The sequence below is a fragment of the Gossypium arboreum genome, chromosome 12, assembly GCF_025698485.1.
Source record: "Gossypium arboreum isolate Shixiya-1 chromosome 12, ASM2569848v2, whole genome shotgun sequence".
Taxonomy (NCBI): Eukaryota; Viridiplantae; Streptophyta; class Magnoliopsida; order Malvales; family Malvaceae; genus Gossypium; species Gossypium arboreum.
In genome coordinates this window covers 101,068,182-101,140,270 of record NC_069081.1, presented here as the reverse complement: position 1 = coordinate 101,140,270, position 72,089 = coordinate 101,068,182, and the positions used below count along the sequence as shown (strand labels likewise).

General features: G+C 37.5%; 2 long non-coding RNA genes and 4 other non-coding genes across 7 annotated transcripts in view; 3 read left to right on the top strand and 3 right to left on the bottom strand.

Annotated features, from left to right (window-relative positions):
* Positions 1-7, top strand: part of LOC128285659 (uncharacterized) — a 5,731-nt gene extending 5,724 nt beyond the window's left edge. Inside the window, exon 3 of the long non-coding RNA XR_008276178.1 lies at positions 1-7. This exon is cut by the window's left edge and continues 314 nt beyond it. This is a non-coding gene — a long non-coding RNA (uncharacterized LOC128285659).
* Positions 8-32,870: 32,863 nt separating this feature from the next.
* On the top strand, positions 32,871-35,408 carry LOC128285239 (uncharacterized). 2 transcript variants are annotated; one of them, XR_008275697.1, is made up of 3 exons: positions 32,872-32,973; positions 33,924-33,980; positions 35,195-35,408. It is a non-coding gene; the product is annotated as an uncharacterized LOC128285239 (long non-coding RNA). The 2 variants fall into 2 exon arrangements; XR_008275696.1 differs by lacking the exon at positions 33,924-33,980 and having other exon boundaries at positions 32,871-32,973.
* A 1,844-nt stretch (positions 35,409-37,252) lies between these two features.
* LOC128286117 (small nucleolar RNA R71) lies at positions 37,253-37,358 on the top strand. The gene has a single exon (XR_008276662.1). It is a non-coding gene; the product is annotated as a small nucleolar RNA R71 (small nucleolar RNA).
* Positions 37,359-42,081: 4,723 nt separating this feature from the next.
* LOC128286145 (small nucleolar RNA R71) lies at positions 42,082-42,188 on the bottom strand. The gene has a single exon (XR_008276690.1). It is a non-coding gene; the product is annotated as a small nucleolar RNA R71 (small nucleolar RNA).
* A 10,088-nt stretch (positions 42,189-52,276) lies between these two features.
* Positions 52,277-52,383, bottom strand: LOC128286211 (small nucleolar RNA R71). Its single transcript, XR_008276755.1, has one exon. It is a non-coding gene; the product is annotated as a small nucleolar RNA R71 (small nucleolar RNA).
* A 10,875-nt stretch (positions 52,384-63,258) lies between these two features.
* On the bottom strand, positions 63,259-63,364 carry LOC128286127 (small nucleolar RNA R71). The gene has a single exon (XR_008276672.1). It is a non-coding gene; the product is annotated as a small nucleolar RNA R71 (small nucleolar RNA).
* Positions 63,365-72,089: the final 8,725 nt, after the last annotated feature.

The following is a 72,089-nucleotide window of genomic DNA, read 5'->3' as shown; positions in this document are numbered from 1 at the left end:
TTATAAATGTTTGAGGAATGGTACATTATGGTATGGCTTATAGATGATGAATTGATATGTTTGAGAGGCATGATTTAGTTGATGGTAAGGTGATGAAAATACATTTAGAAGTTATGTGAATTTGGTGATTTTGGCATAATGTTTTGGTATGTTTTGAATATGGAATTGAGTAGTTGAAATGGTTGAGGTTAGATGGCATAATATGTGTATGAATTGGCATGTTTTGGCTGCCTATATATGCATTGAAATGGTATTATTTGGTTGTTTTATGTGCATGAGAAAAGGGTGGCAATTTGGCTTTACAAATAGCCTATTTTTGTCCACATGGGTAGAGACACGGGTGTGTGTCTCAGCTGTGTGTGACACATGGTCATGCTGTATGGCCGTGTGTCCCCTGGGGTACCCTTTCAAATTAAAGTCAGTATACCTTACAGGTTTGGCACGACTTAAATACACAGGCGTGTCTGCTGGTCATGTGTGACACACGGGCTGGCACATGGGCGTGTGGCCTACCGTGTGGCACAAGTCAGTAACCCCTCTAGTTTTCCCACGGTCATGGCACACGGGCGTGTCCTCGACCGTGTGGTACAAGTTAGTATGTATGCTTTGTTTTCACATGGCCTGTGACACGGGCGTGTCTAGTGACTGTGTGAGGCACACGGCCTGTTCACATGGGCGTGTGACCCTTATATGTTTGAAAATTTTCTAAGTTTACCAAAGTTTGTAAATGTTATCGGTTTAGTCCAGAACAACTTTTAAGCATGTTTTAAGGTCTCGTAGAGCCTTACAAGGGACATTGTGAATGCTTTGAATGGATTTTGAGTATGAATGTATGAATGTATGTGAATGAGGTGTGTTATCTGGTAATGCCTTGTAACCCTATTCTGGCGACGGATACGTGTTAGGGGTGTTGCAGTAACCTTCCCAACCCAGCCTAGACGGTAGGCCCAGATCCGAGAGATTACATTGGCCACCGAGATGACCTAGTGCGACCGAAGATTTTAAATAGTCAAATTAAAACATTTGTTTATATTTAGAAAGACTTAGTCTATTTTTAGAAAACGAATCATGGGTTGATAAAATACAATTAATTTAATGTTTTTCTTGTAAAAGGTGATTAGTAGTGAAAACTTAGTTAACTTCTAGTTTATTTATTAGATAGAATTTAATTATGACATTGCAGTGGAAAAGTGATTTTTTCTGAGTTTTACTAACATATATATTTCATGCATAATTAATTCAAATCCATATTTCATCATCTTAAAAAACAATTTAAATGTCATACATGTAATGTAAAACTAAAACCTAAATATCAATAAAATACCACAAAATAAAAAATATAATAGAGTTTCAAATAACAAAATTATAAAAAAAAGCCTAATAAAACTTTTATAACATTAAAGTTTCCGAGCCCTCCGTATGCCACATCGGCGTCCTAACCTGGTGCGTTATCTATAAGGATGGGAATTAAAGGGAAGTGAGCTATGAAGCTCAGTGTGAGTTTAGTCACTAGAAAACCAGAAAAAAAAAAACAAACCAACAAAGCACATGAATTAACAATCTTGAGATTAAACACAACCATAAAACACCTCATATTAACGGTTTTTTTTACATAAAACACTTCATTTCACTGTCTTGGTATTCATAGTTTTATATCCACATGCTTATTAATGCATTGAAGTTTCAAATTAACAGAAAAGTTCTACCCAACTCCGCTACACTCCTCACTTATGAATTCCCCATAACTCATTTACCATATCACTACGGATTATGGACGAGCCAGCTCTGGTTTGTAGATAAACTGCCACTTTGGAAAGAGACCACCTTCGGATGTACTAACAATCATAGTGTGAATACTACTACAAAATATATAGAATTGAGGCGGTGTTCTAAAGTATACGGGTCAGGTTATAATATAGTTTTACAATGAAGTAGGTGAGTACTTGAGCATCATACCTAAGGAAGGCGAATACTAAATTGATATTAACCTAAACGCAAATAGATCTAATTTGTAATTCAAATAAATTATAGTACGATGACCATAAACTGAAAAACAATTTTTTTATAAGAAAAAAAATAAACTTGCTTAAAATAATAAAATTGGAGAACTAATATGTGATTCAATCAAATCTAAGCATGAGTGATTAGCTCGCTTCAGTGGTTATAACTAATTCCTATTTCAGGTTCTACTCAATCAAGTAGTTGCTATCCTAGCAGGATCTCTTGATCTTCCACTAAACTAAATAGTTGGCAAAAACTACTTATCTCTCAACCTCATAGTCCAGACCGAATTGGGGTAAGAGGTTCATGGATAGGCAATACCAATTTTTGGTTAATTCCCACCTAGTTGACTTCCTAGGGTTGTCAGGCGTAGTCTTTAAGTTCTTCCTATCCCAAGTAACTGATCCGCTAAGAAATCCTACATAGAAATTAACTAATCACACATCCACTCGCTAATCCCCCATAAGAGGATTAGTTCTTCATGGATCCCATGAGCAATATAAACTTGATGAAGAAAATAAACATAAAAAAATCAGGAGTAAAATTTTAATAAGAATCCTAAATTGTATTTGAATGATGTGCAGAAATCCACAAAAAGTTTTCTTTGAATCCACAAGTTAGATTATCCGAAGAACGCTAATGAAAAATAAACTAAAAATAAATCCTAAGTACAAAAGAAACTTGAAAATGAAAATCTAAACTAAAATATGAGTCTAAAGATGCATAAAAGATATCTCTAAAGTGTTTAATGGGGCCTATATTGTAACAACCCAAACCCGGCCTGGACGCTATGGCAATATCGGGCGATGTCACATGGTAGTGTGTTAGAAAACCGTAACTTTTCTTAAAAACAATTTCCATTTAGAAACTTTTTATTAATACTAGTTAATTTTAAAATTGTGTTATTTAATAAGTCAAAAGTCTTTAAAACGTTTATTCAACGCAGAAGCTTTAAAAATGGTTTGCGTATTTGTGAGTATTTTGTTAAAATATTTGTTTCTTTTAAAAACCCTAGTTTTCCTAATACTAGCAGTTATTAACATAACCAATAAAAATCGAAAACTAAAATAAAAATCCATAGAGGCCATATTTACAATAAAATACCCAAATAAAAATTTAAAATCATGAATAAGTACGAAACAGTGTCAGAGGGGTTATGTGGCCACCACCGAGTCCTCTACTGCACCGATCCGTCAAGTATGGGGATACTTGTACAGATTATACCGAAGGGGTGAGTTTACATAAACTCAGTGTGTAATCCCCATATAAACAAATAGACAGTATGTACATGATCACAGTCTAGGCCTAAGCCCTTTTTCAGTAATAGTATCGGTTTCAGTTTGGCCTTAGCCCATCTTAGTACAGAATCAGTCATGCAGTTGGGCCTTAGCCCATCAGCGTATTAGTAGCAGTAATAGATATGCAGTCACAAAATCCTACCCAACTAGCCTCTACACACCATCTCCGTCCAACCCTACACTCTATGTGGGGATATAATCAACCCACTCATCCCTACACTTTAAGAAGTACCGAATGCGGCACTAGACAATAATTTGCAACTGAGCTACCAGTAAGTTAGGCTCAAGGCCTTTCAGTACACTTCCTACGAACAATATCAACCCCTAACCCAATGCAATGCAATATACAGTTATGGCATGCTATAACATGCTAACAGTATATACAATGTCAGTTCAGTGAAACATTATCATGCTCGATAACATGTATACATATAAATCAGTCATACAGTCATTTCATTTAATTAGGGATCTAGGTAAGCTTACCGACCCTACAGAAGGTTCACATTCGTCTTAGGCAACCCGTGCAACCTTGGCAACAAATCAGTGAAAATGGGCTCACATGCCCATGTTGTCTGCCCGTGTGGGCCCATACGGGCCTTGATCGTGTGGATCACACAGCTTGACCCAAAATCCCATACCCCCGTGTGGCCTACACGGCCCAAATCAGTTGAGCCCGTGTGTTGCACACGACCTATCTGGCCATCACACAGCCGTGTCTGGTGTGCACGGCCTGGCCTCATCGATCACACTATAATGATATGATTTTGGGCCCAATCGGAACAGTGGCTTTGGGACCACTAATCTGAGGATGGAGAAATTATTTTTAATATTATTTTATGTGTTGTGGCATGGTTATATGAGAGTATGAAAATTTTGGTGAATTAATTTTAGCGATTTCATGCTTAATTGTGAAGAAAGACCAAATCGCATAAAGTGCAAAAGTCCTATTTTGATAGTAAGGGTGTCCAATAGCTAGAGAACCTAAATTTGGGGTCTTTAAAGAGCAATTAGACCCTTTAAAGAGGCATGAACGTCTATAGGAAAGAGCAATTAGACCCTTTAAAGAGGCATGGCCGTCCATAGGAGACAAAGATGGTAAAAAAATGTCAAAATTTGGTGGGTTTGGTGACTAACTTGACTAAAATAAAAATAAAATAAAGAGAAAAGATATCATATTTTTTTTCCTATCTCATTCTCCACCGAAAATTTAGCCATTTTAGGGGTTTTTGAGCTTCAAAAATTTTAGCCACTCTCTACCCTTGCAAGTAAGTGACTTTAATGACTTTTCTTGAAAATTTTTACATTTTTAGAACCCTTGTAGCATGAGCTTTCTAACAAGGGGACTATTTTGTTAAATGGTTGAAAGTATAGGGTTTTGCCATGAGAGTGTTCATGTTTTTTTCTAAAATTTTATGGAAGAAAATGAATCATGGTTATGAAATAAACAACTTTTGTGAAGGAACTTCTCATGAAAACCCTAATAGGACCATTTTATAAAGTTTGTAAAATAGATAGTAATGTTGTGAAATATTGGAAATTTGGAGTTGTCATAATAGAGATAAATGGTCGGTTAGGCTTGACTAATAAGGAAACTCGATAAAAATCGATTTTCGGGCCTAGGGGTAAAATGGTCATTTTATGAAAATTTAGGGGCAAAATGGTCATTTTGCCCAAATCATAAATTATTAAGAGTTTTATTTTTAATTGATGATTAAATGACTAAATGTTGCCATTTTAGATCAAGAAATACAAAATCCGAACCTAGACCAAGGGAAGGCCAAGAAAGTGGATTAAATCAACTAGTTGCCACATTTTGAGTACCGAGGTAAGTTGTATGTAAATAATACAACTACATTATTCTTATATGTGTTTGAATGGATATAGCATAAATTGCTTATTTATGGAATTGATTATGTATGATGAATATTGAGATAGCAGAACTTCCGTTTGAACCTTAGGAAATAAATTAGATATGCATGCCATGACATTCGGGTTATTTGTGTGCTAGTGTAAGACATGTCTGGGACATGCATTGACCACATTATGAGAGCCAGTGTAAGACCATATCTGGGACATGACAGTGGCATTGAGATGAGAGCTAGTGTAGGACATGTCTGGGACATGCATCGGCCTCGAGATGTAAGCCAGTGTAAGACATGATGGGACATACATTGGCTACGAGTGAGACCATGTATGGGACATGGCATCGGTACATATAGAGGTGTCAGTGTAAGACCATATCTGGGACATGGCATCAATATGGATATGTGAGAGCTAGTGTAAGACTATGTCTGGGACATGGCATTGACTTGATGGATGAGCCAATGTAAGACCATGTCTGGGACATGGCATCGGCATTATACCCTATGTTTGAGACTTAGTGAATATCTGATAGCATTCCAAATAGTTCAACGGTGAGAGTTACAGTTTAAGTTAAACGAGAAAAGTATAACCATGTTGTGAGTGGTACAGGTACCTATTTGAAATGTATGAGATGTGAGCTCAACTTATGCTATGTGAATTGTATTGGATAGTGATGAGTAAGTTGTGCTTATGCCTACTTTTGTGCTATGAGCATGATGATGAATGGTAAAGTTGTTGTTATATTTATTTGTATGCAACTTACTAAGCTTTATGTTTACTCCCTCTCCTTTCCATTTTCTTATAGTGCCACCTAATTAGCTTGAGGATCATCGGACGTCGAAGGCATCGATCACACTATCAACCGAAGCACTTGGTGTAGTTCATTTTATTATTTTGAATATGGCATGTATAGGGCTTAGACTTTTTAGTTTTGTGTCAATGTTATTTTGGCCAAATGTGTTGGCTTGGGATGAATCCCTTCATTTTGTATAAAGCCTTGGATAATGGCTAATGTTCATTATTGATATAAGCAAATGATGATATTTTCATAGATGAGTAAATTGTATGAATGAGATAATGCCTTGTGTGGTTGATTAGACCTTGTATTGTTGTGTGGATTTGTCATGTTAGAGGTTATGTAGGTTAGTGCAAGTAAGGGTGGAAAAGAGGCTTGGTAAATAGCCTTATTTTGTCCACACGTGTAGACACACGAGCGTGTGTCTAGGCTGTGTGTGACACACGGTCAGCCCTATGGGTGTGTTATCTAGCCGTGTGTACCCTGTACATTAAATTGACAAGTCAGTATGCATGGTAGTAAACACACGAGCAGAGACACGACCGTGTGTCTCAGCCGTGTAGAGGACACGACCTCTGGCCACTGGCATGTGCCTTGGCCATGTGCCCTAAATTGGATGCTGACGTCAGAAATAGAATGTCAAGGTTTTTAGACACGGGCATGTGTCAGGCCGTGTGAAAACCTCTGTAGGTTCAAATTTAGAATTTAATTCGTACGGGCTCGGGGCACGAGCGTGTCCCCTTGTGTTTAGGTCGTGTGCACCACACGAGCCATCAGCACGGTCATGTCATAGTTGCCATACGGGCGTGTTGTCCTTCCACACGGGCGTGTGCCCTGTTTCAAGGGTCATTTTTATAAAGTCGGTTTAAGGACCCGAGTTGGTTCTGAATGGCTTCCAATGGATGTTTGAGGCCTCATAGGCCCATATTAAGGAGTTTAGAAAAAGTTCAAAAAAGTTTTAAATTTGACCAAGTCTTAATGACATCGCAATGTTTGTATGCATGTGATTAAGTGTGGTAACTCCTCGTATCCCGTCCCGGTGTAGGACTCGGGTGTGGGGTGTTACACACACGCCCGTGTTATGGCACACGGCCTACCACACGGCTGTGTAATGTCGACAGAATGGTTTTTGGCTTTTGTCGAAACCCTATTTTCTGCGTTTCTGGGTACGCACCTTGTTTCAATTGATGCTAAAATGATCCTCGAGCACTCCAGAACCTATAATTAACCAATTTCACTACATTAATCACTTAATCATTAAACTAAAACCGAGCCCGAATTAGGATACCCATCCTTAAAGCAACGAAACTTAACCCAACACCTCGAATCAGTCAATTATAAATCGGTATGGGAAAAACCTCGATCCTCGCAAAATGATGCTGTCAAAACGTCTATAATCCTCTAATCAATCTCTTAGTATTTACAATTTACAAAGCACAAAAATCACTTACCGAAATTGCTCAATAAAATGATAAAGATGGCTAAGGGAGTACAATTATCGTCCAAAAAAAATAGAAAAATTGAAGAATGAAGAAAAAGGGAAAAATGAAATTGAGAAAAAGGGAAGAAAAAATGAGGAACGTCAGAGTGGTCTGGAGAAGGAATTTTGGCAGAGAGAAAAAATAATATTTAGATAATTCCCCACTAATTCACATCTTAACCACCCACTCTCAATCTTTCAGTACAATTGAAACTCTTTCAATCAAACGAGCAAAATTATAACACCCCTTTGCTAACGTAGGGATTCGAACTTAGGACCACCTAGCATATAAACACTCCATTTAACCACCAGACCAGTAGGCCCATTTTGATGTATATCCACAACCAAGTAAATAAAAGCCTACTAAACAAAGTTAAGGCTTAATTCAGAAAAATTCCAAAATTTTCTCAATACAAGGCTTGAATTTGGGACTCATACACATACCCAGAATGCTTAACCACTGAAGCAGATAGATATTTATCTGTCAATTATTCACAACTGGATAAATATAATATTTGAGGCGTTACATATATATAACCTTAGGGTTAGTCGTCATCCTTAGCCCTAGTTCACCTTACATTTTTATGTTAAATTTAGTTGTGCAGACCAAAACTTCCTCAGCTTGGTAATGCTTCACGTATAGGGCTGATGTAGTGGCATCCTCTACTCTATGTTGTGAAACTGATGGCAGTCTGCTTAGCTCAGGCTTGGGCTCAAGGCTGTGTCGTGACACTTTCTTGCTATGTCGCAACACCAAAGGTAGTATTGACATTTTGGTGTCTTGCTCCCTATGTTGTGACTTAAAAACCTCCGAGTTGCAGCACGACGACCAGTATTGAGTTCTTTTTCCTTCAAGGCATGTCTTGCATACACACTAAGTACGTTTGTAACACCCCAAACCCGGCTTAGACGTTACGGTCGAATCAGGCGATGTCATATTGAAGTGTTTTTCGTAAAGCATGATATCGTTTGCAAAGCCCAATCTTTATTAAGCCTCTTTGTGTGATCTAAAAGATGATTTTAAAACTAGCGTCACTATCAAAAGTATTTACCTTAAAACGTTATTAATTTCAAAATCTTATTTGTAGCGGAAGCTTTTTAAAACCGCTGCGTGCTAGCATTTACTTGTAAAATGTTGTTTTCTTGCGGTAGCTCTTAAAATCGCTTACATATTCGAGGTATTTTTTTGAAAAACATTTATCTTTTTGAAAACCCGCGTGTTTTCCTACAGCTAGTAGTATTAAAGCAAAACAAAGCTAAATCCCCAAATTAAAAATAAAATCTAGAGAGGCCTTATTAAATAAAAATACCCAGATTAAACTACTGATAAATTAAAAGACAAATATGGGAGCGTAAGCTGTTGTATGGTCACTTTCAAGTCCCTCGCAGCACAGATCCGCCTAAGGATTTCCTACACGGATAAGCAGAAAGGTAAGTTTACGAAAACTCAGTGTGTAATCCCTTACTAACAGACAGTCAGACATACATTGTGCAAATACAGTCTGGGCCTAAGCCCTTTTTATTGATAGTGGCAATATCAATTTGGGCTTTAGCCCATCTCAATACAAAAGTAGTCATATATTCAGGTTTTGAACCATTACAGCAACAGTAAACAGTGAAGTATCAGTAAACAGTATGCAAGCCCTACCCATCCAGCCTCTACATACCATCTCCGTCCAACCCTACACTCCATGTGGGGATATAATCAACCCACCCATCCCTACACACTAGAATTAGAACCGGTTGCGGCACTAAATAGTATTTGCAGTAGAGTTGCCAGTATAATAGGCTTAGAGCCATCAGTGATTGGCAGCAGAGCTACCGGTACAGCAGAGCCATCATGTCACATGTCATGTCATAGCATAATATTAATCATGTACTTAATATAATTACAATAGCATGCTAAAATATAAACATATATCATATAGGGGCAAAGCAGTTATTTTGTCAGTTAGGGCCAAAAAAATCATTTTACCTTATAAGGGCGAAATAGTCATTTTACCTTATAAGGGTAAAACTGTCATTTTACCTCATAAAGGCAAAACTGTCATTTTACCTCATAAGGGCAAAATAGTCATTTCACCAATTTAGGGGTCTAGGTATACTTACCGACTCAACAATAGGTCCACAGTCGTCTCGGGCTAAAGAGCTCAACTCCATTAGACTGAAGTCGTTTTGACTGACCCTCAACCCCTAGATCCAGTATTGAAATAGCGCGTCATTCCCAACTGCACGATCATGAGACCGAGTCTCAGTCACAGGTGAATCCAGTACCTCCCTAGCTTCAATATTAAGCATGTGGCCAGATGACGAAGACCTAGCTCGAGAACCTCCACGGCCTCCGCTGCGGCTTTTTGTACCCCTTCTACGAGTACCACTGGTGCTCAATATCGAATTGCGTTTTATCTTTGTTAACAGTTTTATGCAAATCAGTTTACAGTTCCAGTGTTTATTAACAAATGTTTTATGGAGATAGTATCAGAAGTATAGAGTTTTATTTCTGCACAGCGCAGTGTCTATCGATGTCTACCAGTTTCACCATAGTTTCAGCATACACTACCTAAGAGTTTGCAGTACTACCTACAGTAGTCTCAGTAATCCTACCTATGGTAGTTTCAGTCAAAATCTAATAAAGTTTCAGAGAGAACTTATAGGATCGGCATGGAGACTCGGTGTGCCACACATTCAGTAAGACATTTCAAAATACTTCAAATCATTTGAAACAGTTCTTTTTTGAAAATTCCAAGTTTTTAGAAGAAACCCAAATCTACAGCAGAGTTTTGCAACCTGGCTCTGATACCACTAAATGTAACACCCCAAATCTGGCCTGGACGTTATGGCCGAATCTGGCGATGTCATATTGAAGTGTTTTTCGTAAAGCATGATATCGTTTGCAAAGCCCAATCTTTATTAAGCCTCTTTGTGTGATCTAAAAGATGATTTTAAAACTTGCGTCACTATCAAAAGTGTTTACCTTAAAACGTTATTAATTTCAAAATCTTATTTGTAGTGGAAGCTTTTTTAAAACAGTTGCGTACTAGCGTTTACTTGTAAAGCATTGTTTTTTTGCGATAGCTTTTAAAACCATTTATGTATTTGTGGTATTTTTTTGAAAAATAATTATCTTTTTGAAAACCCGCGTGTTTTCCTACTACTAGCAGTATGAAAGTAAAACAAATATAAATCCTCAAATTAAAAATAAAATCCAGAGAGGCCTTATTACATAAAAATACCCAAATTAAACTACTTATAAATTAAAAGACAAATATAGGAGCGTAAGCTGTTGTGTGGCCACCTTCGAGTCCCTCACAGCATTGATCTGCCTAAGAATTTACTACACAGATAAGCAAAAGGGTGAGTTTATGAAAACTCAGTGTGTAATCCCTTACTAAAAGATAGTCAGACATACATTGTGCAAATACAGTCTGGGCCTAAGCCCTTTTTATTGACAGTGGCAATATCAATTTGGGCTTTAGCCCATCTCAATACAGAAGCAATTATATATACAGGCCTTGGCCTATTACAGAAACAGTAAATAATGCAGTAACAATAAATAGTGCAGTATCAGTAAACAGTATGCAAGTCTTACCCATCCAGCCTCTACATACCATCTCCGTCCAACCCTACACTCTATGTGGGGATATAATCAACCCATCCATCCCTACACACCAGAATTAGCACCATTTGCAGCATTAAATAGTATTTGCAGCAGAGCTGCCAGTATAATAGGCTTAGAGCCATCAGTGATTTGCAGCAGAGCTGTCGGTATAGTACACTTCCTCCAATCATATAAAAACCCATTCCCATACAATGTATCATGCCCCATGTCATGTCATAGCATATTATTAATCGTGTACTCAACCCAGTTACAATAGCATGCTAAAATATAAACATATATCACATAAGTGCAAAACAGTCATTTTACCTCTTAAGGGCAAAACAGTCATTTTACCAATTTGGGGGTCTAGGTATACTTACCAATCCAACAGTAGGTCCACAATCATATCGGGCGACCCGTGCAACCTTAACAGTTAAATAGTATAAATGGGCCCACGGCCCATATTGTTGGCCCATGTGGGCCCACATGCCCGAGTGGCCCACATAGCCCAGAAATGGCCTTGTCCGTGTGGATACACAGCCTGGCCCAACGTTCTCTACACGTTCGTGTGGTTACCTGTGTGGGGTCTACACGACCCATTCTGGCCCAACATGGCCCAAAACGGCCCAAGCCCATGAAATCGCTCATGGTCAAACACCCGCATTTATGCGTTTGAATTACTACACGAGCGTGCGTACGACCGTGTAGTGTCAATAGTTACATTTTCTAGCTTTTACCGATTTACGATTTGGGCAATGTTTACACACACCTGATTATGAACCGCGTACTCAGTCCTCAAGCCCTTCAAATCTGAGTTCAATCATAACAAACGATTAACTATATGTCTAACGAATTTAAACCAACTCTACACGAAATACTTAATCACTTCACCGCATTCATGTACCATGTTTGAACAACCGAGACCCGCTCACTTAAATTGTTGAAACTGAATAACTTTCAATTTCTGCAATCAAATCGAAACACTCATTAACCAATATCACATGACTAAATTGAAACCAAAATGAAACACCACTTACCGAACGCAAGTCGCAGAATAAATTAGCACCCCAAAACGGTAGAGCAGTATAGAAATAGTTGACGCAGAGAGGGTGAAAGAAGAAGGAACAACCTAATAACAATGGAGGAGAAAGTTTGCATTAAGAAGGGTCAAAATCGAAATGGAAAAACAAAAGATGAAGGAATCAAAAATCAATACCAGAATCAATAGGCGCGAGATAATCAACTGAAGTTTGAGAAACCAATAGCTCAAAGCCGAAATTGATGAAAGATTCGGCTAGAGAACAAGAACACAACTAACACACACTCGGCATAGGAGAAGGGTTTGAGGAAGAAGAAAACAAATAGCAAAGTGTAGAGGGGAGAGTGAAATGCAGAACGATAGAGAAGAACACAGTTATCAAAAATTTCAGAGAGAAGAAGTGAAAAACAAGGAAAAATTGAATTGACAAAAGAATAGATTTCGACTAAGGGGAAAGGTTTTCTTTGCTGTCAGACCTTTGGGAATTTCGAAAGAGAGTCTGAAATTTTGAAAAAACAGAGTTCAATTTTAGTTCTATCTAATCCCGTTCCCTAATCCACTCCTCAAATCACTCCCTAAATCCCCCTAACAACCGAAATTCTCTTAACAATCTCCTAAAATTCGGCCACAACTCCCTACACTCATCAAACACACAATTTTCGGTTAAACTAGAACTCTCCCATAGCCAACAGCAAAATAAAACACCTTCATGCGCCTACCAGCCTTCGAACCTCAGACCTCAAGTAACTACCACACACCACCTATCCCCTAGATCAGCATGCCCTTTTCTATCATGTTTTACCCACATTTATTTATAAGCCTACAAACTAGGGATAGGGTTTAAACCATTTAAAAACAAAACTTTTGCACATGCCCAGGCTTGAACCCAAGACTTCTCAAACTCTTCCCAGGACACTTAACCACTGAAGCAAACATGTATTTGTGTTGCTTTCTTGTACAACTAAACATTTATGTGCCGCCTCCTAATTGTTCCCATGCTTAAGACCTAATACTTCTAGGCTCAAAATTTAGGGCGTTACAACGTTAACCTTCCTTTGGGCCTTCTTTTATGTCGTATAAGTAACTCAAATAACACTTTTTATTATTCGTAACTAAAATAGAAAAGCTAAATAAAAAAATAAAATTGTTTATATTCAAGCTTCTTAAGTATGAAAACTAGTTTAATCTGCTACAATAAATTGTGATATATCAGAAAGAAAAGCATGGGTAAACCACTAGTATTTTAGATGAAAAAATTATAGTTATTGCAACTTTTTGTGAGTGCATAACATGGGTACAGATTAAACAAACTGCCATTGGGTTCGTGGACTAGCCACATATTTATAGTTACTGCCACTTGTTGTGGGTAAGCCATAAAAGTAACATGTTTTTAATCCCATTCTTGATGTGTTTTTCGATGATTTATTATGTAAATTAGTGAATTTGATGGTCCTAATCCTTCAAATTCATGCTTCTATACTTAGGTGAGCATAGGGAAGTGAAATGAGTGAAAAACAAGCCAAAATCGAGCAAAAATAGTTTTTTTCAGCATTTACACGGCTTGAGAATTTTCACACGGGCTGGCTACATGCCTGTGTGAGCCACACGGGCTGGGCACACGCCCATGTGCTAGCCCTTGTTAATTTTTCACCTTGTTTCCCAAACACGCGAAAAAACTCAATTTTTAGGCTTTATGAGCATTCTAAAGTCTATAAATAATAATTAGAATAAGACTTAAGGGGGACACGTAGAGAAGATTAAAGAAATTACTTGAAGTACACCATCGGAGCCAACTTAGAAGCAGATCTCCTTCAAGGTTGAAGATTTCCTTTTAATTTCTTTTGAAGTTTATTTGAATTTATTTTTGTCTTATAGTTTTTCTGACTTCGAGATGTTTTCTTTTCAGATTATGAACTAAATTCCCTAGATACCTAGGGAAGATGAAACCTAAGATGAGTCTTATTATCTGATTTCTGAATTACATGATAACTACTTAATTCTTGTCTCAATTATGTATGCTTATTTCGTGTTTTAATATTTTCAGGATATTAACTCATGTTTAATATGCTTATTTTAGTGGAGCAAAAGTCCCTGCTTGAGAGTAGATCTAGCGTAATTGAGTGGAGTTGCATGCAATCCTAGAAATAAGACGACATAAATCTACCGGATTAGAGTCAAATCTAATAAGGGAATCCATAGATCGAATTAATGAAACAATAGGGGTTTTAATTAGAAAGAGATTTCAATTAATCAACCTAGGGCCAGTTGGTTTTACTCTCGAAAGATATATTAATATAATTTAGGGATTTCTATGAATCAAGACACAAGTGGATAAATCGTTTAATTCAGATTTGGAATAATAAGTGGAGTCTAGGTGGATTCTTTCCTGGGTATTGTCTATCTCATTGGTTATCTTTAAATATTTTCCTAATTCACTCTCTATTGCATTCATAGTTAAATTAGATTAGTAAATTTAGTTTTAAAACAATTCCTTCAATTTATTGGTTAAATAATAGAAAAACAATAATTACTAGTACTTTTAGTCTTCGTGGATACGATATTCCCTACTTACCATAGCTATACTATTGTTCGATAGGTGCGCTTACCTTTGTCGTAATTATAGTTAGTTTAGTGACCATCAAGTTTTTGGTGCAGTTGCCGGATACTAAAATATTAGGAACACTTAATTTTTATTAATTTAGCCAATTTTTTATTTTTCTTACATTTCATTTTTGTTTTTTTTTTTCTAATTTTTATTTTATTTGCTTATAGTAGGTTCCTTTAGTTTATGACTAGAAGAAACACATCGGGACCTTTAGTATTTGAAGGTGAAATTGAAAGTACAGCTCGCAGAAACCATAGAGAAGCAAGGCAGAGTCGATAGAATATAGTGGAAGAGTAAGAGGACGTTATTATTATTATTGAAGAGATGGTTGAAAATCATAATAATCAGTTACCTCCCGTGGTTGCTGCGAATCTTGCAAATTCAAATCCTGTTTCTTGTAAGATGTACAATTATGCCAAGCCCACTCTAACTGGGGCTGAATCGAGTATTGTGAGACCCACCGTTGCTGCGAACAATTTTGAACTAAAGCCAAACATTATTCAGATGATTCAACAATTTCTTCAGTTCGATAGTTTGCAAGATGAAGATCCAAATACTCATTTGGCTAATGTTTTAGAAGTCTGCGACACTTTCTAGATAAATGGCATTTCTGACAATGCCATTTGCCTACGGTTGTTTCCCTTTGTAATAGCCCGATTTAGACCCTAGTCCGAATAATGGTTTCAAGACCACAAACTCGAGTCAAAAAATATTTTAATATTATTTTCTGTGCTTATTATATGTGAATTGATATCTGTGAAAGTTATGTGTGAAAATTTGATCGTTTGTGTGTTTAATTTGCAAAAGGACCTAATCGTAGAAAATGTAAAAGTTTCATGCTATATGTTAAAAGCGCCTAATTTCTATGGCTTTTTAATTGTGAGGCCCTTACGTTGTAATTTGACCATGGTTAGTGGGATTGGTCATAAATGACCTTAAAATGGATGAATTATAATGTTTTAAACAAAAGGCAAAAATGGTATTTGATAATTAATATGTGTTAAAACTAAATAACATGAAAATAAGGCCATCATCATCTTGTTTGGCTGAATATATGAAAGAAAAAGAAAGAAAAATTCAAGCTAGGGTTTTGACACTTGCAAGCATAAAATAGGTATGTGGTTTTGATCGGTTTTTGATTATTTCTACGTTTTTGTGATTGTTGTTAAGTGTTCTAGCAAGCTCATGCCTAAATTCATGAAATTGTTGAAAATTTTATGAGATTCCATTGATGAATTCATGAGTTTTGTGATGTTAAATGATGAAATATGAAAGCTTGGTGATAGATAAACATGTTTTGTATTGTGATTTTGATGAATTTGCTTATTATGGACTAAATTGTGAAAATGGGAAATTGAGGGACTAAAATGTAGATTAAATGAAAGTTTTGGGCTACTAGGAGTCCCTAAGAAATTTTTCTAGGCTTGGGTGAAATTAAATTTTGTGTAAATTGTGTTTTCGTGAAATAGGGACTAAAGTGTTAAAATTTGAAAATGTAAGGGCTAATTTTTAAAATACCCTAAATATGTGTATATGGATTGAATTTAATGATTTTTTAAATAAAAGGGTTAATTTTGAATACTTATAGATCAAGAAAAGAGAAATTCAGATTTAGATCGAGGGAAATCGAAGGTTATCGAGTAAAGGATCCGAATTGTCAATTCTAAGCACAAGGTAAGTTCGTACATGATAAATGATGTTACAATTATGTTCCAATGCTTTGATAATGCATAAATAGTATATATTTGAATATGGTTTGAGTACAATGATAAATTGACTATGTTTGGCACTAAGTGTGCGTTTCAAAATAGCTTCGACTAAGTGTGAGAATTGGAATAGCTTCGGCTATATGAGACACTAAGTGTGCGATACAGAGATAGCCTCAGTTATTTGAGATGGCACTAAGTGTGCGGGATCGTTACAGCTTCCGTTAATCATTAAAGGACTAAGTGTGCCAATTCTTAAAGTGTGGAAAGACTTCCGAATGAATTAATGTATTTGAATGAGAGGTGAGAATGAAATGAATAAATACGGGAAAGTTCAAGTATGTACGATACCTATGTGGTAGATGATACTATGTGTATGAAGTTTGATGAAATTGTATGAACATATTAAATGTGATGGAATAGAATTGATGGATGATTTGTGAACTACTAAGTGTTTATTATTTGATGTTTCGTATTATATAAACTGTTGATTATATTCGGTGCGAACTTACTAAGTTTCAAAATTTACTGTGTGAAACATTCTCTGTTTTATAGTGTTATAAAGCTAGCTCTGATCTGGGGATCGTCAGCGACTCATTCACACTATCGGACATCTATTTTGGTACCATTTTGAGAGTTGTATATATGGTATATGGCATGTATAGGCTAGAGTTATTTTGGTAGGTTTTGTGATGTAAATATTTAGCCATGTGATATTGCTTGATTATGGTTGAACTTATGGTTTGATTTTGGTATATGATATGTAATGCAATATGGTCAATATGATATGATCATGAATGGCCAAGTTAATTGGACAATTTGGTAAGTTTTGTATTGCTTAATTGAGAAATTAGTAAGATTATGAATCATATGTTTTGGTATGATTTGGCCTTATGATTTGGTATGATTTGGCATGTATTACAAGCATGAAATTTGCTGATAATGATATGTCATGAATGGTGTATGTTTTGGTTGTGAATTGGTTGAAAATTTGGTTCAAAATATTTTGGTTTGATGCTTGTAGGGATGGTTTAAAATGGGTGGCAAATTTGGCTTTGCAAATAGCCTATTTTTGTCCACACGAGCAGAGACATGGGCGTGTGTCTCAGCCGTGTGCGACACATGGTTATGTTACACGGCCGTGTGTTCCCTGGGGTACCCAACGATTTAAAGCTAGTATACCCTATAGTTTTGACACGGCCTAGACACACGAACATGTCTATCAGTCGTGTGTAGCACACGGGCTGACAAATGGGCGTGTGGTCAGCCGTGTGACTCAAGTTAGTAACCTCCCTAATTTTCACATGGCCTGGAACACGGTCGTGTTTTGTGGCTTTGTGGACAAATCAGTATGTATGCCCTGTTTTGCCACGGCCTAGACACACCGTTGTGTATAATACCGTGTGAGGCACACGGCCTGCTCTCATGGTCGTGTGACCTTTATAACTTTGAAAAATGTTTAAGTTTTGAAAAATTTTGTATGAGCTTGGTTTAGTACTGACCAATTTCTAAAACATGTTTAAGGTTTCGTTGACCTACATAAGGGACTCTATATTGATGTGTGACTTTGATGCTTGGATGATTGTGAAATGAATGTGAATTGTTCCTACATGTCCGGTAATGCCTCTTAACCCTAGTCCGATGACGGATACAGGTTAGAGGTGTTACATTTGGTTGGTATTAGAGCTACAATTTAGTCAGTTCTAGGACTAATGTAGCGCATGAGAATCTAGCTATACATGCCATATATATGAATTGTGATAGTGTGATGATTCTTGGAAGTTAAAATGTGTTTTTCATATTGCAAATGGATCTTGGACGAGCGATAGCTGATGATGTTGAAAGCAATGCACCTACTCCCACTCAAAGTGCAATGGTGGTTGAATCTAGACTGATATCTAGTAGTCAGGGAGGAGAATCTAAGCAAGCCTTCTTCCAAATAATGAGTGAGTGGTTTACGGAATTCGTTTGAACGAATCTGGCTATTCAACAACCTCCACCCCCACTTGTTCCTCAACAAGTCCTGGTTATGCCACAAGTAATAGATCCAATTCGATTGAGTAAGCCACCTATTGATAAAATTCGTAAGCACAGAGCTGAAGAGTTTCAGGCTACGGTTGACGATGATGCCGAGAGAGCTGAGTTTTGGCTTGAAAACACTATCCGAGTATTTGATGAATTGTCCTATGCTCCAGAAGAATGTATTAAATGCGTAGAATCTTTGCTTAGAGATAATACATATCACTAGTGGAAAACATTTGCATCGGTGGTTCCTAGAGAATGGGTTACTTGTGAACTCTTTCAGACCAAGTTCTGAAAAAGCTACATAAGTCAGAGATTCCTCGATCAGAAAAATAAAGAGTTTCTGGAATTGAAACAAGGCCGGATGATCGTTACTGAGTATGAAAGAGAATTCGTACGTTAAGCAAATATGCCCGAGAATATGTGTCTACTGAAGAGATCATGTGTAAAAGATTTGTTGATGGATTGAACGAAGATATAAAACTGTTAGTCGGAATATTTGAATTGAAAGAATTTGTAGTATTGGTTGAGAGGGCTTGTAAAGCTGAGGATCTCAATAAAGAAAAGAGAAAAGCTGATTCAGAGGCAAGAGATTCAAGGAAGAGATCAATGAATAATTCTTATCATTCCTCATCAAAGTGATTTCAATGATGTTAGCTCAAAAATATGTGAGAAAAGGTTGTGAAGCTTATTTAACGTATGTACTTGACACGAAAGTGATTGAAAAGAAGATTGAATCAGTGCCAGTTGTTTGTGAATATCCAGATGTGTTTTTTGATGAGTTACCGGGTTTACCTCCGATCCGAGAGGTTGAGTTTGGTATTGAGTTAATGCTGGGACCTACACTGATATCGATAGCTTCATATAGAATGGCTCTGACCGAGTTAAAAGAATTAAAGTCTCAGTTGCAAGAGTTGACCGATAGAGGATTTGCACGGCCGAGTTTCTCACCTTGGGGTGCACCTATTCTATTTGTGAAAAAGAAAGATGGCACAATAAGAATGTGCATTGATTATCGTCAGTTGAACAAAGTGACTATCAAGAATAAATATCCTTTGCCCCGAATTGACGATTTGTTTGATGAGTTGAAAGGAGCTACTGTGTTTTCAAAGATAGATTTGAGATTGGGTTATTATCAGTTGAGGATGAAAGATTCAGAAATTCTGAAAACTACTTTCAGACGAGGTACGGACATTATGAGTTTTTGGTTATGCCATTCGGATTAACAAATGCACCTGCTTGTTTTATGGATTTGATGAAAAAAATTTTAGACTGTATTTAGATTAATTTGTTGTCGTATTCATTGATGATATTTTGATTTATTCATGTGATGAAACTGAGCATGCCGAACATTTGAGAATAGTGCTACAGACTTTGTGAGATAAGTAGTTATATGCAAAGTTTAGCAAATGTGAATTTTGTTACGAGAAGTCAGTTTTCTTGGACATGTTGTGTCGGCATCTGGCATTCGAGTTGATCTGAGTAAGATTTCGGTAGTATTAGATTGGAAACCTTCAAGAAATGTTTTTGAAGTTCGTAGTTTTCTGTGACTTGCTGATTATTATCAAAGGTTTGTAAAAGACTTTTCTATGATCGTGACTCCATTGACGAAACTGCTTCAGAAGGATGTGAAATTTGATTGGTCTGAAAAGTGTTAGAAAAGCTTTGATCAATTGAAAGCTTTATTAACTGAAGCTCCAGTGTTAGTTCAGCTAGAATTGGGTAAAGAGTTTGTGATCTATAGCGATGCATCTTTGAATGGTTTAGGCTGTGTTTTGATACAGGAAGGCAACGTCATAGCTTATGCCTTGAGACAGTTAAAGCCGCATGAAAAGAACTATCCAACACACGATTTGGAATTGGAAGCTATTGTGTTTGCATTGAAGATTTGGCGCCATTATCTGTTTGGTGAGAAATGTCACATTTATTCTGATAAAAAAAGCTTAAAATATTTGATGTCTTAAAAATATCTAAATCTGCGACAGCGAAGATGGTTAGAGTTGTTAAAAGATTACGAGCTTGTAATTAACTACCATCCGAGAAAGCCAATGTTGTTGCTGATGCTCTAAGTCAGAAATCATTGTATGCATTGCGCGCAATGAATACTCAGTTAACTTTATCTAATGATGGTTCGGCTTTAGCTGAATTGGAAGCGAAACCATTATTTATTCAGCAAATTTACGAAGCTCAGAAAGTTGATAATGAATTGTTAGCAAAACGGGCTCAATGTGATTTTAATACTGATTCAAAATTCCAAGTTGATGCTGAGGGTTGTTTGAGATTCAAAGGCCGAGTATGTGTTCCAATAAATCCAGATTTGATTCAGATGATTTTGAACGAATCTCATAACAATCAGTTATCTGTTCATCTGGTTAGTACTAAAATGTATAATGATCTGAAACAACTTTATTGGTGGCATGGTATGAAAGGAGATATCACGAAATTTGTTTCGAAATGTTTAATTTGTTAGCAAGTTAAAGCTGAGCATTAGGTTCCGTCTGGGTTACTTCAACCGATTATGATTCCCGAGTGGAAATTGGACAAAATCATGATGGATTTTGTATCGGGTTTACCTCAGCCACCGAGTAAGAAAGATGCAATCTGGGTTGTTGTTAATAGATTGACTAAATCGGCTCATTTCATTCTGGTTCACACAAATTATTTACTTGATAAGCTTGCTGAGTTGTATATTTCTTAAATTGTGAGATTGCACGGAGTTCCTATTTCTATTGTTTCGGATAGAGATCCGAGGTTCACATCGTGATTTTGGAAGAGACTGCAAGAGGCATTAGGTACAAAACTACACTTTAGCACTGCTTTTCACCCACAAACGAATGGTCAATCTAAACAGATTATTCAGATACTCGAGGATATGTTGAGATGTTGTATTATTGAGTTTGAAGGTACGTGAGAACGATACTTGCCATTGATTGAATTTACATATAATAATAGCTTTCAATCGAGTATCAAAATGGTTCTTTACGAGGCTTTATACAGTCGAAAATGTCGAACACTGTTGTACTGGACAGAGCTTAGTGAGAATAAGATTCACGAGGTTGATTTGATCAGAGAAACAGAAGAAAAAGGGAAAGTAGTACGTGATAGTCTGAAAGCAGCCACGGATCGTCAGAAATCGTATGCAAAAATGAAAAGAAAAGATATTGAATTTGAGATCGGCGACAAAGTGCCTTTGAAAGTATCCCCGTGGAAGAAAGTACTTCGATTCAGCAGAAAAGGCAAATTAAGTCCGATATTCATCGGGCCGTATGAGATTATCGAGCGAATTGGACCAGTAGCTTATCGGCTAGCATTGCTATCTAGGTTAGAAAAGATACATAATGTATTTCATGTATCGATGCTTCAAAGATACAGATCAGATCCTTCATATTTCAGTTCCTCGACTGAGGTTGAAATTCATTCTGATATGTCTTATGATGAAGAACCGATACATATTTTAGCTCATGAGATGAAAGAGTTGAGAAATAAGAAAATTTCATTAGTGAAAGTATTGTGGCATCGGCACGGGGTTGAAGAAGCCACGTGGGAACCCAAGGATGCTATGAGAAACCAATATCAAAACCTATTCACTGGTAAGATTTTCGGGGACGAAAATCCTTAAAGGGGAGAGTTGTAATAGCCCAGTCTAAACCCTAGTCAGAATAGTGGTTTCGAGACCACAAATCTGAGTAAAACATATTTTAATATTATTTTCCATGCTTATTATATATGAACTGATATCTGTGAAAGTTATGTGTGAAAATTTGATCGTTTGTGTGTTTAATTTGCAAAAAGGACCTAATCGCAAAAAATGTAAAAGTTGCATGCTATATGTTAAAAGTGCCTAATTGCAATGGCTTTTTAATTGTGAGGTCCTTATGTTGTAATTTGACCATGGTTAGTGGGATTGGTCATAAATGACTGTAAAATGGATGAATTATAATGTTTTTGTAACATCCTGATTTTCGGGTTTTTTGCGATTCTTGATATTTTAAGTAAATTTCTAAAATTTGGTATGTGATGATGGAATTCATAATTTGGGTATGTAAATGGGCTTATGGAAGGCCCATGAGTTGGCCAAAACCCGGTAGAATTTTTAAATTTTGGACTTAGAAGTTAGGGGTTCTGGCTAGGTGCCCTTATATTAAGTTGTGGGTAAAATGTATCACAAAAAGAGCTTTGGTAAAGTGGCAAGGGTGACGCCACTAAGCTCCTAAAAAGGTGGCGTGTGGAGCATAGAGGAAGACACAGGTTCGATTCCTGTGTTGGCAAATAAGAGTATTTATTTTATGTGCGGGAAGGGTAAGTGTTGGAACCTAAGTGGATTCTGTAAGAGGAGAGTTGGATCAAGTCAAATGCATAAATTAAGGAGGGATAAGGGGAGAGATTTTAGGGATTTGAGAGAAGGATAGAGCTTAGCCGTTTGGAAGGGGTTAGAGAGGGGAATTCGGCAGGAGGGTATTAGTTTAGTAATTTCGGCATTAGGGTCTTAGCTGTGCTGTTTTTTCTTCTGTATTAGTTTTCTCTTCTTATTTTCTTCCCTAGCCGAATCTACCATCTTCCCTCTCATCTTTTCTCCGTTCTTTTTCAAAAACAGCCCATTATTTTCCTCCACTCATTTATTATTTCCTTCCTTATCTCTATTTTCGCCAAGTCTCGCAAAAAGTCAAATCGGTGAAGATAGGGGTGCCGATTCTTTGTGACCAGCAACCTTTTCTTTCCTTTTCAATAGTTGGCGTTTGATTCCTTTACCTTTTAGGCATCCGGATTCAAGAGGAGAAAGGCGTGGTAAGTGTTCAAACTCTAAACAATTCCTAATGTAACTTTGGCCAAAAGTCAAACCCCAAATTTAGGAGATGGCGAATATGGGTATAGACTTATGGGGTCTTCTTTTAATATTTTGTGGTTTATTTAGTGGAGGAGCAGCAAGGTGTAGTGTTGACTTGGAGTAGCTTGGATCACCGGAGTGGCTAGACCTAGTCATCAATCGCGACAAAGGTAAGATTCCTAAGGCCATTATGGATGGTGGCCGAATGTGTAAGTGACGATAATAGGAAGTTTTCGATTTGGTTTAATATTAACATGGTCTAATATTTAAGTGGTTGATTATAGGAGAAATCGCATAGGAGATCTCGTCAAGGAATATCGCAAAACAGGTGTGTAACGAACCCTTTTTCATAGCTTAAAGCGATAAAATGCCGAAAAGCCGAAATGCCGAAATCCTGGCATTTTGAGGACTTGTGAGCAAGCGAACGCTCACTAGTTAGTTAGAATCGATGAGACAATGATCGAGAACGATAGAAACGGTAAGAATGTGATTTTTGGCGTTCTTGGTAAGTTGGGCCTCGAGGGGCCGAAGTGGGGCCCATTGGGCTTTCGGGCCCATTTGGGTAAAATTGGTAGAGAACGGAAATATGTTAAATTGGCCCATTAGGGGTTTTTGGCTCAATAACTCGTTTTCGCTAAAAATGGGCCAGAATCACTGTTTGCACCCATGAATTGTTTATAAATGTTAATGAACATGGAAACCCTAATTTTTGGTAAAATTACAAGATTACCCTTATAATATGAAAATGACCATTATACCCCTAGGGTTTATATATGAACTTAATGCATGGGATTTTGATAAACATGATATGTATGATATCACATGACATGTATGATATGCACATGATATGTATGATATGCACATGAGATGTTCATAAATGCACTGGGTTGGGAATTTATATGGATGGAGGAAGTGCAAAAGGGCTTATGCCCCAATTATTAAAGGGCTTATGCCCCAGTTATCAAAAGGGCTTATGCCCCAGTTATCAAAAGGGCTTATGCCCCAGTTATTAAAGGGCTTATGCCCCAGTTATTAAAAGGGCTTTTGCCCAGATTATTAAAAAGAGGCTAGGCCTCGGTTATATGATAAAGCAACTATCTTTGCCATGGAGAGTTATGGCGGGGTGGGTCGAGTTAATCCCACATGGTGTGTTGGTTGGTACGGGTGGAGAGTAGCGGATGGTGGGTTGAGTAGTCTCCCAAATGGGTTTCATTCTTTCATTTGACATTACATGTGATATAAAATGGGCCTATGGGCCATACCGATTTCTGATAAAGGCTTGCCCGATAATATGAAACTTGAAAAGGCTTGACCCGGTGTTATCAAATATGAAATATGAAAAGGGCTATGGCCCAAGATATGTTTGAGATTGGATTTGGGCTTAGACCCAACAGTGATTATTGTTTTGGGCTCGAAAGGGCTTGTTGCACACTAAGTTTCCAAACTCACCCCTTTCCTTAACCTTGCGGTGAGCCTTGATGTGGGGACTTGGTAGGAGGATTCAGAATGGCCACGGTGATTGTCTTTGGACTTTTAAATAAGCGTTGGTTTTCTTTAAATTTCCATTAAATATTATTTATTATTATAGTTTTTGGGGTTGTAATAAGGCCATTTTAACTTTTCTTTTATTTCTTTTGGGATTATTTTAACTTTAATAACTTTAAACCGGTTGATAATTATTCAAATGGGCTAGACTTAGGACGTGTTTTCAAAATGATACTTGTTTCCAAAAGAGTTCAACACCACGATTAATCGATTTATCAAAGTCGTTCACTTAAACAAATTTAAACTCGATATAACAAAGTGTGGCTATGGTTGTGGGCATGTCTAGGATTGGATCCAATCAAAGAGCTTGGTACTTAGCGACCTTCATGGCTCACCTCCTGCCTCGGATACCTACGGTGCCTAGCTTCCATACACTTTGTTAACTCAGCAAAATATATGGCTTTTAAAACACTAAAACGAAACACGGATTTTTAACTCCAATGTGGCACATCAGATTTGGCCATAACGTCTGGGTCGGGTTTGGGGTGTTACAGTTTTAAACAAAGGGCAAAATTGATATTTGATAATTGTAACAGTCCGGTTTAGACCCTAGTCGAAATAGTGTTTCGGGACCATAAATCCTAGTCAGAGAAATTTTTAAATATTATTTTATGTGTTTATGATGCGCGAATTAGCATGTGTGAAAGTCTCGTATGAAAATTTGATTGTTTGCATGCTTAATTTAATAAAAAAGACCTAATCGCGTAAAATGTAAAAGCTGTGTGCTAGATGTTAAAAGTGCCTATTTGATTTGGCTTTATAAATGAGGGGTCCTTATTAAAAGTGCCTATTTGATTTGGCTTTATAAATGAGGGGTCCTTATGATGCAAATGGACTATTGGTTTAATGAATGGACAAATATGGACAATAGTTAGTGGAATTTTAGTGAAATAGATAAGGTTAAAATTGGTATTTAGTAATTAAGTTATGTTAAATAAAACATATCATAAAATTATCCTTATTATCATCATTTTTGACCAAAAATTTGAAAACAAGAAAGCCAAAGGCTAGGTTTTCAGTCGGCTATGGTTGAAGCTTGATTAAGGTATGAGTTTTGTTCGATTTTTGATAATTTCTATGTTTTTGTGATCGTTGCTTAGTATACTATCAAGCCCATGTCTCAATTTCTAATTTTCTTGATGCTTTTGAGTTATGCCATTGATGAAACTATGAGCTTTGTGATGTTAGTTGATGAATTATGAAAGATACGTTTTGGGTTAACATATGTTGTCTTTGAATTTTTGATGAAATTGAGTAATTTGGGCTAAATTGTAAAAATGTCATTCTGAGGGACTAAAATGTGAAATAGATCGCGATTTTCGTGTGATAGGTTTTAAATATTTATAAAGAATCATTCTTGAAACTAACTATTATCAAGATGTAGGCAAGTGTACCTATCGAACAGTAGTATAATTTTAGCAAGACCGGATTGTCGAACCCAAAGGAATTAAAAGTACTAGTAATGACTGTCTTTTTATTATCTAGCCTATGAATAAAGGGGTTTTGTTTTAGCTAATTAATTATCTAAACTAAGAATTCACAAAAAATAGAATTAGGGGATTACTTTTGGAAAACGATTGAATTAAGACAATACCTAAGGAAGAATCCACCTAGACTTCATTTGTTATTCTGACTCCAAATTGTTTTAACTAACTAATTATCTAAACTAAGAATTCAAAAAACAATAGAATTGGGGAATTACTTTTGGAAAACGATTGAATTAAGACAATACATAAGGAAGAATCCACCTAGACTTCACTTGTTATTCTGACTTCGAATCGGACGATTTATTCATTTAACTTGTCCCGTAGAGATCCCTAAGTTATATTATTATCCCTATTCAGGGCTAATAACGTCTAATCCCTAGATTGAATAATTGAGACTTTTATCTAATTAACACCCTAGGGTTGCATTAACTCGATCTATGGATCCCCTTATTAGGTTTCACCCTAATCCGACAAAATCTTGTCACCCTATGTCTAGGCGCGCGATCAACTCCACTTAATTATGACAAATGTACTCTTAGATAGGGTCTATTCCTCCTCTGAATAAGAGTTTATCTTGAATCAGTATCCTGGGATATCAAAACAAGAATTAAGAACACATAATTAAGAACAAGTTAAATATTTATCATACAATTCAGAAAATAATAACAAGATTCGTCTTAGGTTTCATTCCCCTTAGGTATATAGGGGATTTAGTTCATAACTTAAAAGGAAAACATCTCAGAAGAATAATGAATAAAAAACATAAAGAAAATCCAAAACTCCTGAAGGGAAATTGAGGGGAGATCTTCAGTCTTGATGGTGAATCTGGCTTCTGAGATGGATCAATTGGCTTCCCTTAAACAGTTCGCTGCCTCATTCTCTTTGTGTCCCCTTTCCTCTTTCTTTAGGGCGTATTTATAGGCTTTAGAATGCCGAAAACCCCTCAAAATTATCCTTTTTCGAATTGGGCTCAATTTGGGCTCGGCAGGGACACGTCCGTGTACTATTACTTCAGGCCGTGGTCAAGCCTGTTAAATAGGCACAGGCGTGTGGTCTACCTGTGTGACTCGTGCTTCGATTCTGCCAAAATGACACGGCCGTGTAGTCTGCCTGTGTGAGGAAGTCCAGGCCGTGTTGATTTCGTACTTTGGCCCATTTTCTCTTTTTTTGGCTCGTTTCTCGTTCCTTTCACTCTCTTATGCTCACCTAAGTATAAAACATGAAATTAAGGCATTAGGAGCATCGAATTCACCAATTGTAAGGAAAAATCATCCATAAAATGCGTTAAGCATGGGGTAAAAATATGTATAAATTACGGTTTATCAAATACCCCCACACTTAAGCATTTGCTTGTCCTCAAGCAAAATCCTCAACTCATAATCAAAATAAATTCTTCTCAACTTATAATCTCTATCAATAGTATCTCAAAATAATCCACAGGTAATCATACATTGAGAATTCAACTAAAAGAACATTAGAGCTTCAAACATTCCAAGTTGAGCATTTTATCATGAAAACATAGGTGCCTCCCCTTATCTAAGTAGTTACCTCGATTTGAAATCTCACGGAGTTTAACATCCTCACTAAAGATTCACTCAAATCATTCAAAGTTTTTAAGGACAATGAATGTAGCACTTATCAGTCAATATGAAAAGTTATTACCATAGGCTTGCATGAAAATCACATCTCCACCACTATAAATTGAGATGATACATCAATTAAAATGTCTTTAGAGGGTTGTAAAGAGGCTTGGTTAGGGGGTGTGGTCACAAGCTGAAAGAAAAAGTTAAAATCAAGATTGAATTGAAAAATTACCTAACTAGAAAAATGACTAGTCATTAATCCCGTACAACAGAGCTTCTTCTCAGAAAATGGAATTTAACTTCTTTGCTCAAAACATCACTACTACTAATATGTATACATACATTTTTTTTAAGAACAAGTTAAAAAAAACATAGACTAACTATTAAGAACAAGACATAGCTAAGCAACTATTTCAATTCAAATCTCGACAAAAATAGGGATCAAATTTAATTTAGGGGATTTTAACAATAATGGGTTAAGGGTTAATATTACGGGTAATACAAAAAATGGGTTGTTAGGCTCAAAGGGGTTCACTAGGGGTTAATTGTGGAGGTAGGCTTTTCATGGCATGAGTGGATTAATCCTAAGTGCCTTAATCATTTTGACATATCAAATCAAATGGTGTGGTCTTGATATGCATAATCAAGCAAGTTCTAGAATAACAGTTCAATACTGACGCACTCAAAGCAATAATAAAAGTGAGCATGAAAGAATTATTAGATGCTCAAAAGGCTTAAAAATCTCACAAAAATTATGGCTTTTTGATGTTTAAAACTTGTGAATTCCAATTCAAAGTAATACCTAAACTTTGGGGAAACAACCTAAAATTTTAAATTCTTAAAAATCAACTTATCGTGCTTGATTCTCTAATGTCTTAAAGTCTAAACAATCAATGCATAAATGCCTATGTTTTAATTCAAGATATATCAATCAAAATCATAAATCAATCAAAATTTATCCTAAATATGATATGAGAGCTTTTCAGGAGAACAAGGTAATCATTCAGGGATATTTCTGATGATGAAATGAATACCCCCCACACTTAAGATGTACATTGCCCTCAATGTACAAAGATAGCTATATAGAAAATAATATAAAAATAAGTTAGGGAGAGAAGTGAAACTTCCTGAGTGATGAATGAATTTCCTTGAACTGGAGTTTTGGAGAATAATCGGTGTGAGGGTGGAGGAGGATACTCCAACGGTGGTAGAGGTTCATTAGTCCATAAGTCCTGTGCCAAAAGATATTATATCTAGTGGTGGCTATGGTCGTGGTCTAGCAGGACATGGCAGTCGTGGAGAACCTTTCCTAGTGGAGTTTTGAGTTCCTATGTGATGATAAGCTTCGGAGCTGTTTATAACTGTGATAGCATTAGGAACTCTTTTAGAAAATTTATAAGGAAGAATGATTACTTGGTAGGAAATAGCTGGAATTCAAAATTGTTAAATAAAAATTATAAATCTTAATAAAAATAAGATGAAAGAAAAATAAAAGTAAAAACATAAAATGTAAAATAAAAGTTTTTAAACATCTTCATCGCTAGATGGTTCGCGAGGTGGGCGTGGCGATGAGATGTGGAGGTGCTGACAGATCTGCTGTAGAGTAGCATCAATATTGTCAAATCATTGAAACACTGCTGCTCGAATCGAGTGAGGCGCTCAGAAATGTCAGCATATGAAGCCGCCGTATGAACTGGACAAGAGGGTGGTGGTGGCTGAGACGGTGGGTCCTCGTGCTGTGGGGGGACATCATCAGTAATGTCCTCGGGGACCTCCTCCTCGGTAGATTGGGCAAGACGATATTGAGGAGGGTAAGTTCCTTGACGCTTTTCGATCATCCTCATGCTTAGCATGCTTGAGATACCTTGTGGAGACATCTGGCCAATGAGAGTCAAGGATGATTCTTGGGCCGCGGTGCGGAGGAGCCCGAAGTGTCGAGCTAACCGAGTAACATAGGGGCCAATGGAGATGACCCCCTTCCTATGCTGTTCCATCTGGTGCTGAATGGCGAGGGCAACGAAATAAGCAAGATCAATGACGTGCCCCTACAACATGCACCATAGAAAGTAGGCATCGTGAGTGTTGATGACGCCAGTGCTTTCTCGCCTTCCTGTAATCATGTGAGCCAAAATGGCGTGAAGGTACGTCAGAGATAGAGGGAGAGCCGATGCCTTGGAGCGGCTAGGATTATAGGTGGCTGCACCTGGTACTAGTGCGTCCCAGCACCGTGAAGGAGAACGATGGATATGGCGGTTGAGAGTATCTAAGTCATTCTTCTTCTTAAACTCCTCCGTATATAAACCTAGTGCCGTACCGAATTCTGGGACGCTGAGCTGGTGGACTAATCCACCTAAGCAAAATTGCACCGTGTTGGGATCATCGTAGTTCGTCATTATGGTTTGAAGATGGAACGTTGAGCATAGTTCCATCGTGAACTCGAGATATGTTGGCTCGATGATCCCAAAGAAAAGCTCCCAAGGGTCGGTGGTTAGGAGGGCCCGAATTGCATCAGCTAACTGAACTTGTCCTACTACAGCCTAGTCAATGCAGCGGCCTGAAATTAAAGGTCGGGCCCGGAGTATTTGGAAAAGTTCTTCTTGGGGCCCGATGGGAATTGCAGGAAAGGGTGGCGAATTTTCGCGGTAGGACCTGAGGAAGATGATGCTCCCTTCATTTTCTTTGAAGCAGGGACAATGGCCTTTTTACCACGTGAAGATGACATGGTACCTGCAATTGGAAACATCAATTTGTCTTGATGAGTAGATGGGGTAAAATGTGACTAAATTCGAGGAGGGAAAAATCCATAAATATGTTCAGCCACAACTACTAAGTTTAACTAAAACAATAAGTTCAATGACATACTTTTGTGGCATTAGCATGGTGATATAAGTAAACATGGCAAAGAATGAAATGCACATACTATATGAATGAACATAAATGTCAACACAAGAGGCATGAATATTTCAACTATCCATGACTATTCACTTCTAACTAATCAAATGGAGTAGAGAAATCATGTAATGAATAAGAATTTGAACATGAAAAGATAAGAACTACTCTAGATATGAAATGTGAGTGATAAATAGATGAAAAGAACATAAAAAATGCATAGTACTATGATAACTTAACATGAAAAATGAGTGCGAGTAAAAGGGAAAAGAGTAAATAAACGCTAGAAATGGGAGAATGAGCGTTAAAAATAGAGTTGGAGGAGGCGCACGGGCGTGGTAAGGAGGGAGTGTGGACTTGCAGCGGCTAGGGTTAGGTTTTTTTTGGGTGAAGAAGACAATGAATAGTGCAGCCTATTTATAGATTTTGGGGCACACGGCCAGATGACACGCCCGTGTTCCCTAATTTCAACCCGTGTGATTCGCGAATTTTGAATTTGGGCACGTCTGACAATTTTCCCATGCCCGTGTTCCTTGGGCATGTTTGTGCTCACGGCCATGTCGCACGGCCATGTCTGGCTTTGTTCACTTCTCCCACACCCGTGGATGTATCCCCATGCCCGTGGTAATTTAACAGGTTCGACCTCGGTTGCTTGGTACGGGCGTGTCGCATGCCCGTGTGAATTTGACAGGTTTGGCCACGGGTTCAAGGAACGGGCATGTCTCACGCCTGTGCTGTTTTGGCAGGTTCACCCACGGCCATGTTGCATGGCTGTGGTGATTTTTTGTAGCCCGTATTGGGGAAAACTTTGCCCTGTTTTCACACGGACCTAAGCACGCTCGTGTGTTTGGCCGTGTCTGTGTGGTAAACCTGTAGTCAAGAGTTCCATTAGTAAGTTAGGTGTCAAACACTAAAATTGAAAGAAGTTAATACAGTTAGTCTCGAGTTACCTCCCGAGAAGCTCTTATTTATAGTCTAAGCTCGACTTTCCTCTCCATTGAATGATCATGGTGGTTCGAGGAGTTTATACTCCTCATTCCTACTATCATTCTCATCAAAATAAGGTTTCAGACGGGTGTTGTTTACCTTAAAAGTGCCGAACCTAGGATGACTTACCTTGACTGTACCGAATGGGAAAATGCTAACTACCGTAAGAGGGATTTCTCCATTCAGTTTGGTAGTGACAATTTGAGGATCTACAGCATCTAATAATACTTTATCTCCAACCTTAAGTTGATTTGGAAAGGTATTGAGCTCGTTCTAGCGTAGGTTTAGTTTATCGTGTGCTCTCAGTTTATGCATCTGCCATTCATCTAGCTCCTCAATTTGTAGCGTTCGATCTTCATGAATAGGTCCTCTACTATTGCTTGAGAATGACTCATGTTCTTCCTTTAGACTCATTTCCTACACAGTAGGTTGCACCATATTGTCAGTTTTAGTAGAATGGTTTAGACGATCACCTTTAATTTCTGATGTGTTGCTAGAATTGCGAGCTTGAAGGGTGATTGTTTCGTCTTCCATGTAACACCCCAAATTTGGGCCTTGAGTGTGGGTCCGTAAGGAGGTTGTATATAGGTATTTAATTGTGCAATGAAATGACACAATTAAATGTCTGCTTTGGTGGTTAATGGCCCTGAGAAGTGTTAGAGAAATATTGGGTTCAAACTTGGGCTTTAGCAAAAATTTTGGTATTAAGATAAAAAAAACCTGGATGCTTGGATGAGGGCTTTTAAATTATTGTGTTAAATAAATGACACAAGGAAGCTTGTAGTCTAGTGGTTGTGGCGTCATTAAGGTTGTATGGGAGCTTGAGTTTAAGCATTGGCTCTTGCAATTTATTTTGGTTTTTTTTAAGGGAACCTGGACTTTGGCCTTTAGACATTATAATTAATTGGGGATAAAATATGATACAAAAGGCCTTGTGGCTTAGTGGCAAGTAGCGTGTGGAGCATCTGAGGGGAGGCATGGGTTCAAATCCCATGGCAAGCAAGGAGCATTTATTTTGCTAACAGGGGGTGGCAAGAGTTGGTGTTGAATTTAAACTCTGATGTTGGAGGGATCCCACATCGGGAAGCTAACATAAGAGTGGATGCAAAGCTGGCTTTAAATAGAGGGAACCATGAGGAGAGTAAATGTACCTTTCTTGGCTGATCCCTTTCGCTGTATGGCGTGCTCGTTTGGGTTGGGCGTCGGCTAAGAGTGCTCGGAGCGTGGATTAACTCCAGTCTCCTATCAGGTGTGTATTTCTCACTACTCTAGCTGTAGTATGGCTACTTCGGGCCACGATGGGCCGAAATGGGCTATGTGGGCCCAATGGGCCTATGAGCCCAATTGGATAAGTTGTTTGATTGTATAGTAAATATTGGACTAGGCTAGGTGAATCTCATATTTGTGGCTAGATTTGGGCTAAAAGGGCCACACGAGCGTGTGGGTCCATTTGGGCCGAGAATAGGCTTTAGGCCCATTCGTGTTGTTATCCCTGTTTAGAATACTTTACTTTACCAAATTACTGAAATACCCTCAAATTGTAAAATTACCAAAGTACCCTCGATTTATAGAATTACCGTTTTACCCTCGATTTATAAAATTACCATGTTACCCTCAATTTATAGAATTACCGTTTTACTCTTAATTTATAGAATTACCGTTTTACCCCTGATTTATAGAATTACCATTTTACCCTCGATTTATAGAATTACCAAAGTACCCTCGATTTATAGAATTATCGTTTTACCCTCGATTTACAAAATTACCATTTTACTCTTAGTTTACAAAATTACCGTTTTACCATCGATTCTGAAATTACTGAAATACCTTTGTAGGATAAAATTACCAAAATACCACTGGTTTGAGAAATTACCGAAATACCCTCAATTTGTAAAATTACCAAAATACCCCTGATTTACAAAATTACAGAAATTCCTTGACTTTTTAAAAATTATAGGAATACCATTGGTTTACAAAATTCTTGAAATACCCTTGGTTTGTAAATTTACGAAAACACCCTTGTAGGATGAAATGACTAAAACACCCCTAATAGGTAAAAAGACCGTAAAGCCCCTGTAGGGTAAAGTGACCGTAATACCCTTGTATGGTAAAATGATGAATACGCCTTTATGTTCCGTATGACTGATGTGCTTAGGATTTACATATATTGATATTGGAATAGTTAAGTTTGAGTGACAGGTGGTGGCTATCGTAGGTGATTGATTATGGAAACGTTTCAACTTCAACCCATAACAGGTGTGTACTAACCCTCGTAATAGCTTAGATTAATATTTGCTGTGAAGCCGAAATGCTAAAATACCGGTATTTTGGGAACTTGTAATGTTGCGTTTGGGTATAGATGCGATAAATACGATAAGATCGGTGTTTGGATCGATGGAACAGGTAAGAACTCAATTTTGTGCACAATGGTAAGTTGAACCTCAATGGGCTGGAATTGGGCCCAATGGGCTTTTGGGCCCAGTTGGGTAAAATTGATAAAAAATGGAATTTGGAAAAGTTGCACGTTAACATGGTTAGTATTGTTGTAAAATTTAGGTTAAGTAGGCTAAATCAGCATTCGTAGGGCCTATTAGGGGTTTTGGGCCCAAAAGCCCGAATTTGATAAAATGGTTTAAAGATCATTGTTTAAAAACTAGAAAATATTGACAATTGTAATGAACATGGAAAACCCTAATATTTGGTAAAATTACGAAAATACCCTTATAATATGAAAAATGACTGTTTTGCCCTTGTGGGCAAGTGGTGACTTATGTTGTGTGGTTGTGGTTGATTGTGAATATATGTTGGTGATATTAGTGACTTGACTGTGATTGTTTGATTCAAATATGGGCATGACATTACGCATACATGACATATTGCATGGGATATGGGTTATATTGATGGAGGAAGTGCTAAAGGACTACGCTTGGGCCATCAAAAGGGCTCGCCTTGATTTATCGAAAGGGCTTTGCCCCAATTATTAAAAGAGGCTAGGCCTCCGGTTATATGATAAATGACTATCTTTGCCGATGGAGAGTTTGGTTAGGTGGGTTGAGTTATTCCCCACATGGAGAGCTTGGTTGGTACGAGTGAAGAGTAGCGGATGGTGGGTCGAGTAGTCTCCCCAAATGGGCTTGCATACATTCATTGGTATTTCATGTGATATTGAAATGGGCTTGCATATATCCATTGACATTACATGTGATATTGAAATGGGCCTAAGGGCAATACCATTTACAGTAAAGGCTTTGGCCTAGTGATATGATTTATGAAAAGGCTTCGGCCCAGTGATATGATTTATGAAAAGGCTTTGGCCCAGTGATATGATTTATGAAAAGGCTTCGGCCCAGTATATGTCAAGACTAAATAGGGCTTTAGCCAGATTGTCTTGATCTTGTGTTTTCTTTGTTTGTTTGTTATTGGGATTACACTTCGAGTTTTCGTAAACTCACCCGTTTCTAACTGCAGAGGTAATCCCTAAGCTTAGATGGTTTGGAGCTGCGAGGGACTCGGAGATGGCCACACTACTGTTTCTGTTTCTTTTAATTGCAATAAGTAGCTGATTTATTTCTTTATAAGTTTTATCTTATTAATATTATTATTTCGTTTTGGGTTGTAATAAGGCCATTTTAATTATTTTTCTGGGATTATTTTATTTTATACCCTATATTTTTCTGATAACAATATGAGTTAGACCTAGGGCGCTTTCCAAAATGATAATTGTTTTCAAAATAACGCAACAATACAATTAACCGGTTTATCAAAAATATCTACTTAAATGAATTCCAACTCGTTTTTCTCAAAATCTAACCTAGCACCAAAGTGTGGCAATGGTTGTGGGCATGTCTAGGATTGGATCCAATCAAGAGCTTGGTACTTAGCAGCCTTCATGGCTCACCTTTTCTATTTCGGATACCTACCTGGTGCACAGCTTCCATTCACTTTATTAACTTAGAAAAGACTATCTTTTAAAACACTAAGAAGGACGTTGAAAGAGGCATGGGTTTTTTTAAAAACTTTAATGTGACACGTCGGATCCGACCATAACGTCTGGGCCGGGTTTGGGATGTTACATTCCATACGGAGTGCGAGCTCACCTGTGCCAACATCAATAATCATTTTAGCAGTTGATAAAAAGGGCCGTTCTAAAATCAAAGCAGTGTTGCTATCCTCCTCTATGTCTAGAACAATGAAGTCAATGGGAAATATAAATTTATCGATTTTAACTAGCACATCTTCAATAATACCCCTAGGAAATCTTATAGTTTTATCTGCTAATTGAATGCTCGTCCTAGTCTATTTGGGTTTCCCAAGACCTAATTGTTTAAACATTTTGTAAGGCATGACGTTAATACTAGCCCCTAAATCAGCTAATGCATTATTAACATCTAAATTACCAATTAAGTAAGGAATCGTAAAACTCTCTGGATCTTTTAGTTTGTTGGGTAGTTTATTCTGTAGAATAGCAAAGCAAATTGCGTTTAGCTCTACATGCGATGCCTCGTCCAACTTCCGCTTATTTGCTAAAAGCTCCTTAAAAAATTTCATTGCACTTGGCATCTGTGATAAAGCTTCAATAAACTGTAAGTTAATATGTAATTTTTTTAAGAGTTTAAGGAATTTACCAAATTGTTCATCTGAGCGGTCTTTCCTTGTCGTGTTAGGGTATGGCACACGAGGTTTATAATCGACATTCACTGATTTGTTTTTATTATGACCTACCTCGTCTTGATATTTTCTTGCCTCAGTTCAGGCTCAGGCTCAACGAATCCTTCTTTATCTTGAACATTAATCGCGTTGAGTTTTTCCCTTGGGTTGGGTTCAGTATTACTTGGCAAGCTACCTTGTGGTGGTTCGGAGATTAGTTTGGACAGCTGGCCTATCTGAGTTTTGAGCCCTTGGACCGACGCTTGTTGATTTTTAAGTGTTGTCTCGGTGTTTTGGAAAGGGGTTTCTGACACCAAGATAAATTTAGACAGCATCTCTTCAAGGTTCAGATTCTTTTCCTATTGATAGGGTGGTTCTTGAAAACCCGGAGGATGTTGTGGTCTTTGATTTCCTTGACCGCCCCACGAGAAATTGGGATGGTTCCTCCAACCTGCATTATAAGTGTTACTATATGGGTTATTTTGGGATCTATAGTTATTTTTACCCATTTATTGGACTTGTTCCTCCTCGATGCTAGGGTTGAAGGGTTGATACTCTGTGCATGCTCCTCCTCCATTCGTCTCGCACCTCATTACTGGATGTACCTGAGTAGAACCGAGTAAACCATCAATCTTTTTATTTAGAAGTTCTACATGGTTTGACAGCATAATAACCGAATCAACATTATAAACACCTGCTGCTTTGTTGGCTTAGTCCTCATGACTTGCCACTGATAATTATTCAGTGACATCCCTTCAATAAATTCGTAAGCCTTTTCAAGTGTTTTGTTGTTGATGGTTCCCTCGGCTGCTGCATCAATCATTTGCCTAGTCGACAGATTCAGGCCATTATGGAATGTTTGAACCTGCAGCCAAAGCGGTAACCCAGGGTGAGGGCACCTTCTTAGTAAGTCCTTGTATCTCTCCCATGCATCATAAAGAGTTTCTAAGTCCATCTGCATAAATGAAGAGATATCATTATGTAATTTGGCCATTTTAGCCGGTGGAAAATATTTTAATAGAAATTTTTCAATCATTTGTTCACAAGTAGTAATTGACCCTCGTGGTAACGAGTTCAACCACTGTTTAGCTTTGTCCCTTAATGACAAAGGGAATAACTGAAGACGAATGGCATCGTCAGAAATGCCATTAATTTTAAATGTATCGCAGAATTCTAAGAAATTTGCCAAGTGAGTGTTTGGATCCTCATCCTGCAAACCATCAAATTGAACAAATTGTTGTATCATTTGAATAGTGTTAGGTTTTAGTTCAAAATTATTTGCAGCAATAGCAGGCCTAACTATACTTGACTCAGTTCCTGTTAAATTAGGTTTAGCATAATCATACGAGGAGCAGGATTCTGATTTGCTAGTTCAGTGGGTATCGCAGGAGGTAGCTGATTGTCTTAGTTTTTAGCCATCTCCTTGGTTAGGGTTTGACTATCGTCCTCTTGCTCGTTCTTTGTGTATCTTATGTTTCGCCTTATTTCTCTTTGGTTTCTACGAACTGTGCGATAGATTTCTTCGTCAAAAAATAGTGGTCCTGATGGGTTTCTTCTAGTCATAAACTATAAAAACCTGCCAAGAGAAAGAAAAAAAAGTAAATTAATAAATAAAAATAAAATAGAATTAACTTGCAAGAAAAATAAATGCTAAAGTAATAAAAATTAAGCGTTCCTAATAACTTAGTTCCCCAACAATGGTGCTAAAAACTTGATCGCGATTTTCATGTGACAGGTTTTAAATATTTATACAGAATCGTTCTTGAAACTAACTATTATCATGATGTAGGCAAGTGTACCTATCGAACAGTAGTATAGTTTTAGCAAGACCGGATTGTCGAACCCAAAGGAACTAAAAGTACTAGTAATGACTATCTTTTTTATTATCTAGCCTACGAATAAGGGGGTTTTGTTTTAACTAACTAATTATCTAAACTAAGAATTCACAGAAAATAGAATTGGGGAATTACTTTTGGAAAACGATTGAATTAAGACAATACCTAAGGAAGAATCTACCTAGACTTCACTTGTTATTCTGACTCCGAATCAGACGATTTATTCATTTAACTTGTCCCGTAGAGATCCCTAAGTTATATTATTATCCCTATTCAGGACTATTAACGTTTAATCCCTAGATTAAATAATTGAGACTTTTCTATAATTAACACCCTAGGGTTGCATTAACTCGATCTATGGATCCCCTTATTGGGTTTCACCCTAATTCAGCAAAATCTTGTCACCCTATGTTTAGGCGCGCAATCAACTCCACTTAATTATGACAAATGTACTCTTAGACAGGGTCTATTCCTCCTCTGAATAAGATTTTATGTTGAATCAGTATCATGGGATATCAAAACAAGAATTAAGAACACATAATTAAGAACAAGTTAAATATTTATCATACAATTTAGAAAATAATAACAAGATTCGTCTTAAGTTTCGTTCCCCTTAGGTATTTAGGGGATTTAGTTCATAACTAAAAAGGAAAACATCTCAGAAGAATAATGAATACAAAACATTAAGAAAACCCAAAACTCCTGAAGGAAAATTAAGGGGAGATCTTCAGTCTTGATGGTGAATCCGACTTCTGAGATGGATCAATCGGCTTTCATTGAGCAGTTCCTTGCCTCCTTCTCTCTGTGTCCCTTTTTCTCTTCCTTTATGGCGTATTTATAGGCTTTAGAATGCCTAAAAGCCCTCAAAATTAGCCTTTTCTGAATTGGACTCAACTTGGGCTCAGCAAGGACACGCCTGTGTGGCACGCTCGTGCGCGATTACTTTAGGCCGTGGTCAAGCCTGTTAAATAGGCACAGGCGTGTGGTCTACCCGTGTGAGTCGTGCTTCGATTCTGCTAAATTGACATGACCGTGTGGTCTGCCCGTGTGAGGAAGTCCAGGCTGTGTTGATTTCATACTTTGGCCCCTTTTCTCCTTTTTTTGGCTTGTTTCTCGTTCCTTTCACTCTCCTATGCTCACCTAAGTACAAAACATGAAATTAAGGCATTAGGAACATCAAATTCACCAATTCTAAGGAAAAATCATCCATAAAATGTGTTAAGCATGGGGTAAAAATATGTATAAATTACGGTTTATCAGAAATAAATGAAATGTATGGATTTGTATGAGACATATGAAAATTCGGCTAAGCTTGTGTACAAGCAAAATTTGTGTATTTTGTGATTTTGTGAATTAGGGACTAAAGTGTCGAAATGTGAAAATGTGAGGGCTAGTTTGTAAAATGCCCTAAATATGTGTTTATGGATTGTTTTGAATAATTTAGTGAATAAAAGGGTTAATTTTGAATACTTATAGATCAAGAAAAGAGGAATTCGAACTTAGACCAAGGGCAGTCGAAGATTATAGAGTAGATGATCTGAGTTGACTATTTCGAGTACAAGGTAAGTTCGTACGTAAAACATGATGTTATAAGTATGTTTTGATGCTTTGTTTATACATAGATTGTATATACATTTAGTTTGTATTAATACAATGATAAATCAACGGTATTTGGCACTAAGAGTGCGATTTAAACTAGCTTAAACTATATAAGGTACTAAGTGTGTAGATGTTTAAAGCATTGGTAATCTTTGGAAAGTCTTAAAATATACAAACAAGAGGTGAGAATGAAAATGAATGAATACGGGAATGTTCAGGTAAGTATAATACTAATAAACCGTAATTTATACATATTTCTATCCCATGCTTAGCACATTTTATGGATGATTTTTCCTTAGATTTGGTGAATTCGATGCTTCTAATGCCTTAATTTCATGTTTTATACTTAGGTGAGCATAGGAGAGTGAAAGGAATGAGAAACGGGCCAAAAATAGAGAAAATGGGCCAACGTACAAAATCAACACGGCCTGGACTTCCTCACACGGGCAGACCATACGGCCGTGTCTATTTAACAGGCTTGACCACGGCCTGAAGTAATCGCACAAGGGAGTGTCACACGGGCGTGTCCCTGCCGAACCCAAGTTTAGTCCAATTCAGAAAAGACCAATTTTGAGGGTTCTTAGACATTCCAAAGCCTATAAATACAACCTAGAAGAGGAGAAGAAAGGGGACGGACAAGAGGAAGTAAGGAATTGCTTAAGGAAAGCCGATCGATCCATCTCAGAAGTCGAATTCACTATCAAGACTGAATATCTCCCTTCAAATTCCCTCAGGAGTTTTGGGTTTTCTTATGTTTTGTTATTTTTATTCTGTTGAGATGTTTTCTTTCATTAGTATGAACTAAAACCCCTAAATACCTAAGGGGAATGAACCTAAGACGGATCTTGTTATTATTATCTGAATTGTATGATAAATATTTGACTTGTTCTTAATTATGTGTTCTTAATTCTTGTTTTGATATTCCAGGATATTGATTCAAGTTAAGCTCTTATTCGGAGGAGGAATAGACCTGCCTAAGAGTAAATTTGTCATAATTAAGCGGAGTTGATTGTGCGCCTAGAGATAGGGTGACAAGACTTTGCCGGATTAGGGTGAAACCTAATAAGGGGATCCATAGATCGAGTTAATGCAACCCTAAGGCGTTAATTAGAAAGAGATTTCAGTTATTCAATCTAGGGATAGACGTTGTTAGTCTCGAGAGAGATAATAATATAACTTAGGGATCTCTACGGAACAAGTTGAATGAATAAATCGTCCGATTCAGAGTTAAATAAAAAGTGAAGTCTAGGTGGATTTTTCCTTAGGTATTGTCTTAATCAATCGAGTTTTCCAAAAAGTATTTTCCCCAAATTTTTTTTCTGTGATTTCTTAGTTTAATTAATTAGTTAGATAAAAACCCTTTTATTTTTTAGGCTAGATAATAAAAAGAAAGTTGTTACTAGTACTTTTAGTTCCTTTGGGTTCGATAATTCGGTCTTGCTAAAGCTATACTACTGTTCGATAGGTACACTTGCCTTCATCGTGATAATAGTTAGTTTCAAGAACGATTAATTATAAATATTTAAAACTTGTCACGAATAACACGTATCAATTTTTTGGCACCGTTGCCGGGGAACTAGGATATTAGGAACACTCGATTTTTATTACTTTAGCCATTTTACTTTTATTGCAATTTAAAATTTTATTTTCTTTTCTAATTCTTCATTTATGTTCTTCTGGCAGGTTTTTCTAGTTTATGACCAGAAGAAACCCGTCAGGACCACTACTTTTTGACGGTGAGGTCGACCACACAGTTCATAGAAACTGGAGAGAAATAAAGCGAAGCCTAAGATACACAGAGGACAAGCAAGAGGACGATAATTCAACCACAACCAAAGAGATGGCTGAAAATCAAGAAAATCCGCTACCTCCTGCGATTGCTGCTGATCCAGTAAATCAGAATCCTGCTCCACGCACTATGTATGATTATGCTAAACCTAATTTAATAGGAACTGAGGCAAGTATAGTTAGACCTACTATTGCTACAAATAATTTTAAACTGAAACCTAACACAATTCAAATGATACAACAGTGTGTTCAGTTTGATGGTTTGTAGGACGAGGATCCCAATGCTCACTTAGCAAATTTCATAGAATTTTGTGATACCTTTAAAAATAATGGCGTTTCTAATGATGCCATTCATCTTCGGTTGTTTCCCTTTTCGTTAAGGAATAAAGCTAAATAATGGTTGAACTCGTTACCACGAGGGTCAATCACTACTTGGGAACGAATGACCGAAGTTTTTATTAAAATATTTTCCACCGGTTAAAACAACCAAATTACGTAATGATATCTCTTCTTTTGTACAGATGGATTTAGAAACACTCTACGATGCATAGGAGAGATATAAGGACCTTTTGAGAAGATGTCCTCACCATGGGTTACCACTCTGGCTATAGGTTCAAACTTTTCATAATGACTTGAACCCTTCAACTCGACAAATGGTTGACGCAGCTGCTGGTGGAACCATCAATAATAAAACACCTAAAGATGCCTATGAATTTATAGAGGATATGTCATTAAATAACTATTAGTGGCAAGTCATGAGGGCCAAACCAACGTAAACAACCGGTGTTTATAACGTTGATTCGGCCACCATGCTCTCTAATCAGGTAGAAATCTTGAATAAGAAAATTGATGGTTTTCTTAGTTCTTCATAGGTTCACCCAGCAATGCAGTGCGAAGCAAATGGAGGTGGATCGAGCAATTTAGAATACCCACCTTATGGCCACAAAATGGAGAACGAGCAGTTAAATTACATGGGTAATAATCCTCGATCTCAAAACAATCCTTATAGCAATACTTACAATATAGGTTGGAGGAATCACCCAAATTTTTCATGGGGAGGCCAAGGAAATCAGAAACCACCAACCCCTCCAGGCTTTTAGCAACCACCATACTAGCAGGAGAAAAAGCCGAACCTTGAGGAGATGCTAACCAAATTCATCTCGGCGTCAAAGACTCATTTCTAGAATACTGAGACAGCATTCAAAAATCAACAAGCATCAATCTAGGGGCTCGAAACTTAGATTGGACAGCTCGCCAAGTTGATTTCCGAATAACCACAAGGTAGCCTACCAAGCAACACTGAATCTAAGCCAAGGGAGCAACTCAACGCAATTGCCATTAAAGATGAGGAAGGGTTAGTGGCAAAACCAAGGTCAGAACCGGTGGTAAGCAAAGGTAAGAATGAGGTAGGCTAATACGAACAAAAATTGGTAAGTACAGAATATAAACCTCGTGTGCCATACCCTAATGCGACAAGGAAATACCACTCAGACGAACAATTTGGTAAATTCCTTAAGCTTTTAAAGAAACTACATATTAACCTACTGTTTATTGAAGCACTTTTGCAGATGCCGAACGCGGTCAAATTTTTAAAGGAGCTTCTAGCAAATAAATGAAAGTTAGATGAAAGGTCGCATGTAGAGCTGAATGCGGTTTGCTCAGCCATTCTTCAGAATAAGCTACCCAAAAAACTAAAAGATCCAGGGAGTTTTACGATTCCTTGTTTAATTGGTAGTTTAGATGTTAATAATACGTTGGTTGATCTAGGGGCTAGTATCAATGTTATGCCTTACAAATTGTTTAAGCAACTAGGTCTAGGGAAACCCAAAAAAACTAGTATGAGCATTCAATTAGCAGATAAAACTGTCAGATTTCCTAGGGGTATCATTGAATACGTACTCATTAAAATTGACAAATTTATATTCCCAGTTGATTTTGTTGTTTTAGGCATAGAAGAGGACAGTAATGTTCCTTTAATTTTGGGAAGGCCCTTTTTAGCAATTGCTAGAACAATTATCGACGTTGGCACAGGTGAACTCACACTTCGTGCAGGAGACGAAACAATCACCCTTCAAGCTCGTAACTCGAGCAACACATCAAAAATTGAAGGTGATTGTACAAATTTTTCCACTAAAACTGATCATACGGTGCAACCTATTTTGCAGGAAATAAGTTTGAATGACACACATGAGCCACGTTCAATCCACAAGAAAGGATCTACACATGAAGAACGAATGTTACAAATCGAGGAGTTAGATGAATGGCTAACATTTAAATCGAGAAAACACGATGAACCAAAACTACACCAGAATGAGCTCAATGCCTCACCAAATCAACTTAAGGTTAGAGATAAAGTTTCGTTAGATGCCGCAGATCCTCACATTGACACTGCCAAACCGAATGAAGGAATTCCTCTTACAGTACTTAGCATTTTACATTTGGTACAGTTGAGGTAAGTCATCCTAAATTCAGCACTTTTAAGGTAAACAATACCCTCCTAAAACCTTATTTTGATGGCATTTATAGCAGGAATCTCGAACCACCATGATCACACACCAGAAAGGTAAGTCGAGCTTAGACTATAAATAAGCGCTTCTCGGGAGGCAACCTGAGCACTAACAATATTAATTTCTTTAAATTTTAGTTTTAACATCTAACATACTAACCGACTCATGGAACACAGGCTTTCTAAAGCACACACGCCAAGCACACGGGTGTGCTTTAGGCCATGTGAAAACAGGGTAAAATTTTCCCCAACACGGGATGCGATAAGTCGCCACGACCATGTGTTAGGACCGTGGGCGAACTGGTGTCTTAGAACTGTGGTCGAATTTGAGAAAATAGCACGGGCATTCGCCATGCCCGTGACTATAACCCGTGGTCGAACCTGTTAGATTAACATGAGCATGGGCCTACATACACGGGCATGGGAGAAGCGAATGAAGACATACACGGTTATGTGCACCCACACGCCCAAGGAACATGGGTGTGGGCCAATTGTCAGACGTGCCCAAATTCAAAATTCGTGAATCACACGGGTAAAAAGTGGGGAACACGGGCATGTCCCCTGGCCGTGTGTCCCAAAATCTATAATACCCTTCACTATTCATCATATTCTTCACCCAAAATCCCTAACCCTAGCCGCTGCAAGTCCACACGGTCTCCCTGCCACGCCCGTGCACCGCCTCCAACTCCATTTTCGACACCCATTCTCATCTTTTTAGTGTTTGTTTACTCTTTTCTCTCTATTTTATTCATCCTTTTTACTAGTTTTATGATTCTTATGGTTTTATTTGGCAGATTTTTTATTTATATTCATAGTTCTCACTATAGTCATGCTTATACATTTATTCTTTTCCATTTTAGTCAATGCTTTCTGATACATTCATTCTTTTCGTGTGTTTCCATAAGAGTCTAGGTCAGTCATGTTATGTTGAAAATAATCATGCTTTTATTATGTCAATTGCTATATAAACTTCTATCATTTAGATTAAACTACTGAGTATTATTGGTTGGACTGGTTAATTTAACTATATTCATGATTACTTTTTGAGTTAGTTGGTTATGTTTTATTTTTTGTTCTTCTTGTAGGCATATCATGTTAAGCTCACGTGGCAAGAAAACTGCCATCATTGCTTCGAAAAAGTAGAAAGGGACGTCTTCCTGGGGCCCTACTGTGGAAATTCGTCAACCATACCTCCAATTTCCACCTGGTAATCAAGAGGAACTATTCCAAATCCTACAGGCCCGACCTTTAGGTGTGGGTCGCTGCATTGACTGGACAACGCTTGAGCAAGTCCAGTTGGCTGACGATGTGCGAGCACTCTTGACAATTGATCCATGGGACTTTTTCTTTAAGATCATCGAGCCGACATACCTTGAGCTCACACTTGAATTTTGCTCGACATTCCATGTTCAAGACGTCATGACCAACTTTGATGTTCCCAAAACAGTCCAGTTCCATCTCAGAGATTTAGTCTGCCAGTTAAGTGTGCCCGAGTTCGGAATAGCTTTGAGCCTGTACACAGAGGAGTTCATGGATGAGAACGACCTCGACACTCTCCGTTACCACATCCACTACTCTCTCCCAAAGTGTTGGTATACTTTGGTCCCCGGTTCAGCCACCTATGAATCGAGCCGCTCCAGTGCATCGGCTCTCACTCCCTTCTTGAGGTACTTACACGCCATCTTGGCACACACTTTGACAGGACATCGAGAGAGCATCGGTGTCGTCAACACTCACGACGCCTACTTTCTATGGAGCATGGCGAATGGGCATGTACTCGACCTCACCTACTTTATTTCCCTCGCCATTCGCCACCAGACGGAGCGGCATCGGAGCGGGGTCATCTTCATTGGCCCCTACATGACTCGACTGGCATGGTACTTCGAGCTCGTCAACACAGCAGCCCAATCATCCTCCCTTACTCTTATTGGCTAGATGTCCCCACAAGGCATCTCGAGCATGCTTAGTATGAGGATGATCGAGAAGCGCCGAGGAACCCACCCTCCTCAGTATCGCCTCGCCCAATCAGCCGAGGAGGGAGGCCCCGAGGACATTACTGATGATGTCCCTCCACGTCATGAGGACCCACCGTCTCATATGCTGACATCTCTGAGTGCCTAACTCGATTCGAGCAGCAGTGTTTTTAGCGCTTCGATCACATTGATGCTACACTACACCACATTTGTCAGCACTTCCACATCTCATCGCCACCCCCACCTCGCAAACCATCTAGCGATAAAGATTTTTAAAAACTTTTATTTATTATTTTACGTTTTGACTTTTATTCTACTTTAAGACTACTTTTTATTTTTCTTTAAGCTTATTTTTATTAGGTTTTATAATTTTTATTTAACAATTTTGAATTTTGGCTATTTCATATCGAGTAGTTATTCTTCCTTATATATTCCCCAAAAGGTTTCTAATTCTATTCCCTAAAAAGTTTCTGATTCTATCACAGTTATAAAGAGCTCCTAAGCTCATTACATAGGAACTAAAAACTCCACCGGGAAAGGTTCTCCACGACTGCCACGTCCTGCTCGACCACGACCATAGCTACCACCAGATATAATATTCTTTTGGCGCAGGACTTATGGACTAATGAACCTCTACTACTACCGGAGTATCCTCCTCCACTCTCATGCCGATTACTCTTCAAAACTTCAGTTTGAGAAATTCATTCTTCATTCAGGAAGTTTCACTTCTCTCCCTATCTTATGATTATATATATGTCTTTTTCAAATATCTATCTTTGTACATTGAGGGCAATGTACATCTTAAGTGTTGGGGGGTTTTATATCAGAAAAATCCCTGAATTTTGTTTTATTCTCATGCGATCTTCTCATATCATTATTAGAATGAATTCCAATTAGTCTATAATGTTTATTGATATATCTTGAATTAAAACATAGGCATTTATGCATTGATTGTTTAAACTTTAAGACATTAGGGAATCAAGCATGATATGTTGATTTTTGAAGAATGAAAAACTTTTAGGTTGTTTCTCCAAGTTTAGGTATTATTTTTAGTTGGAATTCACAAGTTTGAACATCAAAAAACCATAAATTTTTGTGAGATCTTGAGCCTTTAGAGCATCTATTATTTCTTTCATGGTCACTTTCATTATCAGTGCGTCAGTTTTGAATTGTTATTCTAGAACTTGCTTGATTATGCATGCCAAGACCACACAATTTGATTTGATATGTCAAAATGATAAAGGCACTTAGGTTTAACCCACTCACTCCATAAAAATCTACCTTCACAATTAACCCTTAGTGAACCCCCTTGAGCCTAACAACCCATTCATTGATTTACCCTTAATATTAACCCATAACTCATTATTGTTGAAATCCCCTAAATTAATTTGATCCCTATTTTTGTCGAGATTTGAGTTGGAATAGTTGCTTAGCTATGTTTTATTCTATTTTGTAATTTGACTTGTTTTTTTTTAGAATACATGTATACATATTAGTAGTAGTGATTTTCTGAGCTAAAGAAGCTAAATTCCATATTCTGAGAAAAAGCTCTGTTGACTAGTCATTTTTCTAGTTAGGTAAATTTTCAATTCAATCTCGATTCTAACCCTTTCTTTCAACTTGTGACCACACCCTCTAACCAAAGCCACGTTACAGCCCTCTAAAGACCTTTTGATTGATTTTTCATCTCAATTTATAGTGGTGGAGATTTGATTTTCTTGCAAGCCTATGGTAATGACTTTTCATTATTGACTATTGAGTGCTTCACTTATTGTTCTTAAACACCTCGAGTGATTTGAGTGAATCTTTAGTGAGGATGTGAAACTCCATGACATTTTGAATCAAAAGTAATTACTTAGATGAGGGGAGACACCTATGTTTTCATGATAAAATGCTCAACTTGGAATGTTTGAAACTTTGATGTTCTTTTAGTTGAATTTTTAATGTATGATTACGTATGGATTATTTTGAGATATTATCGATAGAAATTATAAGTTGAGAAAAATTTATTTTGATTATGAGTTGAGGATTTTGCTTGAGGACAAGCAAATGCTTAAGTGTGGGGGTATTTGATAAACCGTAATTTATACATATTTTTATCCCATGCTTAGCACATTTTATGGATGATTTTTCCTTAGATTTGGTGAATTCGATGCTCCTAATGCCTTAATTTCATGTTTTATACTTAGCTGAGCATAGAAGAGTGAAAGGAATAAGAAACGGGCCAAAAAACAGAGAAAATGGGCCAACGTACGAAATCAACACGGCCTGGACTTCCTTACATGGGCAGACCACACGGCTGTGTCTATTAAATAGGCTTGACCATGGCATGAAGTAATTGCACACGGACGTGTCCCTGCTGAACCTAAGTTTAGTCCAATTCAGAAAAGGCCAATTTTGAGGGTTCTTAGGCATTCCAAAACCTATAAATACACCCTAGAAGAGGAGAAGAAGGGGGACGGACAGGAGGAAGCAAGGAATTGCTCAAGGAAAGCCGATCGATCCATCTCAGAAGCTGGATTCACTATCAAGACTGAAGATCTCCCTTCAAATTCCCTCAGGAGTTTTGGGTTTTCTTATGTTTGTTATTTTTATTCTTTTGAGATGTTTTCTTTCATTAGTATGAACTAAAACCCCTAAATACCTAAGGGGAAAGAAACCTAAGACGGATCTTGTTATTATTATCTGAATTGTATGATAAATATTTGACTTGTTCTTAATTATGTATTTTAAATTATTGTTTTGATATTCCAGGATATTGATTCAAGTTAAGCTCTTATTCATAGGAGGAATAGACCCTGTCTAAGAGTAAATTTGTCATAATTAAGCGGAGTTGATTGCGCACCTAGAGATAGGGTGACAAGATTTTGTCGGATTAGGGTGAAATCTAATAAGAGGATCCATAGATCGAGTTAATGCAACCCTAGGGCGTTAATTAGAAAGAGATTTCAATTATTCAATCTAGGGTTAGACGTTGTTAGTCTCGAGAGAGATAATAATATAACTTAGGGATCTCTACGGAACAAGTTGAATGAATAAATAAATGCGATTGAGTCAAATAACAAGTAAAGTCTAGGTGGATTTTTCCTTAGGTATTGTCTCAATCAATCGAGTTTTCCAAAAAGTAATTTCCCCAAATTTCTTTTCTGTGATTTCTTAGTTTAATTAATTAGTTAGATAAACAAAACCCTTTTATTTTTTAGGCCAGAAAATAAAAAGAAAGTTGGTACTAGTACTTTTAGTTCCTTCAGGTTCGATAATCCGGTCTTGCTAAAGCTATACTACTGTTCGATAGGTACACTTGCCTTCATCGTGATAATGGTTAGTTTCAAGAACGATTCATTATAAATATTTAAAACCTGTCATGAATATCACGTATCAAATACCTATGTGGTAGATGGTATTATGCATATAAAGTTTATTGAATTGAGATGGTATTTGATATTTGGTTGTTTTGATCTAAGTTACGAGTCCGGTAATGCCTCTTAACCTATTCCGGCGATGGATACGGGTTAGGGGTGTTACAATAATTAATATGTGTTAAAACTAAATAAACATGAAAATAAGGCCATTATCATCTTGTTTGGCCGGAGATATCAAAGAAAAAGAAAAACAAATTCAAGCTAGGGTTTCGATACTTGCAAGCATCACATAGGTATGTGTTTTTGATCGATTTTTGATGATTTCTACGTTTTTGTGATTGTTGTTAAGTGTTCTAGCAAGCCCATGCCTAAATTCATGAAATCGTTGATAATTTGATGATATTCCATTGATGAATTCATGAGTTTTGTGATGTTAAATGATGAAATATTAAAGCTTGGTGATAGATAAACATGTTTTGTTTGTGATTTTTGATGAATTTGCTTATTATGGACTAAATTGTGAAAATGAGAAATTAAGGGACTAAAATGTAAAATAAGTAAAAGTTTTGGGCTACTAGGAGTCCCTAAGAAATTCTGCTAGGCTTGGGTGAAATTAAATTTTGTGTAAATTGTGTTTTTGTGAAATAGAGACTAAAGTGTTAAAATGAGAAAATATGAGGGCTAATTTGTAAAATACCCTAAATATGTGTATATGGATTGAATTGAATGATTTGTTAAATAAAAGGGTTAATGATAAACCATAATTTATACATATTTCTATCCCATGCTTAGCACATTTTATGGATGTTTTTTCCTTAAAATTGGTGAATTCGATGCTCCTAATGCCTTAATTTCATGTTTTATACGTAGGTGAGCATAGGAGAGTGAAAGGAACGAGAAACAGGCCAAAAACGGAGAAAATGGGCCAACGTACGAAATCAACATGACCTGGACCTCCTCACACGGGTAGACCACATGGCCGTGTCAATTTGGCAGAATCAAAGCACGACTCACACAGGTGGACCACACGCCCGTGCTTCTTTGACAGGCTTGACCACGGCCTGAAGTAATCGCACACGGGCGTGTCACACGAGCATGTCCCTACCAAGCCCAAGTTTAGTCCAATTCGGAAAAGGCCAATTTTGAGGGTTCTTAGGCATTCTAAAGCCTATAAATACACCTTAGAGGAGGAGGAAAAAGGACACACAGAGAAGGAGGCAGGGAACTGCTCAAGGAAAGCCGATTGATCCATTTCAGAAGCCGGATTCATCATCAAGACTAAAGATCTCCCCTCAATTTCCCTTCAGGAGTTTTTTTTCTTTATGTTTTGTATTCATTATTCTTCTAAGATGTTTACCTCTTTAGTTATGAACTAAAACCCCTAAATACCTAAGGGGAATGAAACCTAAGACAGATCTTGTTATTATTATCTGAATTGTATGATAAATATTTGGCTTGTTCTTAATTATGTGTTCTTAATTATTTTCTTGATATTTCAGGATATTGATTCTAGTTAAGCTCTTATTCAGAGGAGGAATAGACCCTGCCTAAGAGTACATTTGTCATAATTAAGCGGAGTTGATTGCGTGCCTAGAGATAAGGTGACAAGATTTTGTCGGATTAGGGTGAAACCTAATAAGGGGATCCATAAATCGAGTTAATGCAACCCTAGGAAGCTAATTAGAAAGAGATTTCAATTATTTAACCTAGGGCTAGACGTTGTTAGTCTCGAGAGGGATAATAATATAACTTAGGGATTTCTACGGATCAAGTCAAATGAATAAATGGTCCGATTCAGAGTTAACTAACAAGTGAAGTCTAGGTGGATTTTTCCTTAGGTATTGTCTTGATTTAATTGTTTTTCCAAAAAGTAATTCCCCAATTCTATTTTCTGTGATTTCTTAGTTTAGTTAATTAGTTAGTTAAAACAAACCCCATTATTCTTAGGCTAGATAATAAAAAGACAGTCATTACTAGTACTTTTATTTCATTTGGGTTTGACAATCCGGTCTTGCTAAAACTATACTACTGTTCGATAGTACACTTGCCTTCATCATGATAATAGTTAGTTTCAAGAACGATTCATTATAAATATTTAAAACCTGTCACGAATATCACGTATCAAGTTTTTGGCACCGTTGACGGGGAGCTAAGATATTAGGAACACTCGATTTTTATTACTTTAGCCATTTTACTTTTATTGCAATTTAAATTTCTATTTTCTTTTCTAATTCTTCATTTATTTTCTTCTGGCTGGTTTTCTATAGTTTATGACTAGAAGAAACCCGTCAGGACCATTACTTTTTGACAGTGAGATCGATCGCACAGTTCGCAGAAACCAAAGAGAAATTAGGCGAAGCTTAAGATACACAGAAAACGAGCATGAGGACGATACTTCAACCACAACCATGGAGATGACTGAAAACCAAGAAAATCCGCTACCTCCTGCAATTGCTGTTAATCAAAATCCTGCTCTGCGCACTATGTATGGTTATGCTAAACCTAATTTAACAGGAACGAAGTCAAGTATAGTTAGACCTGCTATTGCTGCAAATAATTTTGAACTGAAATCTAACACAATTCAAATGATACAACAGTTTGTTTAGTTTGATGGTTTGCAGGACGAGGATCCGAACGCTCACTTGAAAAATTTCCTAGAATTTTACAATACATTTAAAATCAATGGCGTTTCTGATGATGCCATAAGTCTTCGGTTGTTTCCTTTTCGTTAAGGAATAAGGCTATACAGTGGTTGAACTTGTTGCCACGAGGGTCAATCACTACTTAGGAACAAATGACCAAAAATTTTTTATTAAAATATTTTCCACCGGCTAAAACAACCAAATTATGTAATGATATCTCTTCTTTTGTGCATATGGATTTAGAAACACTCTACGATTCATGGGAGAGATACAAGGACCTCTTGAAAAGATGCCCTCACCATAGGTTATCGTTTTGGCTACAAGTTCAAGCATTCCATAATGGCCTAAATCCTTCGACTCAGCAGATGATTGATGCAGCCGCTGGAGGAACTATCAATAATAAGACCCCTGAGGCGGCTTACGAATTTATTGAAGAGATGTCACTGAATAACTATTAGTGGCAAGTTATGAGAACAAAGTAGAACTCTTAAATAAAAAGATTGACGGTTTGTGTGGTTTTACTCAGGTACACCCAGTGATGAGGTGCGATTCGAATGGAGGAGGAGCCTGCACAGTATATCAACCCTTCAACCCTAGCATCGAGGAGGAACAAGTCCAATATATGGGTAACAATAAATCTAGATCCCAAAATAACCCATATAGTAACACTTATAATGCAGGTTGGAGGAACCATCGCAATTTCTCGTGGGGCAGTCAAGGAAATCAAAAGCCACAACATCCTCCGGGTTTTCAACAACCACCTTACCAGCAAGAAAAGAAGCTGAACCTTGAGGAAATGCTAACCAAATTCATCTTGATGTCTGAAACTCATTTTCAAAATACTAAGACAGCACTTAAAAATCAACAAGCATCGATCCAAGGGATCGAAACTCAAATTGGATAGCTTGCCAATTTGATTTCTGAACAACCACAAGGTAGCTTGCCAAGCAACATAGAATCTAACCCAAGGGAGCAACTCAACGTGATTACTAGTCAAGATGAGGAAGGGTTAGTCACACCTGAACCAGAACCAAGGCAAGAAACTGAGATAAGCAAAGGTAAATGTGAGGTAGACCACAATGAGTAGAAATGAGTAAGTATAGAATACAAACCTCATGTGCCACACCCTAATGCGACAAGGAAAGACTGCTCAGATGAACAATTTGGTAAATTCCTTAAACTCTTAAAAAAATTACATATTAACTTACCGTTTATTGAAGCTCTATCGTAGATGCCAAACGCAATGAAATTTTTAAAGGAGCTTTTAGCAAATAAGCGGAAGTTGGACGAGGCTTCGCATGTGAAGCTAAACACAGTTTGCTCAGCTATACTATAGAATACACTACCCAACAAATTGAAAGATCCAGGGAGTTTTACAATTCCTTGCTTAATTGGTAGTTTAGATTTAATAATGCATTAGCTGATTTAGGGGCTAGTATTAACGTCATGCCTTACAAAATGTTTAAACAACTAGGTCTTGGGAAACCCAAACAGACTAGGATGAACATTCAATTAGCAGATAAAACTATCAGATTTCCTAGGGGTATTATTGAAGATGTGCTACTTAAAATCAATAAATTTATATTTCCTATTGACTTCGTTGTTCTAGACATAGAGAAGGATAGCAACAATCCTTTGATTTTAGGAAGGCCCTTTTTAGCAACTGCTAGAACGATTATTGATGTTGGCACAGGTGAGCTCACACTTCGTGTGGGAGACAAAACAATCACCCTTAAAGCTCGCAATTCTGGCAACACATTGGAAATTGAAGTTGATTGTCTAAACCAATCTACTAAAATGACAATATGGTGTAACCTACTTTGCAGGAAATGAGTTTGAAGGAAGTACATGAGCCATTTTCAAGCAATAGTAGAGAACCTATTCATGAAAAACGAAGGCTACAAATCGAGGAGCTAGATGAATGGCAGACACATAAACCAAGAACACACGATAAACTAAAACTACACCAGAATAAGCTCAATACCCTTCCAAATAAACTTAAGGTTGGAGATAAAGTTTTATTAGATGCCGCAGATCCTCACATTGTCATTACCAAACCGAAAAAAGAAATTCCTCTTACGTACTTAGCATTTTCCCATTTGGTACATTCGAGGTAAGTCATCCCAAGTTCGGCACTTTTAAGGTAAACAATACCCGCCTAAAACCTTATTTTGATGAGATTCACAGCAGGAATGAGGAGTATAAACTCCTCGAACCACCATGACCATTCAATGGAGAGGTAAGTCGAGCTTAGACTATAAATAAGCGCTTCTTGGAAGGCAACCCGAGCACTAACAATATTACTTTCTTTAAATTTTACTTTTTAAAATCTAACATACTAACAAAATCATTGAACACAGGCTTTTCAGAGCCACAAGGCCTAGAACCCGAGCGTGCTTAGGACCGTGTGGAAACAGGGCAAAGATTTTCCCCAGCACAGGTTACGATAAATCACCACGGCCGTGCAACATGGCCATGGGCGAACCTGCCAAAACAACACCGACGTGCGACATGCCCGTGCCTTGAAACCATGGCCGAACCTGTCAAATTAACATGGGCATGCGACACGCCCGTGCCAAGCAACCTTGGGCGAACCTGCCAAAACAACACGAGCGTGGACCTTCATACACAGGCGTGGGAGAAGTAAACAAAGACAGACACGACTGTGCGATACAGCGGTGTGCACCAACACGCCCAAGGTACACGGGCGTGGGGAAAGTGTCAGACACGCCCAAATTCAAAATTTACGAATCACACGGGAAAAAATTAGGGAACACGGACGTGTTCCCTGGCCGTGTGCCCCAAAATCTATAAATACCCTTCACTATTCATCATCTTCTTCACCCAAAATCCCTAACCCTAACCGCTGCAAGTCCATACAGCCTCCCTGCCACGCTCGTGCGTCGCCTCCAACTCCATTTTCGATGCCCATTCTCATCTTTCTAGCGTTTGTTTACTCTTTTCTCTTTTATTTTACTAATTTCTAATGCTATTTATCATATTAATCTGCATTTTTCATGTTATTTTCATCTTTCTACCACTCAAATTTCGTATCTAGAGTAGTTATCATCTTTTTCATGTTGAAGTTCTTACTCATTGCATGATCTATCTGCTCCATTTGACTAGTTTAAAGTGAATATTTATGGTTAGGATAATAGAAATACTCATACCTTTTGGGTTGAAATTTTCCATCAAATATGCTACATGGAATTATTTGCCATTTTTTTATGAAACTCATACTATTATCATGCTAATGATACACCATAAAATTAATTGTTTTTTATTAAGTTTGCTAGTAGTTGTGACTGAAATTATTAGTTTTAATTCATGACTTTTGCGTTTTTAAATTTGTTTTCGTCCTACCTTGAACATTCATCACGACGAAATAACGGTTTTGCTTGCAGGTTTACCATGTCATCTTCACGAGGAAAGAAGATTGTCGTCCCTGCTTCAAAAAAATGGAAGGGGGTGTCATCCTCGGGACCTACCGTAGAAATTCGCCACCCCTTCCTACAATTTCCACCAGGCAATCAGGAGGAACTATTCCAAATCCTATGGGCCCGACCTCAAGGTGTGGGCCGCTGCATTGACTAGACAGTGCTAGAACAAGTCCAGTTGGCTAACGATGTACGAGCACCCCTGACAACCGACCCATGGGACCTCTTCTTTGAGATCATTGAGTTGACGTACCTTGAGCTCACACTTGAACTTTACTCGACATTCCATGTTCAAGATGTCATGACCAACTTTGATGACCCTGGAATAGTCCAGTTCTGCCTTGGCGGTTAAGTCCGCCAGTTGAGTCTGCCTGAGTTCAATATAGCTTTGGGCCTGTACATAGAGGAGTTCATGGATGAGAACAACCTTGACACTCTCCGTCACCACATCCACCACTCTCCCTCGAAATGCTGGTATGCTTTAGTCCCCGGTTCAGCCACCTACGACTCGAGCGGCTCCAAGGCATCAGCTCTCTCTCCCTCCTTGAGGTACCTACACGCCATCTTGGCACACACTTTGACAGGACGTCGAGCGAGCACCGACGTCATCAACACTCACGATGCCTACTTTTTATGGAGCATAGAGCATGGAGAATGGGCATGTACTCGACCTCGCCTACTTTATTGCCCTTGCCATTCGCCACCAGACGGAGCGGCATCGGAGGGGGGTCATGTAACACCCCGTACCCGAGACCGTTGCCGGAGTCGAACACGAGGTGTTAACAGACTTATTTCATTTATTTACACAGTTCATTTTAAAATTTCCAGACAAGCTGGTTAACTGCATCACAGTCACTTTAAAAATCATATCTCGAGTTCCAAAACTCGAAAACTGATTTTGTAAATTTTCCCTGAAACTAGACTCATATATCCATCTAAAATTGTTTTTTTCTAGAATTTTTGGTCTGGAAAATTAGTACAATTTATTAGTTAAAGTCTTCCCTATTACAGGGTTTGACTACTCTGACCTTTATGCATTACGACTTAGATATCTCCCTGTACAGGACTTCAATACTTATGCCGTTTGTTTCTAATGAAACTAGACTCAAAAAGGAATCTGTACATATAAAGCATGACTTCTAATTATTTCTGGTTAATTTATGGTAAATTTCCAAATTCAGAACAGGGGATCCCGTAACCGTTCTGGCCCTGTTTCACAAAAACTTAAACATCTCATAAAATACGGCTCATATGATCATTTTGTTACTTTCATATGAAAATAGACTCATCAAGGTTCAATTAAATAATTTATTCACTAATTAATTCCATTCCTACTATTTTTAGTGATTTTTAAAATTCACTTCACTACTGCTGTCAGCATCTATTTTTAAGGTAGGCTTTACCTATTTCATGGTTTTCCATGGATCAATTAGCCATTTGTCATACAAAGCACCAAAATGATCGTGATTAACCATTCCAATGGCTAATCATTACCAAGCATTTCCATACCACTCAATGAACAATATACAAAATGATTATAATGCTATGCTCAAAATATATATAAGCCATTTTCACATGGCTATCCAAATATATACATTACCAAAAGTACTTGACTAACAACAAAGGGCAGTCCTATACATGTCATTATCAAGGTTCAACCAAAAGAGTACCAAAAGGGCTTTGATAGTGTGGGCGACTTCAACTTTGACACTCCCGAATCCGATAGCTGACGAGCAAAATCTATAAAACAGAGAATCAAAGCAACGGAATAAGCATTTAATGCTTAGTAAGTTTGAGTAATGAAATCATGCACAATCAAGTATAGCATTCATATGACTAAACGAATAATTTCATATACACATATTCTCAAAATCATACCTACTTCACATTTCCAACCCTTATATTCATACATAAGGAATCAACTTGGCTAAAGGCCGAAAGCTTGTTAATCGATTGAGCGAATACTATTTAAAAGGAATCAACTATTCCAATGCATATACGAAACATACCTCATCGTTGGGATTTTACGAGCGTATTAATTGAAAGTATTACAGCAAGATCACTCATTCCCAAACCAAGTACCTTCGGGATTTAGCCGGATATAGCTACTCGCTCAAATGCCTTCGGGACTTAGCCCGGATATAGTAACTCGCACAAATGCCTTCGGGACTTAGCCTGGATATAGTAACTCGCACAAATGCCTTCGGGACTTAGCCCGGATATAGTAACTTGCACAAATGCCTTCAGGACTTAGCCCGGAATTAGTCACTAGCACAAATGCCTTCGGGACTTAGCCCGAAATTAGTCACTAGCACAAATGCCTTCGGGACTTAGCTCGGTTACCATCCGAATATTCATGCACATATATCAATAAATCATATCACATCTATATTTCATTTTCATCACTAGAACTTAAACACAAGACACTTGTCAACCATTCCCATTTTTCGGCTCAATAGCCACATACAAAGAGCATGATTTGATTTGCTTTATGACATGATCTCTATGCACATTCGACTACCCGTCATAAGTATAAACTAATTATCTCGACATATAATTCAAATAGAATCATTATATCACCGTTTATTTGTTATGCTTATACGTCATAACTTAATCAAATCATAAACTACGTTCCATTACTCAAAGACTTACCTCGGATGTTGTCGAACGATTTCGACGGCTATTCGATCACTTTTTCCTTTCCCTTATCCAACTTTGATCCTCTAAGCTCTTGAGCTAATTCGATAAATTTAACTTATTAAAGTCTCATTATGCTAGCTTATGGCGAATATGACAAGAAATTTAATAGGTCATATAGCTACTTTTAGCTCAAATACAAAATGGTCATACGCATTTTTAATCACATTAAGCAATTTAATACAATTAATTTTAACATTTCCTCATGTACACCTTTATGACCGAATACACATATCATTAACCTAATATCAATTAACTAAGCACTTTAACAAATTTTCTTTAACTATACACACATTCGGCAATGACAAAGACAATTTAACAAACCTTAAATTCAACTTATAACAATATATACTCAATATTCAAAACATTTAACATCACTTCATCATAATTTTACATCATGGCGAATGCTCCTTTTAAACCATTTACCCTCACAAAGCATAAATTTCACCATCAAACTTACAAGCTTATAATCCCATGAATTTTAACATCATAATATCTATCCAACTCTCACTCATTAATTTCTATCATAAATCTCAAAATCTATAGTTTTCTTTTTTTTCTACCCATGACCGAAACCTCCAACAACACCAAATAAAAATATACTTCATGGGTTTAAGGTAGAACCAAGAAAGGAACTCATAAATATCAAGATATAAGCAAACTATCATTGTTCATCTAGATTTAGCATGAAACAACAACCATCACCCTTGTTAATTACCATAGCGAAAACCTTACTCATTCCAAAATCAAAATTTCAACATGGGTTACAAAAATAACTTGATATCTCACCCAAGATCAACTAAAATTTCAAGAACTAGTATAAACTCCTTACCTTAATATTAACCTAAGATGACCGAATGCTTCCTCCCTTCTTCCTCTTTTCATTTCGCCAAGAAGAACCGATTTCTCCTTTTCTTTTCATCACCTTTTCATTCTTCTTTTCTTTTATTATCCTTATTATTTCTTTTATTTATTTCCTTTCTTTTACATAAAATAATAACCATTTAATTAAGATTTACTACATATTTTAATATATGTACCATCATGGCTAGCCACTATGTATAAAAAAAAGAGTATTTGACATGCAAAACCATTGTTTTCACTACATGCTTTAATAGATCCTTATAGATTAACCTATCACATTTCAAAAGTGTCACACATAAGTCCTATTAACTAAATTCACATGCAATCGACTAAATCGAAGCTTAAAACTTTCACACATTCATATTCACATATTTTAGACAATAAATATCATATTCAAATACTTCGGTGACTCGGTTTAGCGGTCCCGAAACCACTTCCCGACTAGGGTCAATTTAGGGCTGTCACAGGTCATCTCTATTGGCCCCTATGTGACTCGACTGGCACGACACTTCGGGCTTCTCAACACAATAGCCCAGTTATCCTCCCTTAATCTTATTGGCCAGATGTCCCCACAAGGCATCTCGAGCATGCTTAGTATGAGGATGATCGAGAAGCGCCGGGAACCTACCCTCCTCAGTATCGCCTCGCTCAATCAGCCGAGGAGGGAGATCCCGAGGACATTACTGATGATGTTCCTCCACGTCATGAGGACCCACTGGCTCAGGCACCACTACCCTCTCGTCCAGTTCATGCGGTGTATTCATACGCTGACATATCTGAGCGCCTAACTCGATTCGAGCAGCAGTGTTTTCAGCACTTCGATCACATTGATGCTACACTACACCAGATTTGTCAGCACTTCCACATCTCATAGCCACCCTCACCTCGCGAACCATCTTGCGATGAAGATGTTTAAAAACTTTTATTTATTATTTTATGTTTTTATTTTTATTTTATTTTAAGACTACTTTTTATTTTTCTTTCACCTTATTTTTATTAGGTTTTATAATTATTATTTTACAATTTTTAATTTCGGCTAATTCATTATGAGTACTTAGTCTTCCTTATTTATTTCCTAAAAAAGTTCCTGATTCTATCACAGTTATAAAGAGCTCCAAGGCTCACTATTACTCAAGAACTCGAACCTCCACTAGGAAAGGTTCTCCACAACTGTCATGTCTTACTCGACCACGACCATAGCTACCACCAGATATAATATTCTTTTGGCGCAGGACTTATGGACTAATGAACCTCTACCACCACTGGAGTATCCTCCTCCACCCTCACGTCGATTATTCTCCAAAACTCCAGTTTAAGGAAATTCATTCATCACTCAGGAAGTTTCACTTCTCTCCCTATCTTATTTTTATATTCTTTTCTATATATCTATCTTTGTACATTGAGGGCAATGTACATCTTAAATGTTAGGGGTATTCATTTCACTATCAGAAAAATCCCTGAATGATTGCCTTGTCCTCTTGAAAAGCTCTTATATCATGTTTAGGATAAATTTTGATTGATTTATGATTTTTATTGATATATCTTAAATTAAAACATAAGCATTCATGCATTGATTATTTAAACTTTTAAGACATTAGAAAATTAAGCGTGATAAGTTGATTTTTAAGAATATAAAATATTAGGTTGTTTCTCCAAGTTTAGGTATTATCTTGAATTGAAATCCACAAGTTTAAACATCAAAAACCATAATTTTTATGAGATCTTGAGCCTTTAGAGCATCTATTATTTCTTTCATGCTCACTTTCATTATCAATGCGTCAGTATTGAATAGTTATTCTAGAGCTTGCTTGATTATGCATGTCAAGACCACACCATTTGATTTGATATGTCAAAATGATAAAGGCACTTAGGTTTATCTGACTCACTCCATAAAAGCCTACCTTCACAATTAACCTCTAGTGAACCCCCTTTCAGCCTAACAAACCATTCATTGATTTACCCCTAATATTAACTCATAACTCATTATTATTGAAATCCCCTAATTTGATCCCTATTTTTGTCGAGATTTGAGTTGAAATAGTTGCTTAGCAATGATAAACGCCAAATTATACATATCTATACCGCAAATACTTAGCATATTTATGGATGTTTATTACTAGATTTGTGAATTTTGGTGCTCTTAATCTGGTTATTTCATGTTTTGTACTCAGGAGAGCACCAAGAGTCGAAAGGAGCCAAAAACGAGCTAAAAAGGGAAAAAAATGGACCAAATTGAGAAGATGACACGTCCTAAGCCTTACCACACGGGCATCTCACACGCCCGTGGCCTTCGGGGGTATCGACCAAGTTTTTCACTGTTCACACAACTGGCCATTGAGCCCACACGGCCGTGTGCAATTCAACGGATCGAACACGGCCTGGTAATCACGTCACATTGCCATGGCACATGGGCGTGTCCCTTTTTCAAAGAGTTGTATTTTACATGGAAAAGGGTACTTAGGGAGGAAGAAAGCCAATCCAAAGCCTATATAAACACCCTAAGTGTGACCTAGAAAGGGGTCGCTCTTTCCAGATCTTTTCTGGAATACAGAACCATGCGCCAGGAATTACTTGAAGAAAGCAAGACGATCCATATCAAAAGCCAAAACTACTCCAAGACTGAATATCTCTCTCAGAATTCCTTCAGGGGTTTTATATTTTTCTTTATGTTTTGTTATTTTCATACTCTTTAGATGTACTCTTTTATTATGAACTAAACCCCTTAGATACCTAAGGGGGATAAAACCTATGATGGATCTTGTTATTATTATCTGAACTGTATGATAAATACTTGATTTGTTCTTAATTATGTGTACTTAATGCTTGAGTTAATATTCTTGGTATTAATTCATGATTTGATGTGCTTATGCAGAGGAGGAATAGACCCTGCCTAAGAGTAGATTTGGCATAATTAAGCAGAGTTGATCGAACGCCTAGAAATAGGGTTACGAGATTTTACCGGATTAGGGTGAAACCTAATAAGGGGATCCATAGTTCGAGTTAATGCAACCCTATAGTGTTAATTAGAGAAAAGTCTCAGTTATTCAATCTGGGGATTAGAAGTTATTAGTCTTGAATAAGGATAATAACTTAACTTAGGGATCTCTACGGAACAAGTTAAGTGAATAAATCGTCCGGTTCAGAGTCAGATAACAAGTGAAATCTAGGTGGATTCCTCCTTGGGTGTCGTCTTTATCAATTGCTTTTCTTCAAGTCTTTTTCCAAATTTTCTCTTTGCTTTAATTAAATCAGTTAATTAGTTTAAATAATTAGTTAATTAAAACAAACCCTTTTATTCTTAGGCTAGATAATAAAAAGATAGATATTACTAGTACTTTTGGTTCCCTTGGGTATGATATCCCAGTCTTGCCATTACTATACTATTGTTCGACAGGTGTGCTTGCCTTTTCGTCGTGATAGTAGTTAGTCTAGGTTTGATATTCATTATAAATATTTATTACGTGTCACGAATCACGCGATCAAGTTTTTGGCGCCGTTGCCAAGGAACTGGAATATTAGGAACACTAAATTTTTATTACTTTAGACATTTATTTTTCTTGCAATTTTATTTTATTTTATTATTTAGTGATTTACTTTTTCTCTCTCTTGGCAGGTTTTTTTATAGTTTATGACTAGAAGAAACCCATCAGGACCATTACTCTTTGATAAAGAAATCGATCATACAATTCGCAAAAATCAAAGAGAAATAAGACGTAGTTTACGATACACGGAGAACGAGCAAGAAGACGATACTCAAACCTCAAACCCAGGCGATCAGCTGCCTCCTGCAATTGCAGCTAATCAAAATCCTGCTCCACGTACTATGTATGACTATGTTAAACCTTCTTTAACAAGAACTGAGTCTATTATAGCTAGACCTGCTATTGCTGTGAATAATTTTGAACTAAAACCTAACACAATTCAGATGATACAGCAGTTTGTTCAGTTTGATGGTTTGCAGGATGAGGATCCCAACACGCATTTGGCGCATTTTCTTGAATTTTGCGATACATTCAAAATCAATGGTGTTTCTAATGATGCCATTCGTCTTTGGTTATTTCCCTTTTCACTGAGAAACAAAGCTAAACAGTGGTTGAACTCGTTACCATAAGGGTCTATCACTACTTGGGAACAAATGACCGAGAAGTTTTTACTAAAATATTTTCCACCAGCTAAAACGGCTAAATTACGTAATGATATCTCTTCTTTTATGCAGATGGATTTAGAAACACTTTACGATGCATGGGAGAGATACAAGGATTTATTGAGAAGGTGCCCTTACCACGGGTTACCGCTTTGGCTACAAGTTCAAATGTTCTACAATGGTGTGAATCCCTCGATAAGACAAATGATTGACGTAGCTACTGGCGGAACCATCAACAAGAAAACACCGGAAGATGCCTATGAATTCATAGAGGAGATGTTACTGAACAACTATCAGTGGCAAGTTATGAGGACAAAGCCAACGAAAACAGTCGGCGTCTATAACATCGATTCAGTCACCATACTCTCTAATCAGGTAGAACTTCTCAATAAAAAGATTGACAGTTTACTTGGTTCTACGCAGGTACATCTAGTAATGAGGTGTGAATCAAGCAGAGGAGGTGTACATACAGAATACCAATCCTTCAACCCTACAACTGAAGAGGAACAAGTCAACTATATGGGTAACAATAACTTTAGATCTCAAAATAACCCATACAGTAATACTTATAATGCAGGCTGGAGGAACCACCCAAATTTTTCCTGGGGAGGTCAAGGAAATCAAAAGCCACAAAATCCTCAGGGTTTTCAACAACCACCTTATCAACAGGAGAAAAAACCAAACCTTGAAGAGATGCTCTCTAAATTCATCTCGGTGTTAGAAACCCATTTCCAAAATACCGAGACAGCACTTAAGAATCAACAAGCATCAATCCAAGGACTCAAAACTCAGATAGGCTAGCTATCCAAACTAATCTCCAAACGACCACAAGGTAGCTTACCAAGTAATACTGAACTTAATCCGAGGGAACACCTCAATGCAATTAGCACTCAAGATAGGGAAGGATTCATTGCACCTGAACCAAAATTACAGCAAGACAACACGATAAACCTCTAAGACTCAAGATAATGCTATAAAAACTATCGATGATAAAACTAATATTCAATCGTCCTTGTAGGAACTTCATCAAACAAAGACAACAGAGATAGTGCACTACTATCATGAAGAGAACAAAGAAGTCCATGAAGAACGAAGACTACGGATAGAGGAGCTAGATGAATGGCGAGAACACAAATTGAGAACACATGATAAATCAAAACTACCTAAAAACAAGCCCGATACCTCTTCTAGTCAACTTCAGGTCGGCGATATAGTCTTACTAGATGCCGTTGATCCTCACATTGTCACTACCACACCAAATGAGGAAATCCCTCTTACGGTACTTAGTATTTTTCCATTCGGTACAGTGGAGGTAAGTCATCCCAAGTTCGGCACTTTTAAGGTAAACAACACCCGTTTAAAACCTTATTTTAAAATTGACAACAGGAGTGAGGAGTATGAACTCCTCGAACCACCATGATCATTTAACAGAGAGGTAAGTCAAGCTTAGACTATAAATAAGCACTTCTCGAGAGGCAACCTGAGCACTAACATATTTTAATTTCTTTATTTTTATTTTCTCACACTTCGAATCAATTAACTTAATCTTTAAATTGCAAAGTTTTTTAGCACACACGGCCAGGCACACGGGCGTGCCTAAAGCCGTGGCCAAACAGGGGAAGCAACACGGCCGTGTTAAAGAAGGACATGATTTCCCCAAAACACGGAGTACGCTAAATCCCCACGGCCGTGCGACATGGCCGTGGGTGAACTTGATAGGAACATATGAGAGTGGGAATGAAAACCCACGGGCGTGCTAGGGACAAGGCTCAATTCTATTTCTTTGACACGGGCGTGCGACACGCCCTTGCCATTTAGCCATGTACAACAATAAATGAGTGTGCTACCATAACACATAGGCGTGGGAGAAGCGAACAAAGCTAGGCATGGCCGTGCAACAAGACCGTGTGCCACACACGCCCAAGACACACGGGCGTGGGATAGTAGCCGGGTACGACCTAAATTGAAAAATTCAAAAAACACAGGCTCACACCCAAAGCATACGGGCGTGGCCCTAGGCCGTGTGACCCTTCCCTATATAAACAAACCACTGTTCATCTTCTTCCCCCATTCAAAACCCTAGCCGAAAACTTCTCCTCCCCACTCCCTAATCCTTATTCCAGCCACCATTCCCACGATTCTCACTTCCTCAACCCTCAAACCACCCCGAAATCCATTCCCCTTGCATTAATCCCCACTTTTCCCTCTCTATACCCTCCATTTTTTGTCCACACGGCTATACCCCCGCGTCACACGCCTGTGCTCGACATCAATATGCCCGTGCACCGCCATACAACAGCCTTTGGTTCACTTTCTAAACTTTATATTTCCAATTTGTATTGCTACATTAGTATTCTACATGCTTTACATAGATATTGTCCTATTTTACTTTAGACAAGTTAGGAATTTACTTTAAATTTTTCTATATTTGAATTATTTAAGCCACTAAATAGCATATACTAGTTTTGGGCCTCTTGCTTAACTACTAATGTATCGTGGATTCTATCACTGCTCATATATTTTCAGGTACATTATGTCATTATCAAGAGGAAAGAAGGCCGCGGTCCCATCCTCAAAGAGACGTAGGGACCGGGTTTTTCCTCGGTGCATGCTACAGCCGAAGTTCGGTACCCGTTCTTGGACTTTTCACAAGCTTCGTAGGAGGAGCTATTTCAAATACTATGCGCACGACCCATCATCACATGTCGCTGCATCAACTGGGCTACTGTAGAGCAAGTCCAGCTTGCTGACGCCATCCGCGCCCTCCTGTCCACAGACCCATAGGAACGATTCTTCGCTATTACTGAGCTCACTTATTTAGAGCTAACTTTAGAATTATGCTCTAATTTTCATTTATAGGTGGTGATGACGAACAATGACGACCCAGGCACCATTCACTTCCGATTAGGCGGTCTAGTTCGTTCGATGAGTATCCTAGAGTTTGGAGTTGCTCTGGGACTTTACACCGTTGAGTTTATGGAGGAGGAGGGCATGAATGCACTACCACGCAATATCCACATCTCCCCCTCCTTGTGCTGGAAGGCTTTGGCCCCACTCTCTTCCACCTACGACCCCAGCCGCTCGAAGGCCTCAGCTCTTCCCCCTTTCCAATGATATCTCCATGCCATATTGGTACTCACCTTGACCGGGAGGAGAAAGAGCACCGGCATCGTCAACACCCATGACGCCTACTATTTATGGTGCATGGAAAATGCACACGTGACTGACTTAGCATACTTCATTGCTTTTGCCATTTGCCATCAGACCGAGCGACATAGGAAGGGAGTGATCTCCATCGGCCCTTACGTAACGCACCTTGCCAGACACTTCGACCTCCTCAACACCGCGGCCCAGTTATCAGTGCTTACCCTGATAGGTCAGATGTCCCCACAAGGTAGCACGACTATGTTACACATGAGGATGATTGAGCGCCGACATGGGACCGATCCTCCTCAATACCTTCTCTCGCATGCCATTGACGAGGAGGATCTCGAGGACATCCCTGATGATGTTCCCCCATAGCATGAGGAGCCTTCTACCGCGCCACCTAGGGAACGACCAGCTCATGTGGCTGCTTCATTGGCACACCTTTCCGACCGACTCGCCCATTTCGAGTAGTATTGCACTACACAGTTCGAGATGATCCATGAGCGAGATCGACGACGGGACCGACAGATGGACGATATGCAGGCCATGATACAGCAGCTGTGCCAACACTTCCACATCGCCACTCCAGCACCACCACCTGAGGGCGCTACCGAAGAGGATCATTGAATCCTCCTATTTTTTTATTTATTTAGTCTTATTTTTATTTTATTTTATTTTTATTTTTTTTGATTTTTATTTTCATTTCAATTTTATTATTTTATTTTGAAAGACATATCTATATTAGTAAATTTTACTTTTTCCATTTCCTGGTATTTCTAACAAGTAATTCCACTACTCTCTCTTCCACACCAACTCTTAATAAGCCCTTCATGATTCTACAAACTTCCAAGCAAAGCTACTAGGAATATTTTACGGAATGAGGAAACAAACGGGAAATAATACCTCACGAGTGCCATGTTCAATGACCCAATTTCTTCATCTAGCCAAGAATAATGGCAGCCACCACTTTCCCCGAACACTCTAGCCTCAGAATCAAGCTCCACATCCATATAACAGGGAGTTTCACCTCCTTTCCTTTTATGATTTTCTTTATTTTGAGTAATCTATCTTTATACATTGAGGGCAATGTACATCTTAAAGTGTGGGCGGGGTGAACATGAAACCTAACTTTTTGCATTATTCTCAAATCCCTGAAGTTGGTCTTGTGCTTAAATGATTTTCTCATAATCTTGATCGAATAAATTTTGATTGATCTATAATTATTGTTGGTATGTCATGAATTAGACCATGGGAATTATGCATGATTATTTGATTATAGGACATTAGAGATTTGAGCATGATAAGTTGATATTTTGAGAACTAAAATTTTTAGATTATTTTCCTAAATTGAGGTATTATCTTGAAATCTTAAGTATACAGGAATGACATCAAACACCCAATTTTTTGGTGAGATTTTTGAGCCTTTTGAGCATATAGCTTTCTTTCTTGCTCACTTCTTTTGTGGTTTGAGTGTGTCAACATTGAACTGTTATTCTAGAACTTGCGTCGATTATACATATCGAGATCACACGTATGATTTGATATACTGAAATGATAAAGGCACTTAGGATTTAACCCATTTACTCCATAAAAAGCCTTTCCACATAATTAAACCCTTAGTAAATGCCTTTTTGAGCCTACTAACCCTTTTCTTTGATTAACCCTCATCATTGACCCATTAACCCATTATTGTTGAAATCCTCTTACTTAGTTTGACCCTTTTTATCGAGATTGAATTCAATATTGTTACCTAGCTATGTTCACCATATTTTGTTACTGAATCATGAAGTATGATTTCTATATTGTATCGAATTGATTTGTTCTAAAAAAAAACTCAGTATTATATTGTAATTCTCAGCAAGCTAAAGTTGTCATGAACTCATGTAAAATAGTTTTAGATATTTGTTTGTGGTTCAGTAATTAAGTTTTTGATAGTGGGGTAATAGATTAAAATTATCTCGATTCTAACCTTTGTCTCTTCAGCTTGTATCCATACCTGTAACCTTTTGATTAGTGTATCATACCATTTATAAGTGGTGGAGATGTGATTTTCATGCAAGCCTATGGTAATAACTTTTCATGTTAGACAATCGAGTGCCTAATCTTGAACCTTAAACACTTTGAGTGATTTGAGTGAATCTTTAGTGAGGATGTCATCTCTTGTATATTTAGGACTAAATTTAATTACTTGAAGGAAGGAGATTACCTATAATTTTGTTGTCAAAGTATTTGATTTAGATTGTTTGAGGCTTTTAATGCCCCTATAGTTGAATTTTCACTATATGATTTTCTGTAGAATAACTTGTAACATTATCAGTGATGATTATGTGATTGATAAGAATGAATTCTAGCAGTAAATAGAATTTTGCTTGAGGACAAGCAAATGCTTAAGTGTGGGAGTATTTGATAAACGCCAAATTATACATATCTATACCCCAAATACTTAGCATATTTATGGATGTTTATTACTAGATTTGTGAATTTTGGTGCTCTTAATCTGGTTATTTCATGTTTTGTACTCAGGAGAGCACCAAGAGTCGAAAGGAGCAAAAAACGAGCTAAAAAGGGAAAAAAATAGACCAAATTGAGAAGATGACACGTCCTAAACCTTACCACACGGGCATCTCACACGCCCGTGGCCTTCGGGGGTGTCGACCAAGTTTTTTACTATTCACACAGTTGGCCATTGAGCCCACACGGCCGTGTGCAATTCAACGGATCGAACACGCCTGGTAATCACGTCACATTGCCATGGCACATGGGCGTGTCCCTTTTTCAAAGAGTTGTATTTTACACGGAAAAGGGTACTTAGGGAGGAAGAAAGCCAATCCAAAGCCTATATAAACACCCTAAGTGTGACCTAGAAAGGGGTCGCTCTTTCCAGAACTTTTTTGGAATACAGAACCATGCGCCAGGAATTACTTGAAGAAAGCCAGATGATCCATATCAAAAGCCGAAACTACTCCAAGACTGAATATCTCTCTCAGAATTCCTTCAGGGGTTTTATATTTTTCTTTATGTTTTGTTATTTTCATACTCTTTAGATGTACTCTTATTTTATTATGAACTAAACCCCTTAGATACCTAAGGGGGATAAAACCTATGATGGATCTTGTTATTATTATCTGAACTGTATGATAAATACATGATTTGTTCTTAATTATGTGTTCTTAATGCTTGAGTTAATATTCCTGGTATTAATTCATGATTTGATGTGCTTAGGCAGAGGAGGAATAGACCCTGCCTAAGAGTAGATTTGGCATAATTAAGTGGAGTTGATCGAACGCCTAGAAATAGGGTTACGAGATTTTATTGAATTAGGATGAAACCTAATAAGAGGATCCATAGATCGAGTTAATGCAACCCTAAAGTGTTAACTAGAGAAAAGTCTAGGTTATTCAATCTGGGGATTAGACATTATTAGTCTTGAATAGGGATAATAACTTAACTTAGAGATCTCTACGGAACAAGTCAAGTGAATAAATCGTCTAGTTCAGAGCCAGATAACAAGTGAAATCTAGGTGGATTCCTCCTTAGGTGTCGTCTTTATCAATTGCTTTTCTTCAAGTCTTTTTCCAAATTTTCTCTTTGTTTTAATTAAATCAGTTAATTAGTTTAAATAATTAGTTAATTAAAACAAACCCTTTTATTCTTAGGCTAGATAATAAAAAGATAGTTATTACTAGTACTTTCAGTTCCCTTGGGTACGATATCCCAGTCTTGCCATTACTATACTTTTGTTTGATAGGTGCGCTTGCCTTTTTGTCGTGATAATAGTTAGTCTAGGTTTGATCTTCATTATAAATATTTATTACTTGTCACGAATCACGCGATCAAGCTATGTTTTATTCTATTTTGTAATTTGACTTGTTCTTAATATATATATATATACATGTATACATTTTAGTAGTAGTGATCTTCTGAGCTAAAGAGTTAAATTCCATATTCTGAGAAAAAGCTCTGTTGTACGCAATTGATGACTAGCCATTTTTCTAACTAGGCAATTTTTCAATTCAAACTCGATTCTAACCCTTTCTTTCAGCTTGTGACCACACCCTCTAACCAAAGCCATGTTACAACCCTCTAAAGACCTTTTGATTGATGTTTCATCTCAATTTATAGTGGTGGAGATTTGATTTTCGTACAAGCCTATGGTAATGACTTTTCATTATTGACTATTGAGTGCTTTATTTATTGTCCTTAAACACTTCGAGTGATTTGAGTGAATCTTTAGTGAGGATGTGAAACTCTGTGACATTTTGAACCAAAGGTAATTACTTAGACGAGGGGAGACACCTATGTTTTCATGATAAAATACTCAACTTGGAATGTTTGAAACTTTGATGTTCTTTTAGTTGAATTTTCAATGTATGATTATCTATGGATTATTTTGAGATACTATCGATAAAAATTAAAAGTTGAGAAGAATTTATTTTGATTATGAGTTGAGGATTTTGCTTAAGAACAAGCAAATGCTTAAGTGTGGGGGTATTTGATAAAACTTAATTTATACATATTTCTATCCCATGCTTAGCACACTTTATGGATGATTTTTCCTTAAAATTGGTGATTTCGATTCTCTTAATGCCTTAATTTCATGTTTTATACTTAATTGAGCAAAGGAGAGTGAAAGGAACGAGAAAAGGGCCTAAAACGGAGAAAATGAGCTAACGTATGAAACCAACACGGCCTGGACCTCCTCACACAAGCAGACCACATGGCCATGTCAATTTGGCAGAATCAATGCATGACTCACATGGGTGGACCACATGCCCATGCCTCTTTAGCAGGCTTGACCACGGCCTGAAGTAATCGCACATGGGCGTGTCCCTACTGAGCCCAAATTTAGTCCAATTCAGAAAAGGCTAATTTTGAGGGTTCTTAGGCATTCCAAAGCCTATAAATTCACCCTAAAGGAGGAGGAAAAAGGAAACAAAGAGAAGGAGGCAAGGAACTGCTCAAAGAAAGCCGATTGATCCATCTCGAAGGCCAGATTCATCATCAAGAATAAAGATCTCCCCTTAATTTCCCTTCAGGAGTTTTGGTTTCTTCTTTATGTTTTGTATTCATTATTCTTCAGAGATGTTTACCTTTTTAGTTATGAACTAAAACCCCTAAATACCTAAGGGGAATGAAACCTAAGACAAATCTTGTTATTATTATCTAAATTTTATGATAAATATTTGGCTTGTTCTTAATTATGTGTTCTTAATTGTTGTCTTGATATTTTAGGATATTGATTCAAGTTAAGCTCTTATTCAGAGGAGGAATAGACCCTGTCCAAGAGTACATTTGCCATAATTAAGCGGAGTTGATTGCGTGCCTAGAGATAGGGTGACAAGATTTTACCGGATTAGGTGAAACCTAATAAGGGGATCCATAGATCGAGTTAATGCAACCCTAGGAAGTTAATTAGAAAGAGATTTCAATTATTCAACCTAAGGTTAGATGTTGTTAGTCTCGAGAGGGTTAATAATATAACTTAGGGATTTCTACGGATCAAGTCAAATGAATAAATCGTCCGATTCAGAGTCAAATAACAAGTGAAGTCTAGATGGATTTTTCCTTAGGTATTGTCTTGATTCAATCGTTTTTCCAAAAAGTAATTCCCCATTTCTATTTTCTGTGGTTTCTTAGTTTAGTTAACTAGTTAGTTAAAACAAACCCCATTATTCTTAGGCTAGATAATAAGAAGACAGTCATTACTAGTACTTTTAGTTCCTT